Raw genomic sequence first — 62,619 nt, forward strand, 5'->3', positions numbered from 1 at the left:
TCCCCCTCTTTCTGCGGTTCCTTAAATTTATTTTTGGCATCTTCCGCATATTCCAAATTAACTTCATTGGCTCATTTATTCATCTACTTTAAATATATACTGTTATGAAACCGCAGGTTAAATATCCTGTCATGTTCTATGTTTCAGTTTACTGCAAAATATTCAGTAAACCATTTCCATTCATTTATAAAAAGTTTATCTTGATTTCTTATTCTTCCGGTAAGTTTCGCCATTACTGCATATTCCATAAGTTCTTGTATCCATTCATCTTTTGATGGGACTTCTGCTTCTTTCCATTTTACATTCTTGCCACTGTAATAGCGTACATGAATAAGATTCTATACAGTTTAGGTAGTTCTTTCCCTATAATTCCCAAAAGAAAGGCTTCTGGGTTTTTTTTTTTACAAACATTATTTTAAACATGGTGGGGCAGAACTTTCGAAAGTCTCCCATTCATTATACTGTATATCATTTCCTACTAAGCTTTAACCTTACTACAAGGGAGCTGGCCTCTGGGGCTTGGGAGTCCTGCTGTCACAGAAAGGCCTAATGGTACTGTAACTTCTCAAGTTTCTGCATACCAGATTCCAAGCAAATGCAGCACTCTCAAGAGATCCCCACCAGTTCTCAGTGTCTGGGGCAGGTGTATATGGGAGAAATCCTTCCATTAGATACCTAGATTCTGAGAAAGGCTTTGCTTTGCTTGTCAACACAAGTAAAGTAAAGTGAACTTAACATAATAGTTTCTAGGCAGTCAGTGCAACTCCTTCAAAACTGGTGTAATGCATTCCTAAGTAGGCTACTCCATTTAACTGCCTAGCCATTAGCTCCAGCTTCTCACCTACCTTAAGGGTAGCTCTACCTAGAAGTGTGGTACAATAATCCATTCTTGAGAATACTATGGTGTGATCACTGTGGCCTGGCTATCCCTGTCCAGGGATGGCCATGGCTGGCATACCAGCTGAAGCTGGTAAAAAGTACTTTTTGCCACTTGCACCTCCACCAATAGTGATGGCTCTAGGTGCGTCCCAAGCTATGTACCTCCTTCAGAGGCAGTGTGATCTCATCCAGAACAAGGAAGCCTATTCAGCTCCTGGACATGGGAATTACCTATGCACAGCAGCTTATGAGGATCCAGACCACAATGGTATCCAAACACTGGTTTGTTATACTTGCTCAGATTAGTCTTCACATTTTTAATCTATTTGCCACTGCAGTTCCCACCACCACCATCCATGATCTCTGGAGTGCACAAATTTGGAGCGGCTTTGGGAGCCAGCCCAAAGTTGTGGTTGCCACCAATCTCTGCCAGTTCAGGAAGGACTATGATATTATTGGTTTTGAAGCTGACTTTCAGAGACACTGGACAGCAGCAAGTTCTGATATTTCTGAAGCACAGTACAGTCAGGGATTTGTCTTGCCTTCACTTCGGGCCATCTAAACAAAACAATCACTGTTGAGGGGCAGTCGAGGACCTCATGACATACATATATAAAAAGGTAAAGGTACCCCTGACCATTAGGTCCAGTCGTGGATGACTCTGGGGTTGCGACGCTCATCTCGCTCTATAGGCTGAAGGAGCCGCTGTACAGCTTCCTGGTCATGTGGCCAGCATGATTAAGCCGCTTCTGGCGAACCAGAGTAACGCACGGAAATGCCTTTTACCTTCCTGCTGGAGCAGTACCTATTTATCAGGAACTGTTGGCATAAATGTCACTGGAATTTCATCCAAATGTAATAATCTCTTTCCTTATCTGTAGTTATCAATGTTTCCAGTATTCCAAGGCTTGATCTGTATAACTTGACCTTTATAACTATGTAGCTTGATTAAACTAGTACGTAAGCCACACACGTCTAGGAATTTGGCCTTTTCTGATGAAGTAATCAAATAGTAGATTAAGTTATTTATTCTTTGTGTGGAGAATGGCTGTTGCACTTCCCTTCCTCCCTTTCAGTCCATTTTTTCTTTCTTTTGTGTTATGTCATTTTATATTGCAAGCCTGAGGGCAGATAACTTTTTTCTCTGGAGCCATTTTGGCTAACAGGTGGGATAAAAATTAAATAAATTCTAAGAGAATCTGTGTAAACCATAGCTATGGATTGCTTTTTTATTTTGACAAGAATACATGGCTATATGCCCTGCCTCCACATTTCTTTATCCCATTCTTTTTCTTTTGAGGTGCTAGTTATGTCACAATCTCTTTTGTTAGTTTGAGGTTATCAACAGGTATCTAAAGTAAGTACCTTGTTGTGTGATTTTTTTCCCTTTCTCTGGCAATGATGCAAGTGGAATGATTTCCCCCCCTTAAACAGGGTTGGATTTTTTTAGAGCAAGCTGACTGAACCTTTGTGGTGAGTTTTGGGGGTCATCAGATATTGTACAGTACAGTAGTTGAAATGTCTGTCTAGGACGAGGTAGTTCATATATTGCAGAGAAATACTAGTGACTAAATTGGTCCCCTAGTGTTAGTACTTCAGAATAACCTTCCAGAACATTCAGATAACCACAGATGGTAAGTAGCAAGAAGGTGACTTCTTAGGTAACTCAGCTCTGTTTCCAGTTAAGATTTCGTCAAGAGTAGCCAGTACCTTGGGTTTCACTTGCATCTGTGGCTCACTAGCTGATATATCAGTTAACACTTGTTGGCTTGCACTCTTTATAGACTGAAGTTTTCTCTATACTAGATAAATGGTGTTTGCTTTTTGTTCACATGATTTAAGGCAGACTTTTGTAAACTGGATTGGTGCACAGTGTAGTTCCCAACTACCTGTTATGAGCTAAAACTGCTGTTTCAGTAAGATTTCAATATTGAATTGATAAAAAAAATTTAAAAAATGAGAGTTGCTCTTTCTCTTGTTTCTAATGCTATCTGAAGTTGAAAAAGGTGATTGTAGTGCAGCTTCTGGCATTGACATATCATTTGTAAATCCTGCTTGGAAGTGTTGTTTATATGCTTGTTTATCCAGAATTCAGTTGAAATACTTCTGCTTGTTTTGAAAAAGATGCCATGTGTTAATGTGAAGTAACTGAGTACATGATGAACGGTAGTTAGCAGACTGGCCCACATAGTAAAAATTTGTAGGGCTGATGAGTAAATCCCTGGAGATTTTGAGGCAGATGGTATCTCACCATGTTGTCTGGGACTTGTAAGCTATTAGCGTAATGGAATCTTTAGTTTTAAATAAACAATGTCATCATTTTTTTCCTTCTGTTTCTTTAGTATCAACTTGATGTAACTACAACAGTGCTTATGAAGAATGGGCAAGATTCACTACATAAATTAAAACAAAGTCCCAAATGTGTAACTTTTTTGTTTGTTGAGAAGCTAGCATGAAATAGGACCTGAAATATCTGTTATGCTAAATGATAAGGTGTTAACTTCTGCTATAAGTGGTTACATAATCATGGTGTCTACTTGTAATTTACAACTGTTTACATATTTTTCTTTGTAGAGTTAGGTTGCCATTGTGGGATGCTGTATAACAAACATAGCATGGCTCACTCTTAGTATCAAGGAAAAGGCTGCATTTTATGGATCTCTCTCCCAGGAAATTCAGCATGCTGCCTCTTCCATTTAAATGGCCTTTGAAGATCCTTTTATTCCATGGTTTATATCCCACTTTATATGGTTTTAAAACTTATTCTTGCTGGCTCTTTGGTTTTTGCTGATGTGTTTTATAATCTATTGGATACTCTAGATACTGTGTTTTAATTGTTTTGTTATTTCATAATTATTTTGGTTACATGAGCTGCCTTACAGGAAGCAATTTAAAGGTGGGGTAAAAATACTTACATTCAAATAAATGAATAATATTGCTGGGGTTTCAGCATACATTGAGAAGGAGAATTGTATTCAAGCATACCGTTTTCCTGGAAACAGGACTGCCGCTTCCAGCTAGTATACCACTGGTCTTCCCATTGAGTAATTTCCTTGTTGCTAACAAAGAAAAGTAAGGCTTCTGAGATCTAACACTGTCACCTGTTCTCATTTCAGTGATGTTCTGGCACTGCCCATTTTCAAGCAAGAAGACTCCAGCCTTCCACCTGACAGTGACACAAAACACCCACCATTTCAGTATGTTATGTGTGCTGCAACGTCTCCAGCTGTCAAACTGCATGACGAAACCCTTACTTACTTAAACCAAGGTTAGCATTGTTCCTCTGAGCAGACTTCTGCTGCTCTTGTATATGGCTACATTTTAATAAATTTTAAATGTCTGAAATAATAATCGTTGTTCAAAATACTTGCTCATTGTAAATATCTGTGCTTGTTTTGGTATCCTGATATGTATAGAGAGACAACAAGGAAAGGCATTAGATTTTATAGTTATGAAACTGGAATACAAACATTTCCATTAACAGGAAATGTGTGGTTTTTTCTAGATGCTGGCTAATCCCAACATCAGATTGAATGGTGTCATATGACAGTGTTCTTTGTTTCTCTTTAGGAAAAAGCCAGACTTGAAGTTCTATTGAGAAATAACAGTTGCAGTCAAGGTTAATAGTATTGCTAAATAAAATAAAGTTTAGACTACGAAGATAGCTTGTGGGGTATGAAATAAGTTTTTGAGAGCTCTTAGACCTCTAACATTATTTATGCAGTTTTCGATTCAAAACCTTCTGGCATTTAATATATTCTCCTAAACATTCCTTGGAATGCTTGGTGTAATTTAGTCATCTTGGCAACGTGGTGTTTTAGGAAGTGCATTAAGTTAAGGAAAAAGTGTTCCTATGAGATTACCTATGATTCCCAATACATTGGCACATTTAAGAAAATTCATTTCCTCAACTTTGTTCATGGGGCGGGGATTGTGGTACATTGCTCTTTAAGCTGCATTTATAGCTGCTTTTAAATTTCTGTATTGGGATAAGATTTATTCCATATGTTCATTTTTTAATATTGGAAAAAAATACTGTTCTTTTGATACTTTGATGCAGTATTTTAATAAATTAGAATCAGTGTTCATTGTCCTAAATTTAATACTAGATTGAGGAAAGCGTCAGATTGTCACGTAACTATTCATAGATGACTATTTGTGTTATATGAATGGGAAACACAAAAAGGAGAATAATTTCGACATTTATTTACTTGTACTAGGATGGTTTCAGCCTGGTGACTACAAGGCTTGATTTATGTTATTGCTTCTCCATCTCTTGTAGTGTGTTTTAAATCACTGGTTGCTTACAGTTATGTCCATCCTGATTTGTGCATTGGCTGTCTATAAGAATGTAGGCTGTATTTAAGATGGCACTGTGGTTTTCAAGGCTCTGTTGATACAGGCACAGACATTCCAGATACGTTGTAAGAACATCATTTAGAGATACCATGTGGTGCCATCTTAAATCAGTAGATAAAAGGTGCCATTTGTTGTTGACAAAATCTTTAGCTTATAGTGGCTGTCTTCCAATTTACTTTCCCTTCTTCCTCACTTTTGCAAAAGGGCCTAAATAATTTTCTTTCCCTCATGCTAGAGGAGCTTTACCATTGTGTATTTTCTCTTTCACATTCCACTTTCCTCTTTTTAACAGAACAGTTTAAAACTGTTTTAATATACAGTGGTACCTCGAGTTAAGTACTTAATTCATTCCGGAGGTCCGTTCTTAACCTAAAACCGTTCTTAACCTGAAGCACCACTTTAGCTAATGGGGCCTCCTGCTGCCGCCGCGCCGCTAGAGCACGATTTCTGTTCTCATCCTGAAGCAAAGTTCTTAACCCGAGGTACTATTTCTGGGTTAGCGGAGTCTGTAACCTGAAGCGTATGTAACCTGAGGTACCACTGTAATGTATTGTACTTCAGTGTCTTTGAAAGTATTGCAGTAAAGTGGCATTTGGCCAAGGGCACTACATACATAAAATTATTATTTTTTCCCTTTGAAAGGTCAGTCCTACGAAATCCGGCTGTTAGATAATAGAAAAATGGGAGATATGCCAGAGATCAATGGGAAAATGGTGAAGGTATGTTGTTGGCTCAGTCTTGATTCCTGTCTCTTGTGATTCTTTGTAGCTATTGGAGCTACTTCCAATGACAACATTTCCCTGTTTTGGCTCTTAAAACTGCAACAAGGAGAGAATGCATCACCCAGTTTCTAATGGCAGAAGTTTCAGTATAGGTCTGGACATCCCCAAAGAATTCATGTCTGTGTAGGATGTCATTTTGCATTTCCAGCATTTCTTCCTGGGAACCTTTTAGACCATCCAGGGCTGAGGTCCGAACTGCGTTCTTCAGCTCTAAATCCTCCTACCCCAATTTAAGTATATATAGTTCACTCTGATGTATAAAGGCAAGAACTGTTGAATGTGAGGAATCTTTAAGAATATGTAACTATTATTTAATTACCTTTTAGTTTCACTTTTCAGTTGTGGGAAGGAAAAAATTACCTTGTGTGAAGTCTCACTGTTCAGAATACTCTGCAGAATTTAATACATGTGGGTTTGGATTTTAAAAAAAGGTTATTATACCTGCCTAAAAGGTGGCTCAGTACTAGTGGTGCTATAATAGCTTTCTGTATTTGAGATCAGATCGGAGCTTTTGGAGCTTTTACAACACTTTGAAATTTGGATTGGCTCAGAAAATTTGATGTGTTTCCCCTTTCTGCTTATTCTGAGCTAGTCTTGACATGGGGTGAGGACACCCATCATCACTATTCAGTACCCAAATAGCCTTCACTCTATACTTGTGAACTATACTCACTGAAAATCCCTGTTGGACAGACGAAAACTAATATAGAGACTGAATTATGAATTTCTAACACCTAGGGCTTCTTTTAGTCACAGCAGCTGTGAATGTTTATCACCTTAAGAAAAACATACCCTAAACTGCCTGGCAAGTGGGTGAGAAAACTCCTGGCTCTCATGATTCCCAGTCCTCCACTCTGCTGGCGTTACCTGAGACTTCTAAATCAGTGTTAGGGCTGCAGTCGACAAAATAATTTAGAGTGGATGTCATAGGGCACATGAGCCCATTTTAGTTGAGTTATACAAGTATATTTCCAGCCTGGTTGTTTACCTTGTTTTCTGAAAGGAAGAATAATATTGCGAAGCAGAGAATGAGATGTATGTTTTTTTCTTAAAGTGGGTGCATATTCTCACTCTGGAAGAAATGTCCTTCAGGAGTATCATATTTTAAAGCACAAGTACTGAGGAACTTGCTGATGGATTTATTGAGCCTGTAACTGATAGGTGACATTTTCCTTATTTTGAATACTAGTGCTACTTAACTGGTGTGATATTTACAAAATTCAAAATGGAGTAGTCCAGTCATATTTGGGGGATACCACATCGGCTAATCTGGATTAAATTTTCATTGTATCTAGCTGAATCCAGGTTGCAGCTCCTAGTGAATATAATTTTTAACAGGTTCTGTTTTCTAAAACCTGTACAGACTCACTTGCTCTCACGTCAGTATCTTCCCCCTTCTTTTTTGTGTATGCCCCACTCCAGTTTTATATTGCTAACACATAGGTTTGTCCAGTCCCATCAGCCTGTATAGCTTTTCTTTGAAATCAAGGTAGCTCAGTTGGTAGAGCATGAGGCGCTTAATCTAAAGGTCGTAGGTTTGAGCTCCACAATGGGTGAAAGATTCCTGGATTGCAAGGAATTAGACTAGATGATCCTCATGGTCCCTTCCAACTTTATGATTCTGTGATACCCCTTTCTCTGGTGCTCTTTGAGTTGCAAATAATTCAGGAACTTTTATCACCCTGATAGAAGAGAGAGTGCACATAACCAGGTAGAGAATCATCAGAATGTTCAAAGTTAGTTTAAACCTAAGATATTGTCACACTGCAGGCTATCTGCGAGAAGCTCATAGCTTTGTATACTTCAGCATTACTCCAAAAGGAAGCATGGCTCTTGTTGTGTCTGATTTCATTGCAGTAGGAAAATTTGGGTGGGCATAGCATTGGCGCATGTTTGCACTGCGAACTAGATAGCCGTCATCTTTTTTTTTTTTTAGAGTATTATAAGAGTTGTGTTCCATGACAGAAGACTGCAGTATACTGAGCACCAGCAACTTGAAGGCTGGAAGTGGAATCGCCCTGGAGACAGATTACTTGATTTAGGTAGGTGTGTTAATTAACATAGCCTCTTCATATGAAGAGATGAATTAACAAGAGAAGTGTTAACTCTTCTGACGTACTATATAGTAGAATTTGAATTGTACATGTTTTAAATAATGCATTATTACGTAGATTACCACAAAGGGCATTGGAAATTCTCTCATTCATTTTGAGATACCCTGTTAGTAACAATTAATAGAGGGTGTGATCTAAGCACAAAGATGGTATTTTAATAATAAAAAAGACTTGAAACTTTAAACTACATTTCTGCATGTTCATTATTGCTACTCTCAATCTATCCTAAGAGAACATTATTTAAGATGAAAATGTGCAAATGAAATCTTCACTGCATTGTTTTTCCCCAAAAACTGTGTTTATTTTATTAAGATATTCCTATGTCAGTTGGAGTAATCGATATAAAGACAAATCCAAGCCAGCTTAATGCAGTTGAATTTCTGTGGGATCCTGGAAAACGAACATCTGCCTTTATTCAGGTTTGAAGATTTGTTTTCTTAAGAAATGATAGTAGTCTTTAATGGTGGGAAAGAAATGTTGGTGATTGTTAATGATTTAAAAGAGCTGAAACACAGTCCTCGCTCTTCTTAGTTGTAACATCACTCTTGTGTACTGTATGCAAGAAGTTAAATAATTGTCAAAATCTTGAAAATATTTTTTTTCTCACATGAAGATTACACATTGTTTACTCCCCCTCCCATAAAAAGAAAATTGTAATACTGTAGTGACAAATGAACACCATATTGTGGCTTTTTTTAACCCCTAGGTACATTGTATCAGCACTGAATTTACACCTCGTAAACATGGGGGTGAAAAAGGAGTTCCTTTTAGGATTCAGGTTGACACTTTTAAACAGACAGAAAATGGAGAATACACTGATCATTTGCATTCGGCCAGCTGCCAAATCAAAGTTTTTAAGGTAAGAGATGTTAATGAACAGCAGGGAGGAAATTGGCGTACAGAGGCTTTAGTATTTATTTTTCTAAAGCTTGATTTCTGTGTGTAATTTAATTTTTAGCCAAAAGGGGCAGATAGAAAACAGAAAACAGACAGAGAAAAAATGGAGAAACGAACTGCTCATGAAAAAGAAAAATATCAACCTTCGTATGACACTACAATTCTCACAGAGGTAATAATACTGAAATGTTTTCGTTTGCAGAGATAAATGGCGCATAGTACACATAACATACTTTAATCTAAGTAATGAGTTAGGGAGTGTCAAGGGTTGGGTCATAAGCTAAATATATCTAAAAGTAGGCTTTTCATTTGACAGATGTCTTTGACAAAGAAACAAAGACCCATAAGACTTAGGATCAAGTAGAAATATATATTTTCTTAAAACATTTAGCTTTGCTCAAACCTCATATACATGTCTAAAAGCCCTTCAGTGCTGAAAGAAAACTGTCTCAGGATTTGTTTTGTTCTTGTCTGGTTTGAGCCCAGAGCTGTATTTTAGAAGTTATTGAATTTATGGGCAGAGCCTCACTGGGTTCTTGCATTTCTTTTTATTTAAACACCAGTGAGTTTCCTATAGCTTTCTAACGATTGCAGAAGTTTTTAAAAGGCTTTTAAATTTTCCTCACTGTATAATGAAAAGAAATTGATCCACATCTTTGGTGTTTGTCCAGATGAGGCTTGAGCCTATAATTGAAGATGCAGTTGAACATGAGCAGAAAAAGTCCAGCAAGCGGACTTTGCCAGCAGACTACGGTGATTCTCTGGCAAAGCGAGGCAGTGTAAGGGACTTCTGCTTACTTTTCATTGTGCAAGTTATCTTGTGCAGTGTTAGATATAGGACCAATTTCCATCACCCAAGATTAAAAAACAAAGATTTTGTCTGCCTTGGCTTAATTTCGTGCACTTTCGTTTACCCACAAATTACTTCATGCTTGTATCTTAGTGAGAAATACTTCCTAAATCTAACACATAAAAATGTCAGCAGGCCTGTGACTCTTAATAAAAGCAAGAGCTTCAGTTTACACCTGAAATGGCTTTATTGAATAGCTGTGTTCTTAACAACTGTTTTCTCTCCTGTAATTAATGGAATGAGAAGTAGCAATATCATTCAGTTGAGATGTATTTTTCTTTATTTTCACATGTAAGTTTCCACAAACTATTTTCCCCCCATGGCTCTGTGTTGTCTAACTATTTGCAGTAATAATACTTTGCTTTCCTTATTAATGGCTTTCCATTTGTTAATACTATTGTTAAATTCCTAAATGAGCTTGGCCTAATCATCTATTTGCTCAATATGCAAATATTTATATGATACACTTCTTAAAAGTACAAACTGACAGTTGAATAATGCTATGTAGGCCTTTATTCTTCCCTTTGTACACACAACAAAATAGGCCTTCTCCATTTGTTAGCATGAAAGCAGCTGCCAGTGAAAGAGCCAGTTCAAGCATAACCAGCTGTTAAAATGTCCTTGGCTAGACTGACAATACATTTGAATGGTAACATTCTCTCTCCTATGAACTGGCACTTTGAATTTCAGCAGGGGCCCTAATTTGACCCACTGTCTGTTTTCTCCAAATCACTTGTACATTCCCTATATAGCTATCTTGATTATCTACTGTAAAAAATAAGAATTATTTTATTATATATTATTATATAATAATATGATATATATTATATTATATAATGTTATATCTTATTATATACTCATATAAAATATCAACCCAACAATGTATACCACACAATAAAATGTAAGATGCAGAAAATCAATACAAAATGCTGGCTCATTCTGAAAAAAATAAAAAGTAAACAACTGAATAGGCCTGTCTGGCATAAAAAATAATAATAATTCATGAGACATTTGAAAGTAAGCCATGCCAAATCTCTACTGGAAGAGTATTCCAGAGTGTGGTACCAGAAACATAAGTGGTACCAGAAACAAATGACAGGTGACCTTCAGGGAGGTGGGGATTCAGCCAACTGGGCTGAAGAAGTTCCCTATCACTGATGTAGCATGCCAACGCTTTCTATCCCTAAGGTGGTCAGTGGTGGAAAGCTCTTGTTGGCTTACAGAATGGCAATCATCACTGAGTGCTATCTTGTGGTAACAAAAAACCCCAAAACCTTCCTTTTAAAAAGCCACTAAATGTTTTTTGTGCCATTCCTGCTCCTTCCACTGTATGACAACCTGTGAAGTAGATTGGGATGAGAAATAGCAGCTAGCCCAAGATCATCCATTGAGCTTCATGGCTGGTGGTGATCTGAACCTGGGTCTTGCTACTCTAAACTGAATTTTCCCAAAACGTTTTCTACCCCCACTAGGCTGGTCAAGGTTTCACATGATTCTACCGTGTCCTCTTTTTCTCATAGCTTTTGCATTGATGCTTTCAATAAGGGTTTCAGCAGTGTCCTTTTGGTCAAGATATAGTGAGAATTGGAAATCTGTTCTGTCCATTCATGACAATAGCAGAAGACTAAAGAGCTCTTCTGAACGAGTTGTTCAAACTTGTGCTGCTATCATGTATACAAACAGTTGGCTCCTTTGGTTGGAAACAGAAGATTGCATATCTGAGGGAAAGTAATACAAAATAGAGAGAACATTTACAAATAAATCACTGCTAAGTTCTTGAGTAGAGGTCCATGTAGTAAATAGTGGTCAACATCTAAAACTTTCGCTTAGAATCAAATGTGTACTTTAAGTGTAATTTCAGAAGCCATAAAGGCTACTGATACTTACCGTATTTTTTGCACCATAACACTCACTTTTTTCCTCCTAGAAAGTAAGGGGAAATGTCTGTGCGTGTTATGGAGGGAATGCCTACGGGTGGCATGCCTACGGATTTTCCTCCTCTAAAAACTATGTGCGTGTTATGGTCGGGTGCATGTTATAGAGCGAAAAATACGGTATATCTTAAATTTAGCATAAATGTGCAGCCTAAAAAGGTAAGGGGGGTAGTGTAAAAAGTTAAAGGGATAGAGATAGACAGTCAAAGCTTTTATCAACTTTTAATTTTTAACTGACGGAGGAAGCTTTCTGTTTATAATTATTGGTATACAATTCTACTGGGTCATGGGAAGGATTGGTTGTGGTGGACAAAGCAACAGGCTTACACAGGAGCAGTGGGACGGCAGACCTCCACCCACAGAGAGAAAGAGAGAGAGCTCTGCAAAATCTTAGTCTCTGGTATAACCATCCCAGGGACTATAGGATAGCACCCTTAAAATTCAGTACCCTTAAAATGCAGTAATTATTCAGCTAGAATGCATTTGCTTTAATCCAGTGTTAATTTCTGCTTAACTGTCATAATCTTGAGAAAATTATTGATCTAAAATGTCCCATTTAATCATAGGCAGCATGGATTACAATCTCAGAAGGAGTATCATTTAGTTAGTATATTGAAAGCAATCATAATGTAATATAAAATACATACTTTATCAAAACAAATTCTGAACCTTCACATTTCAGGCACCCAGAAACTTTGTGGCACCTTCTTATACTTATTTCAGTTGTTGATGTTGTTTTAAACTTACATTTAAAGAGAATATATCTTTTTTAAAAAATGCTTAGAATTCACATCTGGAAGTAAAAAATGCAAGCATGCATATTTGGGTGTAGCTTCAGTGTGGGGTGCACATCTTTGAAATGCATATTTGCTTTGTCAGAAATCAGAACATGATTTATTGTTGCCCTAGAGTTGGGGCTTAATCCCCATCGTGCTCCAAAGGCATGAAAAAAAGCCACCTGTACATGCCAGCTTCCCCCTCTGCTTTCTGTGCTTCAATTGAGATGAAGTTCTTTGCCTGCCTGTAAAGAGAGAGCATGCATTAATAATATTTGTACTTAGAAATAATGATAGTAAATAATAAAACACAGAACTCTGTGTTTCTCAGGCTTGTTGAAACTATTTTCTTGTTGAATAAAGAAAAAAAGCCTGTTGAGAATGGTTCTGCTCTCTTTTCCCTAGAGGGTATGTGTGAGAGAGGGAGAAGGGTTATGAAATTGGCATTCATAGCCTTCTTCCGAATGTGCATGGTTTCATCCTGATAAGAAAATGCAGGTGGTATTCCTCTTGAGTACTGGATACTGGGCACAAACAATGGATCACTATCACGTTCCTACTCTGTGAGTGTCCAAAGACATTTGACAGATTGCTTTTGAAAGTAGGATGGTGGACCTTGGACTGATACTACAAGGAATGCATGGTTCTATTCCCACCCACCCTAACCATGCCAAGCTAGCATATGATCCACCAATCCCTTGCAAATGAGGACCCTGGTAAGTTGTGGCTTCCAGTTACAGGGAAGAATCTAAACTTGTTCAGCTGAACATGCTTAGAATCCTCCTCCAGACATTCAATGGTTCAAAGCAATGCTTCAGAATTAGATAAACTAGGTTAGACCTTTAAAAAAACAACTGATCAAGTAATGCATTCTGGATATAGGAGCTGGCACACAGTGCCCTTGGTTGGAGTGCATGTTTCCTTAAAGTATGTGGGGAAAGTTTCTCCCCATGTTGTGTTGCTGTTTCCCCTCCCTTTCTGTGAGGCAGAATGCAGCTTGCTAAAACTGGTTGTAGAAAGTGAATGAGAAGTTCAAAAGTCCCCCTCCCTTTTTTTTGTTTTTGTTTGCAGGAGATCTAAAGTTCCTTGCTGTATTAGTGAGGTTCTCCCCTTTCATGCTTTTGGGTGCTTAACACTGTGCACATTTGAGATGCCATAAAGTTTTGTGGACCTGCACCTAAATTTTAAACTTAGGTTTGTTTCAGTGCTATTAAATTACCATGGCTTCCCATAGGAAACCATTGGAATGAGTTTTTGGTGAGAGATTTGTGGTTCCTTGTAGGCTTCTGTGTTCCCATGGTTCTTTTGGAGGAAACCATGCTAGTAAAACCAATGTACATGAGCAGTTTCTGGGTATTTCCTACAGAGTCATCCAGCTATACTGGAACAATTTGAGCAGTGGTAATGCGTGGACTTAAATTTTCCTGTTTTTGTTAGTCACTCACTGCAAACAATCAGTTTATGGAATGATTTAGAAATGCAGGTTTGAACAGATTCTGTTTGTAGGGGGGAAAAGTAATTACTAAATTCATTATCACAAGGCACGTATAACCTTTTAGTGACTTAGCTTGAGTTGTATGCATGCATAGTAAATATATAATTATATGATAAAATAAGTGAGGACTGGTAGAGAGCTTTTGAAAAAGTAAGAGTTATTCTCTTGCAAAGTGAAGCCCAGCTTTAATTATAAAACTGCTGTTTTACTGTTTCTCTTTTCTCTAGTGTTCACCGTGGCCTGATACATCGACTGCATTTGTGAACAGTAGCCCTACCCCAACTCCGACGTTTGCCTCTACTCCACATAGTACTACTTACAGTGTCCCAGACAGGTATGCTTCTCTTCTAGCATGACGTATCTTAAATCAAGATTAAGACTGAAGAAAACGATGCTGTGGGACTTGTATGTGATTTCCTTGCGTTTAATTATCTCTCTCGGGATAATCAGATTACAAGAAATTATAATACAAAGCCCAAAGCTTTACAGAAACATGGAAGAGACAAGTTAACCCTTGTCAACATTCCTAGCTTAGTAGTGCAACAGAGGATATTGTGTTGTCTCCTGCTCTTAGTGGGACGTCCTCCTTTTTTCATATCAGCCATTGAAAAGTCTGCCGCTATTTTATATTGTTTTGATTAAGGTGTTTCATGTATTGTACTTTTAGTGTATATTGCTTTTGTTTTAATACAAATATTGTTTGCCACTTTGGAGGCCTTTGGACTAAAAAGTGGTATGTAAACAAACCATATCATTCAGACTCCATTGTAGACTATTGGGGCTGGGGGGCAACTTGTACTTTGTCACAGGCAGTAAAATGTCCTTTACCAACCCTATTCTAAGTACAGGATAAGGAGAAACAGCCCAGGTCTTGTGTTACAACAATATTTTGTGGTCTTCAGTCTGGAAGTTGAATCCAATCCTATTGCAAGTGTGTGGCAGTGTTTTGTTGTATTGACTAGAGATTAGTGTAAAATTCTGCCACTAAGACATCAAAAATGTACCTGTTATAAAATTGCTGGTCATTCTCTTCTAGCAGTTCAGTGCAGGAGGTGCTGACAGATAAATGCACTTTAAAACAGCACATGCACTGGAGATGGTTCCTAGTTGGAATTCTAGCACTGAACTCCCAAAACTGCTCTGTTAAATTTATGAAGTTCCATCCCGGCCTGAGTTTGCAGTGGGAAGTTTGCTGGCAGGAAAATACTTGAGAGGAGTGCCTCTGTGTCACAGCCTTATAGCTTCCAAAAATAAAAGTAAAATAATCATGTAATCTTCCTTTCCGCATCCTTTCCTGTCTAGCAATTCATCATCTCCAAATCACCAAGGAGATGGAATTCCTCAAGTATCGGGAGAGGTGAGTGCCAGTTTCTCATGCTACCAGGAATGCCTCATACCATGTAAATAGAATGCATTGCTCCTTGGTATTCTGAGGAGCTGTGGGGTTGATGAAATGGGCTGGACAAAGAGTGGTGGAAATCTCACTCCAAAGCTGATAGAAAGCTGATACATTGTGTCTATCACATGGCCTTGAAGGCAATGACATTACAGTTGACTTGCATCCATTGCATCTGCAAGAAGTTAGCTCCAGAGTTCCATGTTGTCTGGGGACTTGTTACCCCAGATTTGTGGGGCAGACCCCTGGAGCACACAGTGCCTAGCTGCAAGTGGTTTGCTAGGCACCTGAAGGACAAGGTTGTTCCTGTTTGGAGTGATTTAGATGCCGCTGTCACAGCAAATCCAGCCCAGTTGTCCAACGCTTTGTCTGGTCCAGTGTTATGGGATCAGCTCCAGTCAGTGCAGCCTGATGTGGACAGGATCCTTAAAGTGAGGCATCTGGCTATGCACAGTCTTAGATCACTGCTCTTCTTGGCCAGAGTAGAATAGCCAGGTGCGTTACGAAAGCATTGTTGCCTGATTAGGTTCTGCCATCTGCCCTTAAAAAGGCAATGGTGTGGCTGATCCTTTAAAAACCCAACCCTAGACGCAATGGTGTGTAATAATTAAAAGCCAATTGCCAGTCATCCTCTCAGGAGGTTTTTGGAGAGAGTGGTGGCGAAGAAACTGCAAGTGTTCCTGGATTTTGTTTTATTAGTTATAATGGGTATTCATATTGGTTTAAATGGTGTTTTATTGTTTTACAACACCCAGATATTTTATGATATAGTGGTACAGAAATACTTTTAGAAAGAAAATATTGTATTTTAAAAGCCTAAGAGTGCATATTACCATATAAAATGTAGATTTAAGTAATTTTTTTTGTCTTTCCCCAGCAACTTCATCCATTGGCCACAATCCAAGAAGCCCAACAATGGTTGCTTAAACATAGATTTTCCACTTACACAAGGCTGTTTTCAAATTTCTCAGGTACTTACAAGATCAACTTTTAGGTTTGCTTGTTTTTCAAAGTAGCTCTTCATCCCATGGGACTTCATGTATTTCTGATATATAAGTCAAGTGAGCAATATAGATTTAACAGATAACTTTGCTAGTTATCGGAAATTCAACCCGATTTCTTTTTCCCCCTTGTCAGTTCTTTCCAGCATTTTTTATCGTTTTTATTGACACACTTGCAGCATCCCTTCTTCACTATAATCTTAAGAACTGCCTTGCTGAATCAGGCTAAGGGTTCATCCCATTTCCAAAAGTTACTTCTGGGAAGTCCAGAAACAAGTTGTGCAATTAGCATCTTTCTCCTATTTTCCCCTAGCAGTAAATGAATATTTCCTCTGAAGCATGGAGGTTTAACCAAGAAGTAGTAGTGTCCTTCATGAAATTTTCTAACCCCCTCTTAAAACATCTGTGCCACTGGGAAGTTTTGGAAAGTAACTGTGTTCAATGTACTTTCCTCTGTCCTGTATTTGTTGTTGATCTATTTAATTGGGTGAGACTTCTCATATGAGAGTAGGAAAAACATTACATCACACTAAAGTATGTTGGGATGGGAAACAGAACCAAACTCCGAACCAAGCAAAGGATGATGGGAGTTGTAGTCTAGCAGCTTATGGAGGGGTCACAGGTTGTCCAGCTATGCTCTACACAGTCAATGATTTTTAGCACTTCCGCCATGTTTTCCCTTAGTTATCATCTTCTAAAAATCCCCCAAGGCTTCCTTTGTGGGGAAGGTGCTGCAACACTTGATTATTTCTGTACAATATCTCTTTTGGGGTGTGCTATATGTGGTGTTCCAGATATGGCTGTTATTTCCATAAAAACATGATATTGGAAGTCTTCTGAATAATCTTGTGTCGTCTGCAAAGTTGGCCATCTTGCTGCTCACTCCTGATGCCGTGCCCTTTATATGACCAACTTAATAGCAGCAGTTGCAGCATGATACTATTTGGATTCTTTTGTACCAAAAATTATGATTGTCTGCCTTCTCTGTGGATTGTTTCTTTAGGCTACTAGTTGAGTTGTGAGTGTCTGTCAGAATTCCTCCCCACCAAATAATATGCTGGAAGTGAACTTTCTGCCTTCTTTCATGCTTAGTCACTGATCAAGCATGTCTTTGGAATGCACACTCGTTGAGAGTAAATGTGAATAGTGGATAGTGAAAATAGTGCAGGTTGTTGCTACAGCCTTCTCTTGTTGTTCCAACCCCAGTCATTATTGTGTAAAGGCATAATTAGAACCTTAACACAGTTTCCTTTGAATATGGAGAAAGGAGAGAAAAAACAGCAGCTTCAGTCTCTGCCTTAAAACAGCTGCTATCCCAAGTGGCAGCAGCAAGACAAGAGGTAAACAACACAGAACCGTAACCTGAGAAACAGATGTCACAGTTGAGAACAAAGCAGAGAAGTTGGAGAAGAGAAAACATAGTCCAAAGGGAAAACAAGAATGTTTCCCCTCCCTTAACCATTTTAAATGTTAATTGAAAGTTTTGGGGAGCTTTCCTAAATGTTGGTTGCTACCCGAGGCGGATAGCTGTAAGGAGTCTTGAGATTTGTTGGCAGAAAACTGTAATTGAAAATGCTCTGTGGATGTGACACACTAATATTAGGGGCTGGCAGGGGGATCCTTGTTAGATTTGAATATGCATTGCTGAGGCTTGGATGGGTGAACAGGATGGAGTTGGTCTCACCCAGCTGGGCCCACGCAAGTACTCTGTGCAGCATCAGGGTGAACTTGAGAGTTGAGGAGGGGGTCTATAATGAACCCATCTCTCTCCAGGCTCTGTCCAGTTTGGGGGGGCAGGATCTAGAGTGTGTTCTTGGCACCCTGACCACCCTGTGATCTTTGAAGGGTGGCATAGAAATTTAATAAATAAGAATATGAATGCAATGTGAATGAAGTGTTGCCTGTAATGACAAAGTTAGAAAATCTGCTGTTCAGCCAAGTCCCTGAAGCCACGAAACGTCCTGCCAGAATTGGAAGGTTGAGCATATCTCCTTTCAGCTAAATGTTTTGGAGATGCACTTTAAGCAACAGTGGCATATTACAACTGTGGACATTGCATTCTGATCTATATATTATATGGATGCTATTTTGCTTTATTTCTGCAGGTGCTGATTTACTGAAGCTCACAAGAGAAGATCTGGTACAAATCTGTGGTCCAGCTGATGGAATTCGGCTTTACAATGCACTTAAATCAAGGTAAATATTATCCCTGTGCTAACTCTTGCTTGCATCAGTTTTGTACGAAAGTCTGTTTTAGACTAGAGGGATTTGGGAGATATTAATTTAGATTTTCGATTGGCATATGCCTGTGTGAGCTCATGCAGGAGTTGGAAGTACTGTGCTCAAAAGAAGAATGTTTTGTTGTACACCTTCAGGGCAGGCCACAGATATGATGCAGGCACTGATGAGCTCAAAGGTAGACTGTAAGACTGGTAGCAATGCAGTTGGGCAGTACTGATTTCTTGAAGACGGATGGGTTTGTTGCCAAGAGACAAATCTTCTCATTTAGGTGAGCTATAACCAACCTAAAGTTCTTGAGGTCATGGCTACTAAATATTAACAATTGCAGATTTCTAACTATGAATTAAGCTGGCATAATAGATGATGTTAACTTGCTGTTACTTCTGTTACTCAAGTAGTTATATTACAAAATTGCACCATACACCAGTGTCCTAATTGCTTTAAGTTTGAAGATTAATTCACCACCATTAGACAATCTCAGTGGTTCTGAGATGAGTCATCAGACTAAACAATCTTCGATAGTTTGCCTCAAATGTGAAGTAGTTTGTAAAGAAAATAAGTAGTGTTAAAGTAACAAAACATAATGACGTACGTCCATTTTATTTTGTACAGGAGTATTTATTTTTCCCCCTTACATTCCAGGTCTGTTAGGCCACGTCTAACAATCTATGTATGCCAAGAGCAATCAAGAAGTCTACAACTTGAAAGGCAGCAAGACTCAGGCAGTGGAGAGAGCAGGAATGGTGCAATATATGGTATGTGTCTGTCAGGAGCTTATTTTAGTATCAACTGTATTACTATATGGGACTATATTACTATACATTGGAGGATTTATTCATCACTTACAGTCATCTTTAGGGCTGAAGGTTTTTTGAGTATTTGTTTGGAACAAATAAAAGTTACATTTCTACTCTGCCAGTGTGAGTAGTTTATAATGGACAGAACTATTGGCGCTTCAGCAGTACAGAGAGCTGGTGTACACTTTATGTGACCTAATACACAGAAAAATACTGGTGAGGATAAACAACTTGCAAGCACCAAAGAGAGGGGTAAAGTTACAGATAGAGTCTATCATTTGACATGCTGAGAACAAATCATACCAGATCGGCAGTAACTGCTCCCATTTTTTATGTAGGTTGGTTAGTAAAACAGAAATGTAAAGTTGGCATAGACTAGACATACACACATCTTTTTAACTTGTCCCACAATGCAGCCTTCTTAAAACAAAAGTTTGAAAAGGAACTGCTGTTAACAGATGCAGCTTGGATTCGTAGGATCTAGTCAGCTGAAGTGTAGGATTCTATAAGGGGTCCCAGATGTGATGCTATTTAACATTTTCATGAATGAGCTACGCAAAGGGCTCAAATTTGCAGATATCAAAACTGAGGAAATTGCAAACGCTAGAGGAAAAGCTAATTTTTTAGCATCTTGATATAAATGTTAAGTAAAATGGAGCTTAACAGGGACAAATGGAAAGTGCTACATGAAAGGATGAACAGAGTGTGATGGTGTAAGGGCTGCATCTATTTAAATCTTATTTGTCTGGGTGAACAGGATCTTAACTGCTTGCAGCAACTAGAAACCATAGCAACTGCTATGCACTATGAAGTGGCACTGGAAATACCTCTTTGCAGGATGATGCAGAATGTGTGTCCCTTACATAGACATTGTACGTTGCCCCTCTGGCTATGTGGAACTCATTCAGAGCACCATGTAGGCAGAACACACTTTGTCTTGGCTCAGTTCCAGGAACTTATGGGAGCCATTGATGGCTTAGGATTCTGGGCCCTGTTTAAAGGATTGGTATCGAGGTTGTGCTGAATCAAATTGAGACACCAAACATGGATGCTGTTATTTCTGTGGTGGCTGGGAAGTGTGTTTACAGTTAACGCAAGTGCACCAAGCCCCTTGAATGATATGTATGATTTGGCCGCAGTTAGTAAAGGTAAAGGGACCCCTGACCATTAGGTCCAGTCGTGACCGACTCTGGGGTTGCAGCACTCATCTCGCTTTATTGGCCAAGGGAGCCAGCGTACAGCTTCCGGGTCATGTGGCCAGCATGACTAAGCCGCTTCTGGCAAACTAGAGCAGCGCACGGAAACGCCGTTTACCTTCCTGCCGGAGTGGTACCTATTTATCTACTTGCACTTTGACGTGCTTTTGAACTTAGTTACATCCTGTTTGGATTTCTGTAACACGGTCTTTGTGGGGCTGCTTTTGGAAAGTGCTCAGAAGCTTCGACTGGCTCAAAGAGCTGCAGCCAGATGGCTGACCATATGGACTGCCGCCTTAGAACAGCTTCACTGGCTTCTGGTCTCTTTGTGGGCACAATTCTGTGCTGTTTATGCCCTGGAAAGCCCTACATGGCATAGGTCCAAGCTGTCTGAAAGACCGTATTCCCTCATACAAACCTGCCCGTGTTTTGAGCTCTTCAGGGGAGCCTCTTCCCTCGGTCCTGCTACCCTCACAGGCACATTGGGTGGGGATGTGGGAAAGGACCTTCTCAGTGGCTGCTCCCAGATTCTGGAATTGGCTCCTTGGATTTGTCCTCCTTGCTCCATCAGGCTTTTGGGCACTGACTGTGAACTTTCAATGAAAGGGTAGTGCTGTGTTGTTTTTACTGTAATTATTTGTATGTTTCAAACAGATATTCTATCTGATTACAATTTTAATTCTATCAATTTTTTAATTATTTTCCACATTTTTAATGATTCTTCTTTTTATCGAGTCCTGTCAGGGGAAAAGGCAGGTTATAAAATGGATATAATTAATAAGAATACACTGATTTGTTTCTTTTGTGAATGGCATTTAGTTTTTTAGAATACAGATTCTAGTAACTTTCACAAAGAAAATAGTGATGGGAAGTCTGTGCTGAAGGAACATTGTAGGAGTACTTTAAAAGGTATTTTTATTTTAGTTTATCATGCAATCTACTTGGAAGAAATGGCTGCCTCCGAAGTCATGCGCAAACTTGCATTGGTGTTCAATATTCCTTTGCATCAGATCAACCAGGTTTACAGACAGGGTCCTACTGGCATCCATATTCTCGTCAGTGACCAGGTAAATTACATTGTTTTTAATATATCTATATACTGGGCGCTTGGGTGAAGGGTTAGGACAGCCATGGGCATGTTGTTCATAGTAGCCACCCATACCCCAGGTCCCTGCTGTCAGAATGGAAACCATTCAAGCTTCTTTTTGAGATCCCTCGTGAACCTCCCACGAGCTTTATTTTTTAAATAATCTCTAGAGTTCACAATGCCTTGTTTCTGTGCTTGTTTAAATTCTAGCATAGACAAGAAGTTTCCCCCAAAAAGTTTGGGGCAAATTTCATAATGGTGCTGCTGAGCCAACAAATGCAAAAACCCTTATCCACAAAATATGGACTTTTTGGTGATGACTTTAAGCTTGCTACCCCTATAGCAGCAAAGCAGAATACTAAAAATAAAATTTAAAGATTAAATCTAATTAACCAGGACTTTTAACTATGCAGTTCTCACCATTTTATTATTCTATGAAATCTGATTTTGGTCTATTCCATTTTTTCTCTCTCAGTTGATGTGTTGAGGGAGGCATTTCTATCTCAAACTATGCTGACAATGTATTGTAAATGGGAGAAATGCCAGAATACCAGTAAATCCATAATTTGTGTATCTGCAGCAGGGAGAGGTGGAAAATATTATTCATTATATTACGTATTGCTGCTAGGGACAGATTTCTCAAAGGAATTTTCCACTTTCCTTTTTGAACAGGGAGAAATATCTGTTGTTTGTTGATGGGTGGGGATACATGATTTCTGCATTTGCCTTAGCAGAACAATGGATCAGACACCATTTCTGTGTGCTGGGGACAACCCATGCTAAAATGTACTTCAGTTCTGTTTGTATTTTTATTATGGCCTCTAACAAATAAATTTGAGTACCTAATATATATATATAAGGGATTATTTTTAATGAGCATTGGGTTAGAAATCTAAATAAAAGTATTGTTTATTCATAAACTCATCAATTTCTCTGCCATTCCCCCATTAACCCCCTATGGTTCCCCTTCCCAAACCCATTTCTGAAGCCACTTCGTCACTTCTGTTTTCTGCAGCTTTCCTTTGTGCCAGTTTTCACCTTCACCCCATATCTGTGCCTCCACCACCACTCTTTTTTCTGGAACTCCCTGCCATTTAATACAGATCACCCCATGGTAACCTTCTGTATCTTCGTCCTTCCCACACCTTGCAGCTACGAAGCACCCTTTTCAACCTCCACCCAATTACCGTATTTTTCGTCCTATAGGGCGCACCGGCCCATAGGACGCACCTCATTTTTTGGGGGGGAAATGAATAAAAAAAATTATTCCCCCACCGCCCTGGCTGCCGCCCCAAGCCTTGCGGTCCCCTGCCCGAAGCACGGGGCACCCTCCGGAGGGCTCCCTGTGCTTCGGGCGACAGGCTGCCGCCCCAAGCCTCGCGCACCCGGCGGACCTCCTGCCAGGCGCGCGAGGCTTGCGGACACTCGCAGGGGCTGCAGGCTGCTGTCCGCAAGCCTTGTGAGCCCGCGGGAACTCCCACCCGGCTTGCAAGGCTTGCGGATAGCTTCCTGAAGCCTGGAGAGCGAGAGGGGTCGGTGCGCACCGATGCCTCTCGCTCTCCAGGCTTCAGCGAAAGCCTGCATTCGCCCCATAGGGTGCACACACATTTCCCCTTCATTTTTGGAGGGGGAAAAGTGCGTCCTATGGGGCGAAAAATACGGTATGCAACCACACCCCCTCCCATTCTGCAGGCCCATTAATGCCCCTGCTTTTATCTTCACTCCTGTTTTGCAACCCTCTTTTTTCTACTCAGACTTGCACACAGGCCACCCCCATTTCCATGCTTCATCCTCTCTCTTGTTCTGCAGCCCCATTTATGCCCAAAGCACATGCTGATATGTAATGTAGCTTTAAGACAGAATATCAAGAGCAAGCCTGCCAGTTAGCTTGTTCGGTTAAAGGTTCAGTTCATGGCTCTTGTACATAGGAGTGTTTGCTTGTTAATGAAATAATCTCTTTTAAATTACTACACTGAACCTGGAACTTCATGTTGAAGACAGAGGAGTGAAATACATTGTGTGAGCATATGGAATATTTGAGGGGTCTGCATCCGTTATTTCTCACACGGCACAGTTGAGGGATGGAAGCTGAAGATGAATGAAAAGGCAGAAGTGGATGCTTAAAACAACAGCAGAAATTTAAGTAAAGCAGGGGATTGAGAGACACCACAAATATTCAAGCAGGGTCTGCACAATTATATTACGTTCGTAGATATATAAAGACCAAGACACCCACACATGGCCACATCACTGTCACTCGTCATTGAGCAAAGTAGAGTTTTATTTTTTAAAAAATACCATGCAAACCTAATAATGGTACTTTTTTACTAGAGCAGCAGTATTGAAATGAGGAGAGCAAACACTGAGGCTCAGGTTGCTGCTTGTAAAGCAGCTTGGCTCTCCTTGTGGCAATTTTGGGTGATGCATGAAACTTGGGTATACTGCTATGCATGTTGCCAGCGTGTAGCTGCATTTAATTGTCTTTCTTCCTAGATGGTTCAAAACTTTGAAGATGAAAGCTGCTTCTTAGTTACCACAATAAAAGGTATGCTAATAATAATGGACAAAGCCCAGTGTTGAAAATGATACCCTTAGCTTAGTTTTAAAAACTGCCTATGTGATGCACTGGCTTCCCTGCATTTTTTACTTACCAGTAGTTTTTTGCAGTACGTTAGTTAAAGCAGACTTGCATTTAAATGTTTAACATTCAGTTTCTCTTTAAATACCTTCCATTATTTGTGTTCTGAAATTGAATGTGTTTTAAAGTTGCAACCTGCTTCTCCTGAACTCTGGACTACTTTCAACCACTCTATATACTGCCATTTAGATATCTTTCAGTAAAAGAAAAAGGAACTAAAACTATTAAAGTTACACTTGAAAAAATGTTTTCAAAGTATTTAATTTTTGCTGAATGAGTCTTTCCAGAATTGTGAGATACTTTGGCATAAGAACTGATGACATTTGTCTTTGTAGAGTAGAACGGAAACAGTCCTGATTTCAAGGTCTTATGGAACCCATAGTTTGGCAGTTCCGTGAGCCCTAGAAAATACTTTTAATAGCTTTTTATATTCATGTGCTTTCATTATAAAATTTTATTATAAATTTAAATAATGGCTCCTTTTGAATTACAGCTGAAAATGGCGAAGGCTTCCATATAATTTTGAAGTGATGTTGCCATACAATATAATGGACTGATATTCCAGTATAGAATGAAGTCATGCTCAAGAATGACAAATAACATCGTCTCTTCAGGGATCTGACTTCACCGTATAGAATGTTTCATATTGAAAACACAAGGTGACCTTTCTAATGAGTTGTTTAGTAGATGAACTTCCCACTGCCATAGCCAAAAGTCCTCATAAGAGGTAACAATGCCGGAATAGCTAACGTACAGGCATGGAAAAAAACAAAGGAAACAAAGGTGTTTGCCCTTTTTAAAATTAAGGCAAGCTATGGCCAGTAGATGCAGTTTGTAGAAGCGTTACTGCTTTCCTATTACACTGTATCCAGTTTGAATGTAAACTTATTCTGGGCATTTACCTTTCTGTGCCAGTTTGTCTATTACTCGCTTGTACCTTTATGCTGATTTTATTTTTTGATGTTAGCAGAGCACATAGTAATTTGTGTGGAAATAAGTAGTAAAAATGATAGCAATCAGGTTTTGGGTCTTGAGAGTAAAGCTGTCAAAACAGCATCCTCTGTGTAAATTGTGTATAAGCGTGAATGTAAGAAGTGTAAATGTCAAAAGGTGGACTTACTGAAAGTCCTAGCCAGACGAAAATTAAGCATGCAGCAGACCGCATCATCATCAGTACCTATTTGAGAGGATAAGAAGAAATCCTGTGAGGTACAATACTTTGCTTTGTAATAGGCATGTTACAGAAAATCTGCCTATGCATCATGTCTTTTTTAGTTTTTCTATAAAGCACTATTGCAGCATTTCAGTGTTTCACTTTTTGAACCACACTATTATTAATAGTAGTGAGTTGGGACTTCCTCGTGGAGAAAAAGGGAATGTCACTGGCACCAAGGGACTATTCTGAAGCATTAAGCAGAAATCTACAAATCAAACGTTGATTTTGGTTACCGCTCTAGTTGAAGACCAGGATCTTCCCATGTGTGAACTGTTCGTTGCTTTTTTTCTCTGACTGTTGTGGAAAACCATAGTTACAGTGCCTCTTCCATACAACCAAATACTTGATTAGCAGTTGCACAACTTAATGAATGAGCTGCAAAAATGTCCTTAAGTCTTGGCTGAAGAGCAGAGAACTATCCAAGGACAGGTGCACATGTCTGCTCTGCATTAATATAGGTTTGTGGGAGATTCAGACAGAGAATGCTGGTTGTTCCGTCATGGTAGGTGGCTTGCCCCTTAATCAAATAGCTAAAATCTTAACTGATGTAATGAATATTTGAAGGTGGGAAGAGCAGCATGTCAAATACTGTTCTTAATTCCCATTTATAATTATGCCTAGGTTAAGTCTTTATGTTAAGAATGTTGTTTCATTCCTAGAGTAGGATGAGGGCTTACTCCCCACCCCCCATGACCTGGACTATTCTGCACTGATGGGGAAGGAGAGTAGAGTTTGTGAGCATACTTCATTGTTTGAGTTTTTCTTGCCTATAAATTATTTTGGTTGTACTCGGGTGTCTTCAATGGACTTGATGCATCATCTCATTTTTCTAATCTGTGGAGAATCTGAAAAATGTCACTAAATTATAAAAGCTGTACAGTAGTTTGGTTCACTTGGATTTAATTATGGCACCAGCAAATTGCTTTTTGTTTTTAAATAAGATGTATACATTTCAATTTCAGTAAAAACATTTTCCAATAATGATTGTATCTTTCCTTACTTGCAAAGTAATACTGAAGTGCAGGTGGTGCTGAGATCTTTTTGTTTGGACAGAAGCTTTCCACCCATTTTCAGCTACTCACGTATGAAAACTGTTCTGAGTATGCTGTTGGCAGAAGATTGACTCTTGCATTAACTTTTCTTTCGTGGGGTGGGGGGAATGATTGAAACCAGTCTAAAGAGGGATGCCTTTATTTAAATAGTGTACCAAATTTTTTTACTTGGAGCAAGTACCTTTTTAATAACTGGAATTTCATAAACGCTTTACCTTTTAAGAGTTGAACACATATCAAAACAATTTTGTTTGACAAGCTATTAGATTTTTCCCTGTGACAGCTTAAATTACCATAGACAGATAGCAAATCAGACAGATATGGTCTGCAGACTATTCCTCTCAACAGAAAAAGAAATACATATTTTCCATTGTTGGCAATCAATGTAATGCATAATCTAGCTGTAAAGTAGTCTCAAGACATCAATACCTAGCATTTCCAGTATACATTTTTTCCTCAATTTGATTACCCCTTAGCTGAAATGAGTCGATTCCTTTAATTTTCAGTGTGCTGTGAACATAGAGTTCAGGGCATACACTGGCTATGTTAATACAGTGGTACCTTGGTTTACAACCATAATCTGTTCTGGAGGTCCGGTTACACTTTTGCCAATGGGGCCTCCCCCAAAAAATGGGTTGTACAGTGATACTTCGGGGTACAGATGCATCAGGTTACATACTCCGCTAACCCAGAAATAGTACCTTGGGTTAAGAACTTTGTTTCAGGGTGAGAACAGAAATTGTGCAGCGGTGGCACGGTGGTAGCGAGAGGCCCCATTAGCTAAAGTGGTGCCTCATGTTGAACAGTTTCAGGTTAAGAACAGACCTCCAGAACGAATTAAGTTCTTAACCTGAGGTACCACTGTAATCCAGAAAAAGGGACATACACTTCTGGATTTGACATGGTTGTAATCCAAAGCAGTTGCAAAACAAGGTACCACTGTATATGATTTACCATTATATGAATAACCCCTCAGGCTTACGCACACTGCTTCTCCTCCTGGCATGGTAGTGAGAAGATTGATAATGAAAACTTCTAATCTCACTGCTGCACCAGAGACGTGCACAAGTCCCATTCATATAAACACAGCAATGGGAAATAACCAGCTCTCTAGCTGTTCTTCAGTTCCAACTTCCAGCAACCGCAGCCAGCATGGATCAGTGGTCAGGATGCTAGAAGCTCCAATGTCTTAACATCTGGAGGACCACACATTCTCCCTAATATAATATTACACGGTTTGAGTGAGATATCTAATATGTCAGGCAGAACTTAACCCCTGCCACAGTACCACCGCTTATTTTCAGAAACATTGTATTGCGTTGTCCTAATATTTTTATGTTCTATATATTCATAATATTGGCTTCAAAGATTCCCATGAGACAAAAGCACTGTTCCACCTTAAATGCTTATTCCTTTTCAGCAAAGCCCAAGTAACTACTAGACAATATGCCTTTCCTATTTAGAGCCCTACAAGAGTCCTTTCAGAACTTAGCAACTGGTTTATAATTGCCCTTGGGAAACAGCCTCTAGCATTTCTCCAATATAGGAAATTGGAGTGTCGGGGAAAGGTGCAGGAGGCATCCATAAAACAGCAGGCAGTATCGTATGGGGCAGGTTTGAATGTTTTAGCCAGTTCCCCAGTCTCCTGCAGTTCTGAACCAGAGACCATATGTGAGGAAGACATACCCTCCAAATCAGTATGGCACAAGACTGAAGGTAAATACCATACTGCACTCCCTTAAATATGGTGGGCATGGATACCTTATGGTAAGTAACCAACATTTCATTCCGAATAATGGCATACAGGAGGCATCAAGAAAACAATAGGACTTGCTTAAGCTGTCTGCTCAGGGAGGAGCATTACAAGTGACCATTCTAGGATTTTAAACTGTTTTTATTGATAATTTTAATATTTCAATAATCCCCCCACCTGAAACGAACAGCATAAAGACAGAAAACCTGTCTTATTCTAGTCCAGGCAAGACTCTCAAGAAATGGCCAGGAAAGAAAGAGATCCCCCTCTGAAGCACATCCCTTATATTTTTATTAAAACATCCCTTAGGGCCACCTCCCCAGTCACTGACCCTTTAAAGACATACCAGATTGTATGACTGTCCATTGTGTTAGCTTCAGAGGTCTAAATGGCAAACCAACAAACCTAGTATCTGCTATAAAGGCTAGAGGTCACCAGACAAATTTGAATTCTGTATACAGTGGTACCTCGGATTACAGACGCTTCAAGTTACAGACTCTGCTAACCCAGAAATAGTACCTCGGGTTAAGAACTTTGCTTCAGGGTGAGAACAGAAATTGCGCAACGGCAGCAGCAGGAGGCCCCATTAGCTAAAGTGGTACCTCAGGTTAAGAACAGTTTCAGGTTAAGAATGGACCTCCAGAACGAATTAAGTACTTAACCTGAGGTACCACTGTAGCCTATTGTCAGTCTCCTGCCATCAGATCCTTCACCCAAAGGAAGGATGCACAAGACAAAATAGAAGCTGTGGAGGAAGTCCGCTGGCCGGTCTTTAACACTGGCTCTGAACATTGCTTGCCTAATCCTTCAAAGAGGTATCCCCATCCCAGGGGACCACTGCCTCCAACAATAGCACTACTACTGGGCCATCATCAAAGGGAAATCTGAACCTGTCCAAGGTCTTTTCTGGAAAGGAATAAAACTTTTCTGCTACTCCTACAGCCTTCCTACCTTGCAAGGGTGTCGATCAATCAGCACTGACCAGCTTTCTGAACAATGCCAGAAAGGGAACCTCACTGGAAGAAGAATTTGGAGCTGGAAAATCTGGAGCTTCTCTAGACTATGACTGGGATGTCAAGGTCTGCTTATGATTCCAGATCTAGGGACAATACCCTAGAAAGAAAAGGCACAAAATCATCAGAATGGAGTAACGTGTAAGCATCTTGCTGCTGCCATGTGAGACCACTCTTCTTCCTTCCCAGGGGAGTCCTAAGGATTCCTCTGTTGAGAAGGAAGAGGAGCCTCAGACTCTATATCCAAAAGAGGAGAGTCTTTCAACACACCATTGGAAAAGTGCCCATAAAAAGGCTTGCAGACAGACTCTTGAGCTGCTTTTGTTTCCCATGAGATTTGTTTTGTTCTTTTTTCCCTTTTTTCAACACTGGAAGGAGCAGGCATGAAGAGAACCTCCCTTGACTAGAGAGCTAGAACAAATGGCCCACCCTTCATGGGGCACCTGATGTCATATGGCATCAAGCATGGGAAAGGTGAAGCCGTGGTAGCAAAGGAACAATAGGGAGTGCTCCTGATGGTTCCTTTGCAGCTGCCCTGCTACTTTCAGAAGGGAATCTATTCCCCAGAGGTTCCTGGAGCCACAGTCCTTACGCTTTGATGGCTCCTCTCTTCTGACTGGACAGGCAGGATCACATGAAGATCCTTGCTGGGGGACAAGTCGTCCCACACTCTCCAGACTGGCCCTGTCTTCCTAGCAAGGCAGATAGGTTTCCCCCCCAGCGCTGAATAAAATTTGGCAACTTTTACATGTGTTTGGTCTATTTCATTTTTCTTCTTAACCTTGCCTTTTTCCTTCAAACCCCTCCCCTACACACAATCTTCGTACAGTGTACTGGAGCAGAGATCCAGGACAATTTATGGGGCATCAGCTACACACTTGCTTAGAATTACGTTCCATTGAACAAAGAGAAGTTCCTCTGCAGCTGTGGCTATACCTGTTCCATGCTTGATGTCATATGAAGGCTGAAGTTCAACTCTATCACATGACACTGTCTCACTGGGGAGTGTGATAAGCCACTATCTTCTGGGTGCTTCCTGCATACCATTCCAGAGAAGCTGCTTTGTTCAACAGGTTACATTTGCCTTTGTTTGAAGGCAAGTTATAATATTATGGCCTGTTCAGGTTCTGTAGACCAACCATGCCAACAGTTAAATACATTTTTGGTTACATGTGTTAAAGGTTTTCCCCGATGATCTTTAATACTTAAACCATGGAGGTGCAACTAACTGTAGGGTTCTACTGTTGGTATTTTGTTCTGATTAACTTGACACTCGTATCTCCACACCAGCTAGTACACGTTGGCACTGCAATGGCAGAAATGCTAGAGGAGAATAGTCAATCCAAGTGCCAACACTGTTCCATATCTGCATATTTTACCTGTAAATTAGCATTGGAATTATGACCAATGCAGAATTGGATGGTTGGAAAAAACAACAACACATTGTTTTATAGCTTAACCATGGTTGCTCCCAGTCATTCATTCTTTCATCCAACATCTTCAATGCCACTCGTTACCTGCTAAAGAATAATGCAGCATCGGCAGAGTTGTTGGCGAGTGCCTCCTACAGAAGGAGGCGGAGTTACTGGAGCAAAGTAAGCATGAACTTTCACATCTGGTAGATGAGCCTGTAGGCAAAAAATTAATACTCAATGAAGTTGAGCAAGTTACCATACAATTTGCATCCCAATATAGTAAAACATCTGCTTTGCTGCTGAACCCTCCCCTCCCAACAGGACCCCAACCCTGTTCTGCATTGCCTTAATAAATTATGTCCACTTTAGTAATGTCATTAAATTGCCAGTCCTGTTCAGACTGCTTAGGCAGTAGTCTCCAATTTCCAGGATCCTTTAGCAAACAATCATTACTTGAATTTTTGCTGGAGCTCATTCCAGAACAACCCACTTTTGTTCATCTTGCTCTGCGGAGCTAATAACTGCTAATGAAAAGCAGCCAAATATCCAGAATTCGGCAGCAACAGTATCAAGGTGATCCTGCCAGCCTTCATCCTAACTTTATGAACTCACAGGAGAACAAAGTGTAGCTGCAACCAAAGCAGTTTTTCCACCTTTTCAAAAAATTCTGTAACCCACTCTGGGACCTTAAGGTGAAGGACGGGGAATTTTTTTAAGAATATTTCCTCCCAACCCTTGATAGAGACATCTGAAGAAATAAGCTGCTCATCTTTTTCACAAATCCCTTTCTAGAAAGAAAAATGGATATGCTGCTCCCGTTGCAGGTGCATGGTGTTCTGCATAAATTTAAATAGCATTGAGTTCAGTATTGTGCACTCTTGCTGAATAACAGCCTATGAATAGACACTTTATTAAATGATACGACACTGGTCTTGGTATTAAAAGTCATGCCAGGAGCTACCTTGATATATCAACACTGAGGCTCTGCATCTCAGCACAGTTGTGCAGTACGTACTCTTATTCTTTTGATGCCTGCACGGGTGACTTGCTGACAGTCATATAATTCAATTCTTTCTAAGTTGTGGCAATTTTCAAGATGTTCTAGGGTCACGTCTGTGATTAGAAGGCAGTTGTCCAATTCAAGTACTTGGAGTCTTTCATGTCCACATGTGCTGCTGCTCAGATGCAGAATCCCATCATCCGTGATCAGTTCACAGTGGGACAAGCTCTGTAACAAAGATGAGAAATGCAATGTTTCATTAATGCATATTTCTGTAACGGGTCAAATCCATCTCTCATTTAGGAAAAGGATTTTTTTTCTGAGATGGGTGACTCCACTTATTCAGTTGGAGACTATTTCCCCCAAATTTTGACCTGCTTTAACTGAAGAAAGCAGAATTATCCATGGCTCTTGAGAAACTTTCTGTAGATGAAGTGAAATAGAAAGGCTAAAAACCCCCATGATTTTCTACCCTTTTTGCATGTAAAATAAACAATTAAATAAACAGGAACTTACCAATGCTTGCAATTTAGGGCAATGAATGGAAAGTTGTATCAATGTGTTATCTGTTATCTAGAAAGAAAGAAAGTATATAGAGAACAGTGTCAAACTCAGGGATAGGCAAAAACACATATCAGGTAGTTTTTGTAGTCTGCAAGTTTTTCTGGACACAGAAGAGCATCATCTTTTAATGATACTTTTACTAGATCTGATTCAAAGGCCTTGTACAAATAGGTCTCACCAGAACACATTCTTCTAGGTCCATCTTTTCTAGTTCATGGCAATTCTAAAAGTGAGAAAAAAAGCATTCCGCCATTAAAAGCAAGGCTAAACTGAGAACTTAAGATTTTGTAAACTTCCAGTATGACGCGTATACTTTATGACATGTCAGGGGCTGACTAGATGAGGAAGGGTGGTGAAAACAGCCCCCCCTCCAGCAAATAAAAGCGCAGAGGAAGAGGAGATGGATCCAGGCTCCTAGTGGTGGACAACCAGACCACACCCCAAAGGGGAAGAGCTGGGAGGTACTAGACTGGGAGTTTGGAGGACAAGGAAAAAGGGGCAACAAGCAGGTGCCCCAGCACAAAGCAAAGACAGTGACTCCTGCCAAGGCACCCCAACGTTTCTGCTGACAGCCTGCCAGCTCCTCCCAATCCCAGCAGAGAAAGCAGCCAAGCAGAGAAAGAAGGTACCTTGGGGCTGACACAAGAGAGGGGCATGACACAGAGGGAATGAAGTGGGAGGTGCAAGACAGTCTGAGCAATGGCTTGCTATGGGGGAGTACACTGCTGTAGTTTCCGTGTTTTTTTCTGTTCTGATTTCTTAATAAAACAACTAACTGCAAGTTAGCTGGTGTTGCTTTCTCTTTCTCTTTCTCTCTCTCTCTCTCTCTCTGCTCTGCAAAGCGTGCTATGTGTCAGCTCCCTTGACAATACACGACTCATATGTACTGAATATGAATAACTGTGGTTTGTTTTTCCTCTTATCCAAAACAGGAGGCTAAATCCTCAGTGGGTGGAGATACAGTGAAGCAACCCTGCTTAATCTGGAAAATGTATCTTAATTTTGTAATCAGTTTTTTTAGAACTGAAAACAAGGGAACTTGACCCTCATGCATAGCTGGGCAAAAGCAAGGTCACAACCAGTTCAAGGGTTACCTAGTCAAACTCCCTGAAACAGACAGATTTCCTCCTTATATCTTTGCACATGCAGATATGTACTTGTGTAAGATACTCTCTTTAAAAAATGTGTGGCCAATGTGGTACAAGGACTAGAGGTGTGTCTGGCTGTGTGAAATTGAGTCACAGTATCCATTCATTGTTGAAACTTAATCTACCTCAAAGGGTTATGAGCCTAAAAGTTCTGCTATAAGATACTTAGAGGAAGTATGGGATAAAAAGTGAAATAATATTAACCTTACCTACCCGTGCTAGAAGTGCAAAACCAGCATCAGTGAGATGTGAACACCTTGCAGCCTCCAGAATCCTGAAAAATAAACATTTCTGCAGTTGAGAATAATCAGAAAGAAATCCTTGTGATGACACCAGGAAACTAGCATGTGATTCTATGCAATGGAAACAGGGATAAATAATACATCTACTATCCTAGATTATTTTATCATCTCTGTTGGCAATGAGACTACAAAATTCAAGTTCTGCAACATGACTAAAATCCTGTTTCTATGGATGATACATTATGAGAACTGAAGATCTTGATTGAGACCTGAAAACATTTTGGTCGAGTCGGGGGGGGGGGGGATGAAGAAGGCGGAAGTCTGTGACAGCTGTCATGCCTTGTGGACGTGGATGGACAGAGGTCATTATTAGCATTCTCTCATCATTACCAACATTCGGCCACACCTTCTTGATCACATTCACAGTTTTGATGACCTGGAATGGACTATTTCTTGGAATTCCAAATTGTTGAAGGCCTGAAGCAACCCAGGGCTATAAGCCAGGTGAAGTGTCTCCATCCATTTTTGTTCCTTTCAAGCAATGAACCATCATTTATGCCCTAATGTACAGTCATACCTCGTGTTGCGTTAGGTTCATGTTGCGTCTTTTCAGCTTGCGAACACGGCAAACCTGGAAGTGTATACCTCCAGGTTTTGCCGCACGCGCAGAAGCATTCTGCAAGCTTTACGCAGGCACAGAAGCGCTCTATCGTGCTCTGCACTTGCGCAGAAGCGCCGCTCTAGTTGCGGACTTTTCAGGGTGCGAACGGCACCCCAGAATGGATCGTGTCTGTAACTAGAGGTACCACTGTACTTAGGAGGACCAGATTAGGAGACCCAGTTTCAAATTCCTATTCGGACAAGTAGTTCAGTGGGTGGACCTGGGTCCATCTCTCTTCCCTCTATCTGATCTACCTTACAGGTTTGCTTAGAGAAGAAAGGGCAGGTGAACCCTGAGCTCCTTGGGGAAAGGGTAGGATACAGATCTAAAAATACAGCTTGGGTGTACACAATTACTTTCTGACAGGCTGCCTCCTCAGAGTGTTTGCTGTCCGACAGCACATCACAATAATGCTATACCCGTTCGCATCCTGTGTAGAACACGACTGCGCGGGTCGCGATTTGCCGCTTCTGTGCATGCACGTGACGTCATTTTGAGCGTCTGCGTGAGCGGCGAAACCCGGAAGTAACGCGTTCCATTACTTCTGGGTCGCCGTGGAGCGTAACCTGGAAACACTCAACCTGAAGCATATTTAACCCGAGGTATGACTACTACATTGTAGTGTGCCATTTGTACTAACGTTGTGCTAGCTTTTTGGATGAAACCAATTCAGACCATCTAAGTTTGTGATATATTAACTAGCATTGGAAGAATACTGATGGGATGCAATGAGTATTATGTAGTTTAAGCTTGCTGCTTTTTTATTTAGGTAGTCAGCAAACAGAATTATCTTTTTCTCTCCTTAAATGGGAACTAGGCTGCTCATTCACTTTCCATCTCGCATATACCAACTGTTCTGTTTCTGAATCAGCATCATTCAAAACTATATACACATCACTGATCTCTTATGCTATTGCTAAAGGTTCTATTGTTACAAGAATAGCTTGGTTCCAGTTTTTAGAAAGGCTAGAATACATCTAGGGTAACTTCAAGGAATCCCAAATAGCCTGGAAGAAGTTGTTCATTGTGGTGGTGGCAATGTTTCCTAGTGATTAGTCTGTTTTTATAACAGAACAACCCTCTTTACCTTGTTATGGGTGTGTTTTGGAACTTGATTTTACACTGATGATGTGCTGAAGAAAGAGAGTTTAGAAAAGGAACTTTGGCTTTCACCCAGCATGTTACGTTTGTTGATCCATCCCTTGGAGTAGTTTAAAATTAACAATTTTAAAAACTGAAAAAAGCAGCAGGAAAAGAAGAAAAGTGCAGCCATAACCATCAGGAAATAAAAATTGCAAAACAAAATATAAAATGCACCAACCTTTCTATATTCACCTTAAGGGAAATAATGCAGAAATACATTGCAAAGAAAAATTCACCTCCACAAACAGACCCTAAGAAGAAGTGGGAGGGGAACAATATCAGGAAGAGGGAGATGCACAATAAACAGAATTGCCAATAAGTATCATTTTTATTTTAAGACTAGCAAGTATCTGAAATTATGTGGGCAGGAGGGAGAGAGAAGGGCCTCCAAATGGAGTGGGGTCAGCAGCGGAGCATATGTATACCTGCGCTGTCCAGGGCGGGCGTGCTCCCGAGGAGGGCATGGTACAGAGGGTGCCCTCCCAGGCGTGGGATAGCTGCTTGGGTGCCCGGAGTGGCGCACGCGCCCTCCAGCCGGGAGCGGAACGAGCCGCCCATGGGGGCAGAGCAAACCACCCATGGCGACCATTCAGTGCGCCGCCCACACATGACTCCCAAGCCTCCCCCAAGCTGTCAAAGCGAAGGGGGAAGTGGGGAATGCTGCCGGCAAAGCTCCCCCCTTACCCCGATGGCTCAGGGTGAGCTTGGGAGCTGTGGGTGGGTGGCATGCCGAATGTCACCCCCCCTCAGTGAGGGTACCCGGGGTGGTCCACCACCCCCTTCCTACACCCGAGTGGGGTGGGAAATGCATCTGTGTGTGCTCCCTGCAGTCTCATTTAATGCAGAGACTCCTATTCTCTGCCAGGAATGGGAAGTAGGCTTTACCTGCAAGTATACCCATACTGATTAATGTATGACATTCTTTTTTTGAGGGTGGAGGCAGGGTTAGATGCCTGCACCCACAGACACTGTTGGACTCATGAGCATAACCAACACCACTGCTAGTCATCTTATTTTCTGTTCCCGATTTTGGAAGGTGTGTTATTTTTCCAACTTTTAAAAAATTATTAGCTTATCCTCTAAGATTAAGTGGAATCTTTCTTCCCATGCTATAATTCTAGGAGAAAAGCTGTTCCCCCAAACATGCAGCTTGGTTCTCTTTCCACACTGTCCCTAGTGATGTATAAAGAAGGTTTTGCTTGCCCATCCTCCTCCTAAATCTTTATATGAATGTCTGGGGGGAAAGCACAATTACACATTCCAGGCAACATATACAAAGAAAGCAGAGAAAGATGAGGGAAGGGTTAAAGATAAACCACTACTTGCATATTGTGGTTTAATTAGCAATTCCACACTTTTTTCAAATGGGTGGCTCTGTTAGTCTATTGTAGCAAAACAACAAAGTTTTGTGGCACCTTCAAGGCCAGCAGATTTATTGTAGCATGAGCTTTTGCAGACTACAGTCTACCTTTGGCACATTTAAGTTAACAATGAAAAGTATTATATCTAATCAGGTCTCAGAAATTTATCTGTAATATAGGATTACATTTTCAGTTAGTTTTCAGGAATATGCAAATTTCAATATATGTGACTTTAAAAATACTAAAATCGCACAGGGGAGGATCCTAGCCATACTTACTTGGAAATAAGTCCTGTGGAACTTACTTAGGAACATAGAAAGTTGCCTTCCATTGGGTCAGGTCCACCTAGCTCACTGACTCGCAGAACTTCTCCAAGGTTTCAGACAGGAGTTTTTCGCAGCACCACCTGGAGATGGCAGGGGTTGAATTGGGCCCTTCCCCATTTTCCTGTTTTGCTTTTCGATAAATACGCATTGGACTGCATCATAGTTGTCACTGAAAACTATTAGGCACCTGCTAGTCTGATGACGATGAATGCAACTTCAAAGCAGAGGGAGACAACCACCACTCAGTAATGTGTGAACTGAATAGTACTCACTTCAGTCTTGGACAGTTCAGACCAAGAGCTACGAGAGAAGCATCTGTAAGGTTTGTACAACCAGAAACACAAAGCGACTGGAGTTGGTGACATCCTCTACAGATACCTGCTATGCCTTCATCCGATATTTGCTGTAACAAAGAACAGTGGGAAGTTCTGTCATCTGAAGTTAGGCAATTTCTCTTAAGGTGTATCAAGTTTACACAATTAAATAACAAACGTTAACAATAATAATTCTCATGCAATTTGTTCCATACTGTTTATTTTCACTACAAGGGCATGCTAGTCAACATTTTTATAGATTCCGCTCTATAGTCATCTGGAAAGGAGTTTCCTCAAACACAGTGCTTTATCTTGCAGTTTGGTGCACTATTTCAAAGATGGATTTCCTTTCAACCTTGATAATATGCATTTTGCTGAAGGAAGCAAGTGTACTAGCAGCCAAAAAGAAAAAGAAAGAGAAGCTTGCGTGCAAACATGCCAAACAATAATTATGTCAAGAAATCACTATTACAGTCAAACCTCGGTTCTTGAACGGGTCCGTTTTCAAATGTTTCGGCTCCCAAACACCAAAAACCTGGAAGTAACTGCTCCGGTTTTCGAACGATTTTTGGAAGCCGAAGGTGCTGCATGGCTTCCATTTTTAATTCCCCTATTGCATTGAGGCTTCCGCTTTCAGTTTTCGGTTGTTGAACATTTAAGTCTAATAAGTCTTCTGGAACGGATTACGTTTGACAACCGAGGTTTGACTATAGTTCATGATTCTAGGAAAGCAAGAGAAAGGCTGGGAAACAATGGGAGGGCACTGATGAGAATTTTTTGTGAGCTACTATAGAGAAGGGGAAATGTGAATCACCTGGCCCCCACTCCACATCTCCTCATTTTTTAAATCCATCAGCAACCATGCTGGGTGATTGATTGATTGATTGATTGATTGACTGACTGACTGATTGATTGAGATCCAGTGCTGAGGGCCTTCTGGCGGTTCCCTCATTGCGAGAAGTGAGGTTACAGGGAACCAGACAGAGGGCCTTCTCAGTAGTGGCGCCCACCCTGTGGAACACTCTCCCTTCAGATGTGAAGGAAATAAGCAGCTATCCTATCTTTAAAAGACATCTGAAGACAGCCCTGTTTAGGGAAGTTTTTAATATTTAATGCTGTATTGTTTTTAACACTTGATTGGGAGCCACCCAGAGTGGCTGGGGAAACTCAGCCAGATGGGCGGGGTATAAATGATAAATTATTATTATTATTATTATTATTATTATTATTATTATTATTATTATTATTATTATTATTATTATTATTATTATTATTATTGATCCCTTTCTTTCCTGCTAGCTGAGAACTGCTCTGGAGCTCCTAGCAATGGTGTGGCACAAGTTGTTAGGAGTTATCACTGCTTTGGTGGGAGACTGAAGGTTAATTGTTATGATGTGCCCTTTTGTGTGTGTTGGCTATAATGGATCCATGACTGAGTTGTTTGGCTGAGCACCTGCTACGATCTTCATTTAGGTGTCTAGGGAAAAGAAATCTTGCAGGCACCATAGTAGGACACCCTCTCTCAGTGATAGAGGGGAGAGAGGCATGGCTAGAAGAGGGAACACCAAGATTACAGGTACTTGTCCCTCGCCAAATTCAAATAATTATTGACTACTGGTTGTGCTGGCTCGAGTTCATGGTTCATCATCCGAACGGTCACAAGTTCCCTACCTTTGGCATGTCATGTACACCAAATTCCTGACCTTGGAATTGATTATTTGCCCCTTCTTTGATATACCCTAATAACTTTAGGCTCCTATTTTTGATCTCTTCTTTTATAAAGTGGCACTTTATAAAAGAAAATGGAACAACAAGGACAAACTGAACATTAGCTGTGTGACAATATTTTCAAAATTCTGAATGCATGGCAGAAGCTTGTTTGGTACATGTGTATTCTCAATATTAAACTGTGAAGCCTAGCATTAAATTTTTCTCAAAACAGATCCCAGAACGGATTAAGTTCAAGAACCAAGGTACCACTGTTGTTTTCATCCTAGGAGAATGACCTTTTCCATCTAATCATAGAAGCTACAAAGTGCAAAGAGAAGTACTTACCATGCATGACTGCAAGTTTAAGATAACCAGTTCATGGCAATGAGTCTCAATGTGGTGAAGCGCCTCATCTACCAGCTGTATTAATGAAGAGAAAATAAATTGGCAGAAGAAGTGGACATAAGCAGTATGGCATGGCAAAATCTCACTTCAATAAATACTGCTTTATTATTCAAAAAAACTTTGTCAGATACCCCAATATAAAACTAACTCTTATGGGTTCAACTTGGTACCTTAGCAGGTTTGTACCTGTGTGCATCCTCTAAGAAATAGTGCTTTTAGTCCATTGCACCCTTTCACCAGTGCTTCAATGCCATCTTTTGTAATCTGATCACACCAGGAAAGATTCAAGAGTTCCAGATTTTGGCATCCCTCACTGCAACAAGAAAGAAAACAAAGCACTGTGTTTGAGTAGTTATTATAGCAGCAGAGCCAAATTAAATTCTTCTTAACAATTATTAAAGGTAACTGCCAGCCACCACAGAACAAAATCTTGAGGGAAAGGCCACACACAGTCATAATGATTTAAACACCAGCAATACTAGTAATAGGCAGCACCAGTCGATTTCCAGATATAAACTCAAATCATTTCAATGTAAGTGGAATAATAAAAAGCTTTACCTTAAACTTCTCAAAGAGTTGTTTGTGATGGAAATACAAGATGTCAGATCCAGATGTTTTAGCCTGGGGCAAAATTTGCTAAGGCTAAAGCAAGTGCTGTAAAGGAAGAGAGGCACTAAAAATGAATCGAACTAATTTTTTAAAAAAATCAGTTTTCCCATCCGACACCATTGGCTTACCTATCAGTAATTTTTGTGCATCCATTAAGGTTCAAATGTTCAATGTTTCTACAGTTCTGTGCAAATGTTCTGCAAAAGCAATAAAATTAAAAAGCCCAAATAAGTAGAGCACATTTTTATGTACTAATGCACTCTCCCATCAGGCACTTAACATTTACAATGCATCAAAAACACTGTTAGCTGTGTTTGAGATAATATTCAGGTTCTGTCAGAGCTTTCACACTAAAAAACTATTTGCAACTTATTAATCTCATATCCATTCCTTTAATTATTATGCCATCATACAAAGGAGGAAGTGTCTCTGCACAGCTGTTCTGAAATTCCCCAAACAATTAAAGTAAAATGTTAATTACAGTAAGAATTTCTGAATTTTTTTAAATGACTTACAGTTTGATCCTATGATGACTGGAGAGAAAAGGACTTAAAATGCACATGACCAGGTTTTTTAACATCCCATTCACAACCTTGTTGCCAGACAGTTCTAATAGCAGTGTTAGAAACTGAGATATGAAAGCTAGGAGCTAAATGGCACCTTAAACCTAGGTTATGGGTGCAACAACGGAATGTCTAGGCGTGCTTTTTTATAACCAAGAGTACAAAACTGTAAATAAATGAACTGCAGCTAAATTATGGTGTTCATTTTTCACATGTTCTAGTCCTTCCCCTACCTACCCCCCTAATATTCTTAAGAGGGTCTCTTCTCCAGTCTTCCGAGAGTAGCTGAAAGTGGGAAGGGAGAAAATAGTCTTTTCCTTCCACTCTGCAGTTTTAATCTGAAATCTTAGGCGCAGTACTGCGCCCAGAAGCTCAGAAACTGCTAATGAAATTCCCTGTCACAAAAGGCACATAGAACATTGGGAGTTTCCAACACTGTCTAACAGGTGCTGAACTGATGGGGTCTGGCAGGCCCTACACTGCTGAGACACTGGCATTCAAAAGTTGTACAACCCTACACTCTTTCCAGTGATGGTACCGGAGGAAAATAAGTTTTGATACCTTCCAGCCAGGAGCTGGTTTATTGTACCTTATTCCAGACAGGGGACTGTCACAAAACCAACTAGCCAGGAAATGTGAGTAGCAGGTCAGTGGCTGCAAGATGTAATGCTTGTGACAGAATAGCTACTTATAGGGATACTGTAGGCAATGCACCTCTCACTGTCTAGATTGTTCTAGTCAGCAATGGCAGACTCCTTTCCCCCTTTGACTAACCAATTCTGGGTTCAGAGCTCAGCTGCACTGGCATTTTCATCAGTATCATTGTACTCGTGATCCAGAGTTGGTCAATGTGGTACTGTGTATTCTACTCAAACACTTCTTGCAGCCTCCACCTTTCCATCATGGTTGATGCTGAAAACTGTAATGCAATTTAAAAAGAGCAACTTTTAAAATATTACTTACTTTAAAGAAGTATCTCCAACCCCAAGACAGCCTCTCAGACTCAGTTGTCTCAGGAACCCACCACATCTTTTGGAAATATTTTCTAAGACCCGGCCCTTAAACAGATGAAACAAATATCAACTTCATATCTAACCAGATGCCTTTCAAGAGGAGCTCCATGCCAGGAAGAATAATGTCTAAAACAGACAAAAACAAAACAAAAAATGTTTTTATTGCTGAAGACCTCAAGCCAACTCTATTTAAATGAACTGCCAGGGATACTGGAAAGAGCCATATGTGGACATGGCAAAATGATCACTTTTAGTATACACAGATTTCTTCAAAAATAAATAAAAATAAATAAAACTTACATGGTGGTAGAAATCTCACACCACATAAGTATGTAGGCTCCAATATTGGAAATGCTCAACTAAAGTATAAAGAACTTGCTAAATCAGGGCCAATTTAAACCACAACCTTTCCTCTTTGCCAGGACGGAATGCCCCATTCTAGATTTCTATAGGTCTGAAGTTTAGTTCTTTGTTAACCTAACTGAATCATAACAACCTGGAATCAGGACAGTATGTGCAGAATTGAGATCAATGTTAGGAAGTGCTTTCTGTTGCAACAATTGAGATACCACACAAAAACATTTAAAACTCAGTGTATAATAATGATCCAATATGTCCATCTATCTCCCATAACAGCAGAGTGCACCATGATGCAGGTCATGAATTCAAGCAGTACCCAACTTCAAGCCAGAGGGTACTCAAGAATTTAAAGATCTTAAAGAGGGTTGGCCTCTCTAAGAATCTAATGTTATCCACAGTGGGATGGAGCCTAAGAGAGGAAGTATGAGGGCAGAGGCTTTAAAAAGGCTCAATATGGGCTCAACATTTGTCAGAGCAAGCCACTCATTCAGAGCTATCTGTGGTCCTGCTAGTTCTGATCTGCCTTGCCCTGTGGGATCCAGCCCCAGACCAGAACAGGACACACTCTCTCTCTCTCTCTCTCTCTCTCTAACCATGTGACTGGTGCAAAGAGGAAAAAGATGAACTATAGCAACAATGATGGTGGCAGTCCTAAGCTTCAGTGGTATATGAAAAAACATTTCTTACAAAAAGTTTCATTGATTTCTGTTAAGAAAATACAAAATAAAAGTTTGCAATATTTGTTTTAAGAAAATAATAATAATAATTGAATGCCTTAAAAGAATTATGAAGAGGAGACAGTGAAAGCTCAAGGCATTGTGTAATCCCCTCACCTGGTAAAACCTGTAAATTATTTTTCAACCTTTTGAGAAAGCTGCCTGGCCACCCTTTGTTTTATGTACAGAAAAGCAGTTTTTCATTATTATCCCTTACTTTATTTGCAATGTAACAAAGTAAGAAAATGAAACCAGACACAGTGCAATCAGTGGGCAAGAGGTCAGATGAGGTTTTAGTTGCTTGTTGCTCTAAAAAAAAAGATAATTAAAAGCAATTAACTACTTTCAAATCAAAGTTCAACCAATAATGCTAGATAAAAATGTAAAATTAAATCAAACCTGTACTTCAAAGTTTCAGTTTTACATTGTTTTTATGATAGTGAAAAACGTTAAGTGTTACGAACCTCTACATCTGTCTGAAAGTTAAAAAGGTCTATTCTTTGCCAGTTACTCCCATCCAGGGCCAACACATTCCAAGACTGAAATAAACAAAGAACACATATATGCTTGCTGTATATGCGCAACATAATAACCAATGTCTTTTCAAAACATCACTCACAAAACGTATGATGAAAGCATGAAGAATTCAGAACTAGGATTTTTCCATGTTTAAAATGGTCCTTAGTTGAGGGAAACTACTTTTTAAGCAATATTTTAAGGCCCAGTTTCTTGAGAGATAAATATCCTGTAAGAGTGCAAGAATATTACCTAAATGCAAAGTTAGATGAAATAATACTTACTTGGTATGATAAAGTAGCTAGGAGTGCAACTTGTGAGCCAACTTTTAATTTCACCTCAGTTATGAACTCACTAGGAAGCCTTAAACAAACCACTATTCTCTTTAGCTTAAACTACAATATGGAGCTAATACACACAAGCCATTTTGCAGGGCTGTTAAACAATGTGATCCTATACATCAGAGCTTTCCAAACTGTGTATCAGCTGCAGTGTGGAGGTGTGTCACATCAAGCTGATCGCCCTTTTTTTTTTTTTACCTTAGGAGAATTACTATTCTCCCTCTGCTAAAGCGACTGAAGCCTCTCAAGAAGCAGAGCGGCACACCCTGAAAATCAGCAACAAATCCTCTCTCTTTTTTGCAATTATTTACTCATCTTTCCTCCAAATGCACCAACCTCCCCCAACAATATTCCTAGGAAATCCCAAAGCCAATTTTCTCTTTCTCCCCAGGGCAGCTAGAACAGAATAGGAAGGTGTGTCTAGTATTGAAATCTCCCAAAAAACTCTCTCAATGAGTCCTGATAATGGTAATAGGGCAGTCTCATAGGCGCCGACTCCATGGGGCTTGAGGGGGCCCGAGCCCCCTCAAAAATTCGTTTGGGGGGGCTCTGCCCCCCCAATAATCTCCGGCGCCCCTCCAGCAGAGCGCCATCGCCGCCCCTCCCCCAGCCCAAAATGCACAGGGTCGGGCTGCATGCCTCCTGCCCTCCCTCCCAAGCAAAAGCTCCACCCAATTTCCTTCGGAGCTGATTAATAGGCGCAGCACACTCTCCCCTATTCGCTCACGAGGAGGCGGCGCCACTTTATTTGCATATTCATGAGCTTATTTATTATTCATGAGCTTTCCCGGGGCCCCCAATATTTTTTATAAGTCCGCGTCCCTGGGCAGTCTCTAGATTTAACCCTTACCAGGGGAAGAGAGAGGGAAAAATCAAGGACCGCTTATTTCCAGGTTTGTAGCAAGCAAAACAAAACAAAACCACCACTCTGTGCTTTCTCCTTCCAGCACAAAAACAGGCACCAAGGCTGCAATCCAAGTTGAAAGGCTGTGCATGGTTACGACTTTCTCGTGCTGCCCTCCTCAGGTCCAAGTGTTACAAGGCTGCTCAGGGAGGACATGGCAACCATGAACCGTTCCATCAGGATGCATGTCTGTCGTGTCCCCACACCATCCTCCCGGAGCGGCCTTGCAAAGCTCAGATCCATGGATGGTGGCACAAGAAGGTGGCTGCAGGGTGGGGGCTGGGCACACACACACCCGTCCCGGGAGGCTTGCATACACGCTCCACCTCTGGAGAGCATCTCTAGTTTGCTAGTAAAACTGAATTGGCGTGTTGCAAAATAATGCATGTCTAAAAAGTGTGTCACCAACATGAAAGCATGAAAGCTTGGAAAGCACTGCTATCCATGTCCACTCAGAAATAACCCCAAGTTCAATGGGGCTTAGTCCCAGGCAAGTGGATACAGGATTGCAGCTTTCATAAATGCATATTATTATTATTATTTTATTTTACCACCACATCAATTGTTTCCCCATTTATACATGTTAGAACTAAGCTGAAATGTAAGGAATATGGTTCATAAACTATGGTTTAGTGCTACCTCGGGTTACATACAGTGGTACCTCGGGTTACATACGCTTCAGGTTACAGTCTCCACTAACCCAGAAATAGTGCTTCAGGTTAAGAACTTTGCTTCAGGATGAGAACAGAAATCGTGCTCCAGCGGCGCAACAGCAGCAGGAGGCCCCATTAGCTAAAGTGATGCTTCAGGTTAAGAACAGTTTCAGGTTAAGAACGGACCTCTGGAACGAATTAAGTACTTAACCCGAGGTACCACTGTACTAACATTTACATTTGGGTCTTAAATGTGCTTGATGACAGTTTATGAAGTCCCAAGGGTATCTGATTATCCCAAAACTCTCTCTCACAGGACAGCTAAGTCCCAACGTCTAACTTTCTAACGTGTGTGCTTCAGGTTAAGAACAGTTTCAGGTTAAGTACGGACCTCCAGAACAAATTAAATACTTAACCAGAGGTACCACTGTACTGAATAAGCCTCAGGCTTATCACCTCCCCTTGCTCCTTCACTGATGCAAGGAGGCGGCTAGAAGACTTTGCTTCCGTTTTCAGTTAATCACAGTTTAGCATTATGTTTTAAATAAATGGCTGTGGATATTTACTACAGTTTACCAAAGCAAACAAACTTCATATTGTGGCTTTTAAAGTTTGTTTGCTTCAATAAACCATTGCTATCATTAACCACAGTTCAGGATTCAAACACCACACTAAACAATGGTTAATTGAAAAAGGATCCAAACTCCCCCTCATGGTAAAAGAGGAAGGAGGACCATTCAAGCTTTGCAAGCACACTCTTTTTTCTGCTATACAGTTAAAACAGTGAGATCCCAAAGACAATTAATGTAAGTGTACATTATGCATTCATTTTTTTACTTAGGGAAAAAATGAAATTACAAAGCAAATACCTAGCAGTACCTTAGAAACTTGTGCGCATCGACACAAGGTAATTACATCCAAGAAGGAAAATATTCTAAAAGAAAGTAAAAAAGAAAGAAGTAAAACTGTTCTTCAACAATCCAGTCTAATATACTCCTGTAAACATATTAACTCAAATTAAAAACATATAGATCAGTCAGATCAGGGTAGTATTTGAAAGCTGCCAACCAAAGATGTTTTAAAGGCAGTTATAAGAACTTTTCTCACATATAGTCTAAGTACATACAATTACACAGCTTGAAGAATGTTACAGCAAGGTGTAACACAGGGGTAGTCAACCTTTTTATACCTACCTCCCACTAATGCATCTTTCTTGATAGTAAAATTTCCTTACCGCCCTCCAGTGCTTGATGGAAGGATTCAGCTTGTACCGTAGAACCCCCTACCGCCCACCTAGAATCCTGAAACGCCCACTAGCGGGCGGTAGGGACCAGGTTGACAACCCCTGGTGTATCATATACCAGCAATATATATATTTATTCCATACAATTCTGGATAAGCTACTAGATAAACTCTCTTTGAGACCTTTCTGTTCCCATCAATCTAAGGGTAAGAAAACTATAATTAGGAAATAGCCTACTAGATATTGTCATGTAACTCAGGACCCTTCTGCCCAACTATGCTGTTCTGTGTGCTTAAGAAGAAAATCAAAGTCTCAGCTGCACAAAGTTAAGCCACACAGAAGAGTCTAGAAGTCCCACTTGATTGTATCAAGCAAAGGAGAGGAATAGAACTTTTTTTATTGTCACTGGTACCTGTAAATGCAAACCAAAAAACAATTTCGCTCACCAGAGGTTTATGGTGGATAGTTGATTTTAACTTTGGAAAGAGTTAAGAGAACATTATATCTGCAGCAGCTCATACACTCAATATGAAACTCATATTTCATGCCTATATTTTATCTGCTACAGGGGTAATAGCAGCCTGAGAACAATGGTGTATGGAGGATGAAAGAAGCCCCTTCTTCCACTGCTCTCATCAAAATTGCAACTTTCCCCCCTCTCCACTGATGCTTTAAAATTTAAAAGGGCAAAGTATGGGGGAAGTGAGCAAAGAGATAATGGAAATCCAGCATCAACTCCAAGTGGACACGAGTAGTCAATTCTGTTAGTTCTTATGCAAATTCCCTCCCATTCCCATGCCATAATAATAAAAATATCCTGTATTTACCAACTTTTCTAAAGCTTGATTTTTTCACAGAAAATTCCAAATTGACAACAATGAAAAAGCTATTGTTACCTAGCTGCATTGGTAACGCGCTTTTAAAAAGCTATCCTCAAACTACATACTGACACATTTTTGCAACAAATTAATTTAAAACTAGGCATGTATAAGTTTTTATAAAACTTAGATTTGAAACGAATGAAATCCATTTTATAAGCAATAATCAGATTAAAACTATAAACTTCTAATGTAGAATTACCTTAAAAGGAGTTCTTTTGGTAACTTTCTGTTAATAAGAGCTTCATCATCATTTGAGAGTGCCTAAAAAGAAAGAGAAAGAAACCACAATATTTTGAATGACTGTTCCTTTAGATCAGTGGTTTCCAACCTTTTTTTGGCCATGCCCCACCTAAGCATCTCTAAAATCCTGATGCCCCTCCTGTGATATGTAATTCTTATTCAAAAAGTGAACTATTCACATGGAGGAAGCCTAAAAGGCCATTAAAAGGTAAAGGTCCAGTCGTGACCGACTCTGGGGTTGCGGCGCTCATCTCACTTTATTGGCCGAGAGAGCTGGCATACAGCTTCCGGGTCATGTGGCCAGCATGACTAAGCCGCTTCTGGTGAACCAGAGCAGCACACGCAAACGCCGTTTACCTTCCCGCCGGAGCGGTACCTATTTATCTACTTGCACTTTGACATGCTTTCGAACTGCTAGGTTGGCAGGAGCAGGGACCGAGCAATGGGAGCTCACCCCGTCGTGGGGATTCAAACCGCCGACCTTCTGATCGGCAAGTCCTAGGCTCTGTGGTTTAACCCACAGCGCCACCTGTGTCCCTTAAAAGGCCATTAACTTGGTCTAACTCATTCTCCCCCCCCCCAATCAAATCACCCCCCTGTGGCGTGTGTGCCCCATGTTGGGAACCACGGCTTTAGATCATGATGCCCTACAGATTCAGTTGTACTCTAATTTTCATTAATCCAATGGCTGATTGTCAGAGATGACAGAAGCTGTATGCCAACAATATCTGAAAGGCATCACACTGGCTATTTCTGCTTTAGGCGAGCCATGTATTTTTTTTCCTAATGGGAAATCAGCAAGACCATTTCAAGCAGAGTTGAAATGAATAACTTTGAGAGCAAGAAAAAAATAGATATAAATATGGAACAAACATATGTTAGTCAGTTCGTAAGTTTATTGTTTTAGCCAAAGGCTGTGACCAACTTGTAGAAATAATAATAAAATAATACAGAACATCCATAATATATAATCCAACATATATGATATAAAAGAGAGAAGATACCAGAGACACCACCAAGTCTAAATCTAGCTTAATTTCAGATTAAACCTCCAAGTCACCAAAACAATTTATAGTGATTTTATCTGACTCATTTTTCCTGATCTTTTTTGTATCCAGTGCATAAATGGCAGCTCTCTGTGTTACGAAGCTTTTATTGCCATTCAAAATAATTGAAACATTTCTGCTGGGGAACACCTGCTTGCTTCTGAGAATGAAGGTTTCAAAAAAGGGTTTTCTTGGGTCTCTATATAAAGAATAGGCTAACAGATAATGAGTGATGTCTTCCACCTAAGGCTGACCACAAATACAAAGCCAGTCTGCATATGGAACGTGTGGTGGCCATCACTTGGAAACACAGCTCAATAAGGATATTTTTAAGGAAACTGGTGAGAGTTTCAGTAGTATATAGGTAGCCGTGTTGGTCTGCCATAGTCAAAATAAAAAAATTCCTTCCAGTAGCACCTTAAAGACCAACTAAGTTAGTTCTTGGTATGAGCTTTCGTGTGCATGCACACTAACTAGCTCTAAAATGCTGTTCCCAGGTGTGTGGGGGAAATTTGGTGTTCCTAATTAGTTGCAGGTCCCTTCTGGATTCTAACCAGAAGAGCCAATCCCTAAATTGACACTTATTCAATGTCAATGCAGAGCTCAGTTCTGGAAAATAGTAATAGTCTAAAACAAATTGACAAGCAGCTTTTTATATTTAATTGGGAAGCAGCTATCAGGTTCAGAAGGCCACCTCCATATTACCTGGGTTGCCACCACCAAAGTCCACATTGGGTTCCTTTGTAATCTTTGTGCTGATAAAATAAAGCATCAACTTTTAAGTTTCATAACTAAATTTAAATGTGTTCTCTCTTTTGCAGCAGTGGAAGCATGAACACTGCTATAAAATATAAATATCGTAGCACAAGCATTTGTGAAATTATGGTATTAGCCAATTCCACCCCCACCCCCTGGATACAATTCCCTATTATACACAATGCATTTAATCCTCTTAAAGTAGTAATGTTTAGGGTCTGTTTGTTTTTAAAGGATTCCACATATTTATCTCTCCCCCCCCGCCCCAATGGCAGTTTTTGAGATGGTGTCAACTGGGAAAAGTCTAGAAATTCCCTAACTTTAAAATATTCATTTTAACAAACTAATGGAGGTCTATATATGTGAAAGCTTGAAAATCACATCAATTGCACTGATTGCTTTGATTCAAAATTGCTGAGTAATTCAACAGCTTCGTTACTGTGAATATACTCCAGAAGGTTGGTTGTGGTACTCTACTATAGCAAACAAAGATTAACAAATGTATCGTGACAAACATTTCTGGGCTAGAGATAGTCAAAGTCATTTATGCCATGTCCCTGAAAGATTATGCTGCAACAAATTTGAATTTTTAGTGTTTTATGGTTTCTGGTATTAGCACAATTTCCTCCAAAAATTACCCAAGCTACATAATTTATTTTAAAATTTAAGACAGGGTTAAATGGCACTGAAAAACGCTTCTTAAATTACTTATAATTACTTCAAGTTATGAAGACAGGAGTGTTCTGATATGAATTCCCTGGCATTTTTAAGTCAATTTTTTAAAAGCTGAGGGCTACAGTACAAAACCTGGATCTGTGTCCATTTCACAAACAGAGAAAGAAAATTGACAAAACATCTGCAGCAAGGCTTCTCCTCTCTCCACTTTCCCAAGGGGGACTGGCTATAACACTGTGTTGGCTTACAGGAGGATCACAGACTTGAGAGTGGTTGGAAAGGATTGCAGAATACTGCTTTACATATTGAACAGCTTACAGCTAGAATAAATAATAGAAAGAAATGAGCAATTCTAACCAATGTTGCCTGGAAAACTGTTCAGAGGGTAACTATTAGAAGAAAACAAGCCTAGTTTCCCAAATGATTAACCTCAGCATAAAGATGATCTAACCCCTGAATTTTTTTAAGATAACCTGCTGTATAATAGAGATTTTTCTTCCAGTTACACTATTCCTTTCTAGTTTGATATCATCAGTGATATTCATATGGAGGGCAGATAGTTTAACACCAAAGGGGGTGTACAAGTGAGGGGAGTGAAATCTCCTTCCCACTTTGCTTCCCCATATGCCATTGCTTCCTCTTCTCTTCTCCTCAGGCTCTCAATATTTTCAGCATAGCAGCATGACTGGAGTTAAAAATGCCCTAGTTCATAGACTATTCAACCGGAGGGATATTTAAGCAGAAGTATGGCTATATATATATATATATATATATATATATATATCTGCATTTTTCCTACACAGGGTAAAATAGCAGCTTGCCAGTTGTGAGATGTAGACGGGAAAATGTGGGTGGAAAGAATCTTATCTATCCCCTACAGCAGGGGTCTTCAAACTAAGGTCCGCAGGCCAGATCTGGCCCAATAGGGTCATGAATCTAGGCCGGCCGGCAAGGACAAAGCCTGCTCAGTCTCCTCCTCCTCCCCCCCCCCCATCTCAGCGAGAGGCTGGGTCTCCCTCGCTCCCTCCCCACCTAGGGAAGCCTAGTTTATGTTGATTAAAATCGTTCTTCATTTTAAATATTGTATTTTTTTCCTGTTTTTTGTGCACTACTAATAAAATATGTGCAGTGTGCATGGGACAGTGAATCGGCTCCCTGTTTAAAAAGTTTGAGGACCCCCTGCCCTACAGGCTACACAGAAAAAGCGTTTTGGTTCCTGAAATTCATTTCAATTGTGCAGGTGAAACATAATTAATATAATTCTACAAGGTGTAGTATTAGTGGGAGAAAGCAGTCATGATCCAATGATCCCCAAGCACGAACCTCCAGATGGTGATATTAGGCACCACCCTGGCCCCCAGGAATCTTTACTTGGTCTCAAGTGGCCGATAGTCAGGTCAGGTGCAAAATTTCAAACACTGCACACAACATTAATATAATCTGCTTATAGTAACTGACAGGTACTTTAGTTATACCGCAGCCAGTTTTGATCAGTGAAGAAATTTGGTAGAATATTGTCAGCATTATCTTTTCTCTTTATACGTTAAACTTTTTTTTCAAAAAAAAAAAAAAAAGTAAGGAGCCTGGAATACCCTACAGTCTATACAGTGGTACCTCGGGTTAAGTACTTAATTCGTTCCGGAGGTCCGTTCTTAACCTGAAACTGTTCTTAACCCGAAACACCACTTTAGCTAATGGGGCCTCCTGCTGCCGCCACGCCGCCGGAGCATGATTTCTGTTCTTATCCTGAAGCAAAGTTCTTAACCTGAAGCACTATTTCTGGGTTAGCGGAGTGTGTAATCTGAAGCATATGTAACCTGAAGCGTATGTAACCCGGGGTACCACTGTATCTACTCTCCTGTCCCCGCCTCCCACTTCAACAGCACAACTGCATCTTTTCAAGCATTTTATTGCTTTGGTTCAGTTAGCGTTCAGGGCTTAGGATGCATTCAAGATGCAACAAGGCAAGACAGCAGTTCCATATAAAACAAGACTAACAGTAACCCTCATGTGTTTCTCCACCTAAAATTGCTTTTTCAGATTTTTCTCCTCATGGGAGAAGTTTACTATGTTAAAATGGCAGGTTTTAAAAAATATTTAAGGGTGAAGTGCAGAGGCATCTGCTCCCTTCTCCCACGCACTGCATTTAAAAACTTTTCCATCCCACTTCCTTATAGGGATTTGACAGTACACGTGATTCTGCACATGGATCTGTTGCTGGCATGAGTTTGCTTAAATGTGGGTAATGCTTAATCAAAGATATGAATAAGCAACTATGCTAAAAAAGGAGCAACAGCTGATTCTAGCTTCCTAATGAGTATGCCTGTATGAGGTTTTGTAAGTTTATATTCAATGTAAAAAAAAGAAACAGGTTGATTTAAAGATGACAAAAAAACAGTAACAATAAACAACCAACCAAGAATGCCTGCACAAAAATAATTTTGGGGAGAAATAAATCTTGCCAGATAGCAAAAAAGACAAGAGTAAGTATCAAGTGAACCTCTTTGGGGAGAAGGTTCTAAAGGGGAGGGGGTCACATCCTAGAAGGTCACTGCCATCTGCCTCACTTTGGATGAAAGGCACCCAAAGAAAGACTTCCAAATATTTTCAGTGTACAGACAGGCTCCTGTTGGAGCAGGTGCTCCCTTAAGTTTCCAAATACCAAGCCCTGTATTACTAGAAGCAAGCACCAGCATTTTGAATTGTACTCAGAAGCAGGCCAGGAGCGGGAAAGGCTGCTAAAGAACTGGAGATATGTGTTCGCACTGACTGCTCCCAGCCTAGTAGCAAATACCCAATACCCATGCTATCCATTAACCAGCCTTTTTATTGGCATCTCATAAAATGATTACTCAACAAACAGGTGACTTAAATAGGGAGGCTCTCTCTCTTTTACTAATCTCATTTATAAAGTCCACAGCCCCTGGACCATTCTTTGAAAATTGAAAGATTACTGAAGTCAGAGTTCAGGAAATGTTTATCTTTTCTTCCAATGTTGGAAAAGACCATTTATAACTGCAGTAACATCTGCATTTTATTTAAATGCATGAAACTTGATGCAATATCAGAATGAAGTTTCCAGTTAACTGCTTCATCACAAGTAAATAACAACGGGAATGTTGCATGCTTTATCAGACACAGGGTGACAATACTTGCAGCTCACCAAAAATGAGAGAAGAAAGCCAGCAGCTACAAACATTCAAACCGCTTCCCCACATAATACAAACTGTTTTGATTTCCAGCTGTACTTCAGATACAGTATCTATTCTGAACAAGAACAAAAAGTTTTGTTTGATGCTGATGTCTGCTGTGCAATAGACGCCCACACATGCACACAAGGTTTGCGAAAAACATACAAAAAGGTGCACAGAAAGGTGCAGGAAACTACTCTCCTGAAGTGCCAAACTCAAAAAAACAAGGTTTGTTAGTCAACGAAAGCCATCTTACAATTTCCTTTGCTGATGCATCTACCACACTCCACCCAGGAGCGGAAAAAAGGAGGGGGGTTCATCTCCTGTCCCCCGAGATCTTCCTTTTCCTTTCCCCAACTCCTCCCTACAGAAAACAGGAGCCAACTCCTGGGGGCAGAGGTCCATTCGTGCCCTCTCCCTCCCTATAAAATATTTGATCCCCCCCCCCGTCCCCAATTGGGTATTGCCATTCAAATAGTGCGGATGCACCTCGTCATGCGATCGATAATGCAGGGCGGGGCTTCCTCGAATATTGTATTCCAGTTGGCACCCCTGCTACCGAGCCTGAGACACAGGGTGCCGGGCGGTGCCTGCCACCCCGCCCTCTCCCAGCTGCCCGTTCTCACGTGCGTGCACGCGCCGCCGCCGCCACCACACAGCGACGCTGCCCCGAAGCTCGCGTTTCGCCTCTGCGCCTCCACAAGCACCATTTTTCCTGCCGGGTCCCTGCGGACGTCCCCACCCGTCCCCCTCCATCTTAACGCGCATCGTACGGAGCCGTTGCCGCCCTGCAACGCTTGTGCCGTGAGGAGGGGAGGACGACGCCCGGTCCTCTCCCCCTGCAGGAATCCCAGCCGCCCTCCCCCGTCACGGACACCGTCTCCACAATGCCGCTTTCGAGCCCTTCGCAGCCCCCCGACCCCAAAGAGGAGCCGCCCTGCCCAGTGGCGTAGCGTGGGGGGTGCAGGGGGGGCCGGCCGCACCGGGCGCAACATCTGGGGGTTAGGGTTAGGGGGCGCAAATCCACGGGTTAGGGAGCGCAAATTACTTGCCTCGCCCCGGGTGCTGACAACCCACGCTACACCACTGGCCCTGCCGCGCCCCTCCCTCACCGCCACCTTCCTCGCACCCAAACGCCGTCCTCGCCGCCTCAGACCCCACCCTACCTAGAGCCATAGCTGTGTATCTCTACCTATCTCCGCCCATATCGAATCTCCACATAACGGCCCGCCTGCTTTCCCGCGCGCGAGGGTCAGGCGGCGGTTTAACGGCCCGTCGGACGGCAGGGGGGTGGGAGTGAGGAGAGACTAAAACGACCCACCATTGTGAGGCAATAGCGGGCCGCCGGTTGTCCCGGTGACGAAGGAGCCGCTCGAGAGGCCGGCCGACCGACCAACCAGCTGAAGCGGCGGCGGGACCTGCGCTGTGCTCTCGCGCGCCGCCCAGCGAGCGAGCGAGGCGGGGAGAGAAGCCGAGTGAGAGGCGGCGGCCGCCCTGAGGCGCGCAAGAGCGAGGAGGAGGAGGGGCGTTCGCGGATTGGGGGAGCCGGTGGCACGTGATTTTCCACCGGCGCGAGCCGCTCGAAATGGGCGGGACTTGCATGAGCTGCGGGGGGGGGGGGGCAGAAAGCGGCGCTTCGCTCAACTACCTGTTCCCGGATGTTGAGCCCTAAGGGGCGCTTGGTACCGTTAACGGAATGCGAATCCAGAACTTAACTGAAACGCTACACTTCGGAACGCGGGGGGGGGGGGAGCCGATGACATGTCCGAATGCTCCCTGTAAAGACGATGCGGGGAGAGGGGGAATTATGCGGACCAGCATTCTGCCCCTCATGCGCCGTTTTCCTTAGGGAAGCGTAGGGGGGGAAAGCCCTGCCTCGGTCTTGCCGTCCGATGCAATGGGGCCGGCCCCACCCGCGAAGCAAAGTGAGGCGGCCCCCTCTCAGGCAGAAGAGGCAGCATGTCCGGCCTCCAAGGAATGCCTTGGCCGCTTCTGAAGGAGCAGCTGCAGGGCGCTCCTTGGAGGATGGATTTGTCGCCGCCCCAGTCAGGCCGCCTCTTGTTCTTTATGTAGACTGTTCACCCATTATTATTATTATTATTATTATTATTATTATTATTATTATTATTATTAGCAGCAGCAGCAGCACAATTCTTGATTATTATTATCATCATCATTATTTATTTTTATTTATTATTAGCATCATCACTTTGATTTTTACACTTGTACCTTGGGTTAAGTACTTAATTCGTTCCGGAGGTCCGTTCTTAACCTGAAACTGTTCTTAACCTGAAGCACCACTTTAGCTAATGGGGCCTCCTGCTGCTGCCATGCCGCCGGAGCACAATTTCTGTTCTTATCCTGAAGCAAAGTTCTTAACCTGAAGCACTATTTCTGGGTTAGTGGAGACTGTAACCTGAAGCGTATGTAACCTGAGGTACCACTGTACTATCATGCTTTATTATTATTATTATTACATTTATTTATATTTAATTTGTATATTGCCTTTCATCCCAGGACACTTTGCAATAGAATCATGCAAAACGAGAAGACAAAGTACCATGCAAAACCAATCACTCTCACCCACCAAAACACATTTAAATAGCCATAGAATGTGAATCAGCCCAAGCCAGACTTACCTGGTTATTCCCGTTGTAGATCTGGAAGGTTGCCCATGAGGAGATGCACAAGGAGATCCTCACTCTTGCCCTAAAACAGGGTCGGCAAGGTTTACCTTGCCTAGGCCGGTTTACTCTAGCGGAGATCCCGCCATGGGCCAGATAGTGCGTGTGCGCAATTTCCAGCGTCTGCGCATGTGCAGACACGATTTTCAGCGCTGTGGAAGTGAGTCGCTGTGCTGCACTGGTTTAGTGCAGCGCGTGGGGACTTGCCGAGCGGGTGGGTTGGTTCAGGGGCGGCTTGTGGGCCAGTTAAACGGCCCCCATGGGCTGCTTGTGGCCCATGGGCCTTAGGTTGCCTACCCCTGCCCTAAAAGGACATTTCTGTCTCAAAGCAGTGTTTGGAGAGTGCCATTTGAGGCAAAGACATGTCTGAGGAGGGTGCTCAGCCTTTCCAATTGTTGCTGCTTCTTTTTAACTGCAGCATCAAACCATGCAGCCTGTTTTATTCCTACCGAGTCCTCGAGTTCCAAAACAACTCCAGATGTTTTGCAGCATGCCTGCTGGTGCAAATCTCAACACGGTAATGAATTATCCCACCCCCATGCCTCTGCCCATACTTCATCGTGTTGCAGTTCCAAATCCAGAACAAGAAATTTTAATGGTCATGTCATTCAGTCTTAACTGTAATGCCACACAGAACCCCCCTTTGTGTTGAGCCAGAATAAAGGTAAGAAACAGTTGCTGGAAGAGGGCACCCTCCCCTCTCTGGGTGGTTCATGCATATGTATGAGTGTCTGCATGCATGTGCATGGTTGCAAGGGATGTGGTTTTATAGTGTGTGTGTGTGTGTGTGTGTGTGTGTGTGTGTGTGCATGTAGCATATGCATCTCTACATTTGGTTGTGGGGTTTTGTGCGGTTGCAGGGATGGGAGTGTGGTTGCAGGATGGGTAGTCGACACAACAATTTCTCAGGTTTCCAAATGTGCTCACATTCTCCAAAGGATGGCAATCCCTGGTTTCATCACTGTACAGTACTGTCATCTTCCACAACTAAAGGAATAAGCATTGTACATTTGTTGTTGTTTAGTCATGTCCGACTCTTCGTGACCCCATGGACCAGAGCACGCCAGGCACTCCTGTCTTCCACTGCCTCCCGCAGCTTGGTCAAACTCATGCTGGTAGCTTCGAGAACACTGTCCAACTATCTCGTCCTCTGTCGTCCCCTTCTCCTTGTGCCCTCCATCTTTCCCAACATCAGGGTCTTTTCCAAGGAGTCTTCCCTTCTCATGAGGTGGCCAAAGTATTGGAGCCTCAGCTTCAGGATCTGTCCTTCCAGTGAGCACTCAGGGCTGATTTCCTTCATAATGGATAGGTTTGATCTTCTTGCAGTCCATGGGACTCTTAAGAGTCTCCTCCAGCACCATAATTCAAAAGCATCAATTCTTCGGCGATCAGCCTTCTTTATGGTCTAGCTCTCACTTCCATACATCACTACTGGGAAAACCATAGCTTTAACTATATGGACCTTTGTTGGCAAGGTGATGTCTCTGCTTTTTAAGATGCTGTTTAGGTTTGTCATTGCTTTTCTCCCAAGAAGCAGGCATCTTTTAATTTAGTGACTGCTGTCATCATCTGCAGTGATCATATAACCCAAGAAAGTAAAATCTCTCACTGCCTCCATTTTCTCCCCTTCATGGATCACTGCCTTGTCGTGGCGAAGGGGCTTGAATAACTCAGAGAAGCTATGAGCTATGCCGTGCAGGGCCACCCAAGGCGGACAGGTCATAGTGGAGAGTTTTAACCAAATGTGATCCACCTGGAGCAGGAACCGACAAGCCATTCCAGTTTCCCTGCCAAGAAAACTCTATGGACAAAGACAACAGGCATATAAAAGCATTGTACATAGCAACCACTAGATGGCTCCCTCTGCAAACATCGGCATACAGTACTGGCAAAATTCTACTTTCAAAATTTAAACTGCATGCATAGCTTATGATTATGCTTAATTTTACTGAAGTTTTGACAAGCAACTGTATTTAGTAGATAATTTTATTGTGGGACTAGTGCCCCTTATGTATGTGTTTTTACAGCATCCAAACAACAGTTGTTGGCATCAAAATATCAGCCCTTATTTTCTCCCCACTTAATCCAGATTCACCCTTTACTCAGATAATTTTTCCATCATGTTGCCATATATCTGGATTTTCCCTGACATTTTGCCATTTCGGCAAAATACTGCCAATGCCATTTTTACACCCAAAAACCAGGACATGTCAGGAATTTTCCTGACATATGGCAAGCCTAGTTTTGACTATACACCATTCTGGCTTTATGAGCTATTCCCAGAATGTCAGTTGAGAGTCACCTGTACAACAAATCTAAACAATAATCAAAACACAAAAACTGAAAGACAGGAGGAACTGAAAGGTAGCAAGAACTTAAAATCCAGGAAAAAACAATCACCAGGATTGTGATTGTGGCTAAAAATGACTGAGGAAATAGATAGATCTTTGCCTGACACTGAAAGGACAACAATATACCGTATTTTTGCACCATAACACTCACTTTTTTCCTCCTAGAAAGTAAGGAAAAATGTCTGTGCGTGTTATGGAGGAAATGCCTATGGGTGGCATGCCTACGGATTTTCCTCTAAAAACTACGTGCGTGTTATGGTCGGGTGCGTGTTATAGAGCGAAAAATATGGTAGATATCAGCAGGATCTCCCTTCTATCTTTTACAAAGGAATGCTTTTTAGCACACTAGCAAGAAACCATTACCTGGCTGTGATTTGCCCTACTTCACTTTCCTACTTACTAGCCTAGAGCTGTAAAGCTAGCTGTTATGTAGGATCCACAATATTATGTCACAGTGTATTTTCAGCCCTAACAGAAGTGTTCCTATTCACAGTTTCCAGCCAACCTGAAAAAGGAATCTAGAACTTACAAGAGGGGGAAAGTTTCAGAAGAGGGGAAAGGAAAAATTACACTCCCCCCTCCCTTGCAACCTCCTGAAACCTTCCCCCACTGTGCTATAAATTCAAATTCTGTATTTCTTTCCTCTGTCCTCCATTTGTCCAGTTTCCCTCAATTCACTATTTTTGTTATAATGAGTGGAAACCTGCATTTTTATGTTGATATAAATGTCTGGTTGTTAGTTCAAAAGGGGAAATTAGTTTTCTTTCATTTACACATACTTGTTGTTTCCTAGAAGTCTGTCTTTTTTTGACTACTAGGAAAAAAGAAGAAAGAAATATTCAAAAAGTGAAATAAACTAGATTTTTATTTAATATTTTACTCCTGCCTTTCTGTCAGCTGCAATAACACAGAGAGAAACAACCAGTAAGTCACATGAGTAAAACCAGACAGAAACAACTGCTGTACCTATTACTGCCGTGTGTGAGAGAGGCTGGAAAGACTTCAACATGTCCAAAAATTATTATAATAACAAAAGAACAAGCTATGAAACCAGAACTGTAGTTTTAAAAACTCTACCTTCCTTGTACAAAGGATTATTTTTCATCAGAATACATGTTGTGTAATTTATTCCTTCATTAATTGCAATATTAATGTCAAAACCTCAACTTCCTGATAAAAAAAATTCAGTAGTCCCATAATAATTCAATGGACAGTTTTTCACTGTGATGCAATAACAACTGCCACTCCATTCCACTGAATGGTTTGTCTAGAAATTGCTCAATTTTACATAACTATTCTCCTTTTAAAAGTGCATATGTGAAATAAATTATACTAGGGAATGCAGCTGTCAAATATTTATTTAGCATTTTAGTTCTTGAAAATCTCTTGCCAATCAGATAAAATTCATTTTCAATTCTTTTCCCCTGACATCATACTCCTAGTGTGCAAATTCTAGACACAGAAGTAACAATTATGTTGGTGTTGGCTTGTTGTGAAAATACGCAGGAATTTTAATATACATTTTAATGTATTCCAAAAGTCAGATTAACCATGGCTTAGTTTTTCTCTTAACAGAAAGTACTCGGTGTATTATGCTATTTATAATTCAAGCTAAGTCTGAATGTTGGCTAAACTCAAGAGCTTTGAATAATAATAGGGGCAGGGAATGAGATCCAGCAATTGGGCCAATATTTATTTTGAATGAATGAAATACTGTAGATCATTTATATAAAAAATCTCTCATGAGGTGTTATGTAATGAAGATTTGCCATTCTACAAAAGAGCCCTGTCTTCAGAGAAAGAAGAACCTGCCTGAGATACCAGCCATGGTTCACTGGTGGTCCCAGCATGCCCAAAACCAAGACCATCTTTTACCTCCCCTAATTGACAGATACTACAATCAGTGGCTTTTGGTATCAGCCTAATAAAAAAAAATGTTTCCAAAGATCTTTCTACACCTCAAAGTGAGCAGTTGTGTTCTGTCTCGGATCTGGATGTTTATTCTTACATTAAGCAATGTATAAATTTTATACATCAATAAAACTCCCCCCGCAGCTAGAAATGTAATCCTTTGGGAGGGGATCTGTTAGTCCAGCACTTGTTGCGTTTCAGACTTGATCCACAGTTCCCAGTCTCAGATACAGGTCCAGAGAAAGACCAGTTCACACTGCCCTTTGCATTACTCTCAGTATACACAAGTACAGTGGTACCTCGGGTTAAGTACTTAATTCGTTCTGGAGGTCCGTTCTTAACCTGCAACTGTTCTTAACCTGAAGCACCACTTTAGCTAATGGGGCCTCCTGCTGTCGCTGCACCACCGGCGTGCGATTTCTGTTCTCATCCTGAAACAAAGTTCTTAACCCGAGGTAATATTTCTGGGTTAGCGGAGTCTGTAACCTGAAGTGTATGTAACCTGAAGCGTATGTAACCCAAGGTACCACTGTAGGACCTTTGTCTCTAAGAAACACTGCAGGAACACCCTGAACAGAAGATTATGAACACAACTGCTTCACATCACTGTTATTGGACCCAGAACTGTCAGTTTCAAGACCAGCCACTTTACAGGCTAATGGCTGAGCTATTAAGTGCTCAACTACACCATCCTGTGTCAATATACCTGGGAGTGAGAGCCACCAAATACAACTGGGATTACTTCCAATGAAAACTACACAAGATTGAGATGCAAGTCTGCAGTCTTGGAGTAAGAACAATTGTGCTGTTAATGTCCACGTTGCTATGCCATCATTTCCTCTATTTCACATCTGGTTGTGACTTGTTCTAAATGGGTTTTCGTTTGAGCTTTACAAACCCAAAGCACATGCAATAAGACAAAAGTTAGAACGAATACAACATTTTATATGCATAATTGAAATAAACAGGTAGTGAGCTTTCTGATAACATGCTGTGGTACACAGGACAAACAAAATGGAAGTGGCAGACAATATATAGGAGCAATTAGAAACTTGTCTAAATATGAAAACTAATGTTCATTTTATCCCATTGGCTGCAATCCTATACATGGGGCAAATCCCATTGAACTCAATGGAACATATTTGTAGGTAGACATAGTTCATTAGTTTCATGGTGGAATCCTATCCAGCAGAAAAAGTTTCATACTAGGATGAAGCAGATCCAAAATGTAATCTTTTATTAGGATATACAGGTATTTTTTACACCATATAAAAGAAAATAAACGTCAAGGAGCTGGTTTCATAGTAAATTAAAAGTCTTTGGTGTTGGCAATATTGAAACGTATTCTTCAAAGCTCACACACACTTTACATTTTCTTTTTTAAAAAAACATTTTAAATATGTCTAGCTTTTGGTGAGGCGTTCCAGACAGTCTTTGCTTTATTTTCTTGGGGCTAGCCAGTGGTCCTTCATTGAAGTGTGACTTTTTACTGAAGACATTGCATTGCTGTGATTTATATGAGGTCATGATCTGTCCCATGATGCGCTTGACCTTACATAACAGTTATCAGAACGCCATCCTGCCGCAGCATCGATAGGACCACAACACAACCACCAATGTTTGCCATGCCACCCACAAACAGCACATATGCCTTTTTTTATTATGCCTTTTTTTAAAAAAAAAAGCCAGTTCCCCAGATTTTCTGGTAGCTCTGCATGTTATGGCTTTTCATTTAATTGGGTGAAAACACTGCATAAATAAAATAAAAAGTTCCCTGCAGCTAACAGACTGTTCTGACTGCCAGACGTTTTAAAAAAGCTTGCCTGCATCTCCTTGCTATAGGTTCATAATTCAGATCTGATAAACAAAGACACCTTTCATTCCCACCCCTCACCCCCCCCACTCTGTCCTCTAACTTCAGAGGCAGGGGGGATGTGGAGGGGAAGATTAGAAGCTTCGGTAGAACTGAAAACAATTTCATATCCCAGTATACGGTAGGTGCATAATAAATTTGTACAATAAATGTACAGTGTTAGGAGAGTTTTCACCTGGGCTCCATATTCCTTAGGACTGGGGTAAGGTGACTTCACTCTTAAGTGGTCTCTTTCCACCCACCCTCCTTGAACCCTTGATGTATTTTAAATTAATAAAGCAAGAGAGCATACTTAACACTTCTTAAAAGTTAAGACATAACTAAAATT

The 62,619-nt window shown here is 40.9% G+C and overlaps 2 protein-coding genes across 5 annotated transcripts; one reads left to right on the top strand and one right to left on the bottom strand.

Annotated features, from left to right (window-relative positions):
* Window positions 1-3,970: 3,970 nt before the first annotated feature.
* On the top strand, window positions 3,971-26,639 carry UBP1 (upstream binding protein 1). Its single transcript, XM_081164749.1, has 15 exons — window positions 3,971-4,147; window positions 5,881-5,957; window positions 7,957-8,062; window positions 8,447-8,553; window positions 8,841-8,993; window positions 9,093-9,203; window positions 9,703-9,810; window positions 14,314-14,420; window positions 15,389-15,443; window positions 16,360-16,453; window positions 18,589-18,679; window positions 19,367-19,479; window positions 21,642-21,784; window positions 24,298-24,349; window positions 24,936-26,639. Exons 1-15 carry the CDS (start codon window positions 4,084-4,086, stop codon window positions 24,971-24,973), a joined length of 1,419 nt encoding a protein of 472 aa, XP_081020875.1. The 5' UTR covers window positions 3,971-4,083; the 3' UTR covers window positions 24,974-26,639.
* Window positions 26,640-28,635: 1,996 nt separating this feature from the next.
* On the bottom strand, window positions 28,636-54,979 carry FBXL2 (F-box and leucine rich repeat protein 2). Of its 4 annotated transcripts, none has more exons than XM_081164776.1 (16): window positions 49,556-49,836; window positions 47,764-47,825; window positions 46,320-46,374; window positions 43,491-43,565; window positions 41,901-41,995; window positions 40,503-40,571; window positions 40,324-40,419; window positions 39,952-40,078; window positions 39,706-39,780; window positions 37,609-37,739; window positions 33,817-33,877; window positions 32,634-32,678; window positions 32,408-32,464; window positions 31,907-32,119; window positions 30,994-31,104; window positions 28,636-29,576 (listed from the first exon to the last, which is right to left on the bottom strand). In XM_081164776.1, the coding sequence occupies exons 1-15, from the start codon at window positions 49,580-49,582 to the stop codon at window positions 30,997-30,999; spliced, it is 1,296 nt and encodes a 431-aa protein (XP_081020902.1). In that variant the 5' UTR covers window positions 49,583-49,836; the 3' UTR covers window positions 28,636-29,576; window positions 30,994-30,996. The 4 variants fall into 4 exon arrangements, with proteins under 4 accessions (XP_081020902.1, XP_081020901.1, XP_081020903.1 ...); XM_081164775.1 differs by lacking the exon at window positions 28,636-29,576 and adding an exon at window positions 54,585-54,611 and having other exon boundaries at window positions 29,817-31,104; window positions 49,556-49,605; XM_081164777.1 differs by lacking the exons at window positions 28,636-29,576; window positions 49,556-49,836 and adding an exon at window positions 54,794-54,979 and having other exon boundaries at window positions 29,817-31,104.
* Between the last annotated feature and the right edge of the window lie 7,640 nt (window positions 54,980-62,619).

This window comes from Podarcis bocagei, assembly GCF_964188305.1.
Source record: "Podarcis bocagei genome assembly, chromosome: 12".
Lineage (NCBI taxonomy): Eukaryota > Metazoa > Chordata > Lepidosauria > Squamata > Lacertidae > Podarcis > Podarcis bocagei.

Bases quoted from the DNA above. Each gene is read 5' to 3' on its own strand.
- FBXL2 (XM_081164776.1), bottom strand. From the start codon at position 49,582: ATGTGGACTTTGGTGGTGGCAACCCAG. The intron at 33,878-37,608 runs GTGAGTACTATT...TTTATTTTTCAG, and splicing joins CTGAACTGTCCAAGACTGAA to GATTCTGGAGGCTGCAAGGT. The intron at 31,105-31,906 runs GTACGTACTGCA...TTTTGCCTACAG, and splicing joins CAGGCATCAAAAGAATAAGA to GCTCATCTACCAGATGTGAA.
- UBP1 (XM_081164749.1), top strand. From the start codon at position 4,084: ATGTGTGCTGCAACGTCTCCAGCTGTCAAACTGCATGACGAAACCCTT. The intron at 4,148-5,880 runs GTTAGCATTGTT...TCCCTTTGAAAG, and splicing joins CCTTACTTACTTAAACCAAG to GTCAGTCCTACGAAATCCGG. The intron at 16,454-18,588 runs GTACTTACAAGA...TTATTTCTGCAG, and splicing joins GCTGTTTTCAAATTTCTCAG to GTGCTGATTTACTGAAGCTC.